Source organism: Muscardinus avellanarius, assembly GCF_963383645.1.
Source record: "Muscardinus avellanarius genome assembly, chromosome: 4".
In the NCBI taxonomy this organism is placed as follows: Eukaryota; Metazoa; Chordata; class Mammalia; order Rodentia; family Gliridae; genus Muscardinus; species Muscardinus avellanarius.
In genome coordinates this window covers 81,372,350-81,437,973 of record NC_137789.1, presented here as the reverse complement: position 1 = coordinate 81,437,973, position 65,624 = coordinate 81,372,350, and the positions used below count along the sequence as shown (strand labels likewise).

The 65,624-nt window shown below is 38.6% G+C and overlaps 1 protein-coding gene and 1 pseudogene across 3 annotated transcripts; both read left to right on the top strand.

Moving 5' to 3' along the window:
* Positions 1 to 6,823: 6,823 nt before the first annotated feature.
* On the top strand, positions 6,824 to 55,041 carry TGS1 (trimethylguanosine synthase 1; the record flags this gene model as incomplete). 2 transcript variants are annotated; one of them, XM_080695339.1, is made up of 13 exons in its annotated part: positions 6,824 to 6,924; positions 14,420 to 14,484; positions 17,592 to 17,764; positions 18,316 to 19,141; positions 23,604 to 23,718; positions 26,970 to 27,056; positions 30,009 to 30,183; positions 32,573 to 32,870; positions 35,702 to 35,854; positions 39,724 to 39,867; positions 46,435 to 46,651; positions 47,584 to 47,662; positions 54,919 to 55,041. In XM_080695339.1, 13 exons carry the CDS (start codon positions 6,824 to 6,826, stop codon positions 55,039 to 55,041), a joined length of 2,556 nt encoding a protein of 851 aa, XP_080551465.1. The 2 variants fall into 2 exon arrangements, with proteins under 2 accessions (XP_080551465.1, XP_080551466.1); XM_080695340.1 differs by lacking the exons at positions 6,824 to 6,924; positions 14,420 to 14,484; positions 46,435 to 46,651; positions 54,919 to 55,041 and having other exon boundaries at positions 17,705 to 17,764; positions 47,599 to 47,666.
* Positions 25,367 to 25,856, top strand: LOC308261926 (heterogeneous nuclear ribonucleoprotein A3-like; annotated as a pseudogene). The gene has a single exon. The product of its transcript is annotated as a heterogeneous nuclear ribonucleoprotein A3-like (transcript).
* Positions 55,042 to 65,624: the final 10,583 nt, after the last annotated feature.

Sequence of the window (65,624 nt, the reverse complement as noted above, 5' to 3'; positions counted from 1 at the left end):
GCTGATGAATGAAATTTCAGATGGACCTTAATAAACTGATTTACATCATAAATGGATCATGTTGAATGCATCTTAAACTAACTCATGTTAAATTAACTATGTTCTTCACAAAAGAAAACATCAATTTGTGATTCAACTGAAGTAATAGGCAGGCATGGTGGCACATGCTTGTAATCCCAGTACTTGAGAGGCTCACATGATCATGGGTCTTGGATAGCCTCAGCTACTTAGTGAGGCCCTCCGTAACTTAGTGAGACCTGGTTTCAAAATAAAGTATAAGAAACAGAGTTTGGAGTATAGCTTGGAGGTAGAATGCCCCTGGGTTCTATCCCCAGAACTGCAAAATAAATAAATAAATAAATAAATAAATAAATAAATAAATAAATAATAGAAGTAACCAAATTCTTTAGGAAATGAGGAAATGATGACATACATTTTGGGGTATTATATTAAGAAACAGTTTACAGAAAAGCTATGTTCTTTTGACATTATATAATACTAAAATATTGTCAATACTATTTTTAATCTTACAGTCATTAGAATTTGTTAAATCTTAGCTAAAAATACAGCTATTCAATTATTTTATGAACTCACTTTCTAAAAGATCACCTGACTTCCCAAATACTACATATATATCTTATCCTAAGATTCAATGTATGTATTCTGAAAAGCAATAAGCAAATAGGAGAAATATATTATTAAAGAAAAATGATAGGAGTGAGGATGTAGCTCAATGCCCTGGTTTTGATCCCCAGTAGCACCAAAAAAGAAAAGCAAAAGAAAAGAAAATCATGTCGGTTTTCTTGTCGGGTGTGGTGGCGCACGCTTGTAATCCCAGCATTCAGGAGGTAGAGATGGGAGGATCACAGTTTGTGGATAGCCTCAGCCTCTTATTACTTAGTGACGCCCTTCGCAACTTAGTGAGACCCGTTTCAAACATAAAAAGGACTAAAAAATAGGGCTGGGGGTGTAGCTTGGAGGTAGAATGCCCCTGAGTTCCATCCCCAGTACCACAAAAAAAAAAGAATAAAAAGAAAATCATTAATACTTAAAAGTCAGAATTTCCATAAAATAAATAGTAAGTGACATCCACAAATGTTTGATAAATATGATTAACACTATTATCAATCTAGTATGTTGCAACTAAAAAGTATACTTATGCTATCAGGGCTTTACTGAGGACAACTGTTTAGTGCCATTCTATAAAGACCCAACTTAGAATTTATTTAAACAGAGCTTTGCTTCTTTGGGGGAAAAAAGAAGTTATTATGTGTAACTAAATATATCTCATTTTTAATAACTTCACCAGACAAGCTGACAGTCAAATATTATGTCCAGAGATATAATTATATTATCCAGCTGGGCATGGTGACACATGCTTGTAATCCCAGCATTCGGGAGGCTGAGACAGGAGGATCATGGTTCGCAGACAGCCTCAGCTACATAGTGAGACCTTCTGCAACTTAGTCAGATCCTGTTTCAAAATAAAGAATAAAAAATAGGGCTGGGGGTGTAGCTCAGAAGTTGAATGCCCCTGGGTTCCATCCCAGACCCGCTAAAGAAAAAAAAAAAAGAAAGAAAGAAACCAATATTATCCATATGATCATAATTCCCTACACAAGATTTACATTATTTCTTTCTTCAATTCATATCTTCTCTAACTGTGATTCTATTCAGAGACATTTTATCATTATTCCACACTATGTACTTTTAATAAAAATCATAGCAAGCCAGGTGTGGTGTTCCATGCTTGTAATCCCCATGCTTAGGAGGCTGAGACAGGAGGATCACACAGGTTCAAAGCCAGCCCCAGCTGCTTAGTGAGGTTCTCAGGTACTTAGTGAGACCCTGTTTCCAAATAAAGTATAAAACAGGTCTGGGAGTATAGCCCGGAGGTAGAAGAGTCTCTGGGTTCCACCCCCAGTACCACCAAAAAGAAGAAAGAAAGATAGAAAGATAGAGAGAGAGAGAGAGAGAGAGAGAGAGAGAGAGAGAGAGAGAGAGAGAGAGAGGAAAAGTATCTCAAATACTTTGTGGCTGAGGCAGGAAATGAAAGGGACATGAAGAGAGAGACATACATACAAGAGGAGTTATATGTTGTCTTTATGCCAAGATTATGTTACTAACTGGATTATTAATAAGGCATGTATTTGTCTTCCAGGTATAGAGAGTTTAGCCTAATTTTCTTTAAACCAATAGCATCTACTTATGAGAAAACTGGATCTATTATGGTAACAGAAGGTAAATACAGCATACATCAAGCCTCTAACTTGGGCTTTATTTATATTATATTTTAGCCAATCCACCTAAGAGTTGAATCACTATAATTCATCAGTGTTTGAACATTTAGAACAAACTTTAATATTCAGCAGAGCAAACTTTAATATTTTCAAAAATGAGAGGGACTGGGGCTATAACAGAGTGATGGCTTAGCTTGTATTGTACAAGGCCCTGGGTTCAATATCACTGCCCCAAAAGACAAAAGAACAAGTATTGATGATAATGTAGAGAAAAAGTATTGCCACTGTGAAAATCAGTTTGGCAGTTCCTCAGAAAGCCAAATATATAGTTACCATATGAATGGCATGCAATTTAAAATTCCTTCCTTCCTCCCTCTTTTTCTTTCTTCCTGTGTGTCAGTCACTGAGGATTGACCCCAGGGACATTCCACCTCTGAGCTACACCTCTAGCCCTATTGTATTTTATATTTTGAAATACAGTCTCCCTAGGTTGATGAGACGCACTACTTGCTGAAATAGTCCTCCAACCTACGATCCTCCTATCTCAGCCTACCAAGTACTAGGATTACAACCATGCGCCACCATGTCTCACTGCAATTGAAAATCTATAAATTGCTTTTTTCTGGAATTTCCCATGTTATATTTTTTGGAATGGGGTTGACCATGGAGAGCTCAAACTAGAAGGTGAAACCAAGGATAAGGGGAAACCATTGTACATCTCTTATCCTCTTACTCACATCCTGATTTAACATGCACAATAAACAGAGAAGGGAAGAGGAACAGAATATAGGCAGAGCTCCAGGGAGAGTCCTTTAACAATGTCACATAGAAGAATCTCAACACAAATGAGCATCCAACCTTAATCTTGGTTTTAACCTATCCAAAATAAAAAAAAAAACTAGAGTGTGTCCCATTCCATCTTCGAAACCATTCATAAGCTACTTTATTATATGTATTTATCTGTTTATTTATTATCTATTTTGGTGGTACTGGGATTCCTGGAAACCCTTCTGCCTCTGTGCTATACTCCCAGACCTATTTTATATTATTTGGAAACAGGGTCTCTTAAGCCAGCGAGGCTGGCTTCGAACCTCCCTCCTGTCTCCACCTCCCAAGCCCAGGGATTACAAGCGTGTGCCACCACGCCTGGCGTGGTGGTGGCGCACACTAGTAATCCCAGTGCTTGAGAGGCTGAGACATGAGGATTGCACAGGGTCAAAGCCAGCCTCAGCTACTTAATGAGGCTCTCAGCAACTTAGTAAGACCCTGTTTCCAAACAAAGTATAAAAAAATAGGTGTGGGAGGATAGCCTGGAGGTAGAAAAGCCCCTGGGTTCTTTCCCCAGTACCACAAAAAAATAAATAAATAAAAAGGTGTTCCTCATACTTACCACCCCAGCTAGTAGACATTCTTTAGGACCTGGCCTAAGAAAAGATTTATTGGCTATGACCCCAAATACACAGACCAAAAAAGCAAGATATGACAAAAAAGGTTAGCAAAAAAAAAAAAAAAAAAAAAAAAAAAGCAATGCAGAGACACTTGCAGAATTGAAGAAAATACTTGCAAACTATCAAACAAGGGATTTATTTCCAGAATATATCAGGAATTTAAAGAACTTAAGAACAAAAATAAAAAATAAAATATGATTTAAAATGGGCAAGTGGCATTTCTCAAGATCTATAAATGCCCAAAAAGTATATGGAAAATGTTCAATGTCACTAATCATCTGAAAAATAGATCTGAAACACCACAATGAGATCTTACTTCACCCCAATAAGAACAACTGTTATCAAAAAGACAAAAAAAAAAAATAAAGCAAATGCAGAGTTGGAAAATATAGCTTTGCATGCTAGAGGCCTTGGGTTTCAATACCCAAGAATCATAAGAAACAAATATGATGAATGTTAGCAAGGACACAGAGAAAGTAAATTCTCATACATTGTTAATGGGAATGAAAACTAGTATAGTCATTATGAAAAACAGTATTTCACACTAAATTAGAAGTAAAACTACCATGCGATCCAGCAATTCCACTGCTGTATATATACACAAAGGAAATAAAATTAGCCTATAAGAGATATCTACACTCCCAATTTATTGTAGAATTGTTCACAACAGCTAAGATATGGAATCAACCTAGGTATCCATCATCCGATAAATGAACACAAAAGAATATTATTTGAACATAAAAAATAAAATTCTGTCATTTGCAGCAACATAGATGGAACTTGAGGACATTAAGTGAAATGTTAGGCACAGAAAGACAAATACTGCATGGTCTCAAAAGTGGAAGCTATAGTTGATCTCACAAAAGTAGAGACTAGTATAGTGTCTACCACAGCCTGGAAAGGACGTGGGGGAAAGAGGATAGCTAATGGGTACAGGGGTACAGTTGAATAGGAGAAATCAATAAATAAATTCTAATGTCTTAAAGCACGATGGCTAACTATATCTTTTCTTTTCTTTTTCTTTTTCTTTTTTTTTTTTTTTTTTTTTTCAGTACTGGAAGTGGAGCCCAAGTACATTCTACCTCCCAGCTATACCACCAGTTCTATTTTTTTTATTCTTTATTTTGAAAAAGGGCCTCACTAAGTAGCTGGCTGCTTGTGAACCACTATCCTCCTGTATCAGCTTTCTAAATGCTGGGATTACAAGCGTGGGCCACCTTACCCGGCTACAATAATTAAAGCGGCTGATGCCGGGCGTGGTGGCCCACGCTTGTAATCCCTGCGCTTGGGCGGCGGAAACAGGAGGATCATGCAGGTTCGAAGCCAGCCCCGTGCACTGTCTTAAGAGACCCTGTTTCCAAACCAAAAAAAAAAAAAAAAAAAAAGTATAAAAATAGGTCTGGGAGTGTAGCCCAGAGGTAGAAGGGTTTCCAAGAAACCCAGTACCACCAAAAAAAAAAAAAAAAAAAAAAACCCAAAGCAGCTGATATACAAAGAAATGATGTCTGAGTTGTCACATATGCCAGTTACCCTAATCTCTATACTATCTATCTCTCTCTCTCTCTCTCTCTCTCTCTCTATATATATATATATATATATATATATATATTGAAATGCCACGTTGTACTCCATAATATGTGTAATAATTATGCATCGATAAAATTTAACCAAAAAAAAACCCTTTAAATTTTAAGCTTCAAACTTTAGGCTTTAGTATGAGTTGCTTTTCAGGATTTTTTTTAAAATAAGAAATTATGGAATGCTCAACTTTTAGCTAAAATCTTCCACTCTGATGAGTTGTTCTATCTTTATATTGTTAACCTGGCCATTTATCCATTAACGTTACACATCTAAAATGGTATATCTGTAATAACCTTCCTAATCACGATTTTCAGCGCATCTCTGAAATGTAGGGCGGCAGTAAGAATATGAGAATAAGCCTGGCGTGGTGGCGGTGCACACTTGTAATCCCAGTACTTGGGAGGCTGACACAGGTGGAAACGCAAGTTTGAAGCCAGCTTCAGCAACTTAGCGATCCCCTGTTTCCAAACAAAAAATAAAATAGGACTGGGGGTGTAACCCGGAGGTAGAATGTCCCTGGGTTTAATCCCTAGTACCACTCCCAACACAAACATAAAAATGGAAATACCCATTTTCTCTGAAAATCAAGCTTCTATTTCTATCCACCCATAAATACAGCCAAAATACGAATTACCATTTTAAATGACTGGATTTTAACTCAGTTTTTACACAGTCCTAAAGAAGTAACAATGCCACTCCAGCTTTAATAGCACAAACCGAGTCCTCAGCCTTCCAAGGACTTTCAAGTTCGAGCTTGCCTTTCCCTATCCCACCCCAAATTCAGCACTGCTGCTCCAGTCTTCTCCAACCTACTTACATGCACATGTATTTTTCTTATCAAATATTTAGCAGCTTGAAGGCTGAGTGCTTGGGGCCCACCGTCTGTAGGGACTCAGGCCATTAATAACACAAATGAAAGGTTTGATACAAATTGTATCATTTGGTCCTTCCCCGAGGAGCCTGAAGTAGTAGTTGCTGTCGCTCATCCCTTTGTTACAAATGATCAAAATGAATTCAGCAAGACCGCCCCGGCCCGGGTCGCGGTCCTGGCGGGGCACTAAGCCGGATCCCCAGCCCCGGGGTCGCCGAGGCCGCCACGGCCCGACCCTCGCCCTGGGCTGAGCCCGCCGCCGCGCTGAACCGCAGGTCTCGGAGCGCGGGAGCGGAGCCGGCCCGACGCCGCGCCTGCAGACGAGCCGCGCGCCCGCCCAGGCCGCCGGGCGGGGCAGAGCCGGCGCTCCGAGGGACCGACGCACCTCGCAGCCGCAGCTCGCCTTCTCCCCGGCGCGCCAGCGGGGCGGGCCCCAGGTTCCGGCAGTGGGTTTCTCCGAAGCAAACGGTGAAGAAGGAGCGCGGAGCGCTTTAAGAGTGACACCGCCGTCGCCCCGCCCCTTCCGGTGCATCCTGACGCCACTTCCGGCTCCCGGGCTCGCGGTCGGCTTGAGCGGGCCGGGGCTTGTCTCCTGCTCTGCTCCTCATCCCGGGCGCGCTGGCGGCGGGCTCGCCGAGGCCCAGCCCGGAGGCGTCGCTGAGGACGGCCCCCGAGCCGCCACCATGTGCTGCGAGAAGTGGAGCCGCGTGGCCGAAATGCTTCTCTTCGTGGAGGACCGGGAGGATTGTCAGATCCTTTGCCTGTGCTCCCGGGCGTTCGTGGAGTAAGTAGGAGCGCGGCCCCCGCTGCCTGGCACCGGCGAGCCCGGCTGTGCAGTTGTGACCCACGTGGTTGTGATTGTTCGCTGTAAACAGCCAGATAATTTGATCCTGAGTCAAGGTGATGTTTAAGAAACGCGGAGCCCGCGGGCCGAGGTGGCGCACGCCTGTAATCTCAGTACTTGGGAGGTTGAGCTAGCATTGCAGATTCAAGGCCAGCCTCAGCCTTTAGAAAGACCCCGGGCAACTTAGCTAGAACCTGTAAAAATAAGTAAAATAGAGCTGGGGATGTGCTCGGAGGTAGAACGCCCCTGGGTTCAGTCCTCGGTACCACAAAATGAGTACACAACCCCTCGGATGTCACGGAATCATCGCCTACCGCTATTTTTGTTTTCTATTAATTCTAATTTTGTAGACTGTGGAAAATATGATAGTAGATATGTCATTTCATGTTTCTAGATTGATGAGGCATTTAAAAATTGGAGAAAATGTAAAATGAGTCCGATGCAGCGTCACATGCCTGTAATTCCAGTACTTGGGAGGCTGAGATAGGAGGATCGCGGGTTCCAGGCCAGTGGTGGCAACATAGTAAGGCCTTGTTTCCAAACAAAAAATAAAAAGGGCAGGGGACGCAGTTCAGTAGTAGAACGCCCCTGTGTTCAATCCCTAGTGCCAGCCACAGAAAAACAAAAAATGTAAAATGAAATTTACAACATAAAGTGATTTGTTTTGGTTAACATTTTTTCAAACATTAAAATCGATTCAAGTTCATATGCATTTAAAGTAAAACATCTATTTGAGATAAAATGCATCCGTTTTTGAGACACCCTTATTTGGGGGAAATATTTTAGGAAAATTTACTCCGCATGGAAAATAGCTAATATGTAGAAGGATAAAAACTTAGACGGAATTAGAATCTAGAGATTGTGTTATGTGCACTGAGTTAAGCCATTTGAATGTATTTTTTAATCTCTAAAACAAGTGTATTTACATTGCCCAGATTTCCCATGTTTCTTGTTAGATCAAAATCCTTGTAGAAGTGAAATTTACTTGATAGACATTCAATGTAGTTTAATGTAGTAGGATGTAATTTTGAAGCCTTTTTTATTATGTGTCTTTATGAAGTAATTTGAAAATTAACTCAAAAAGAAAGTAAGCACTATGTTAAATTTAATGTGAAAAAATGCTGTCCCCATTGTAGTCAGGCATGCATAGAAGTATGTATGTCTCAAAGAATACTTTTTGAGCTCCTAACTATCAATAAACTGGTAGGCACTAGGATAACTAGATAGAGCCTGCCCAGTCATACACTGAATTGAATTTACTCTCTAGCAAATGAGATCATTATTCACTGTTGATGTGATTGTAAATTAATGCAACCACTTTGCATATTAGTATGGAGGTTCCTCAAAAGACTAGGAATGGACCCACCATATGACCCAGCTGTACTACTCAGAAAACTAGTGATATATGCACACCCATGTTTATAGCAGCACAGTTCACAATAGTCCAATTATGGAGCCAACTTAGGTGTCCATTAACAGACAAATGGATAACAAAACTGTGGTATATACACACGATGGAATCCTATTCCGCCACAAAGAACAAAATTATGTCATTTGCAAGAAAATGGGTGGAACTAGAGAATATTATGCAGAGATCAATCAGTCTTAGAATATTATGCAGAGATCAATCAGTCTTAGAAAGTCAAGGCTCATTTAGTTTTCTCTCATATGTGGCAACTAGAAAGAAAATAGTAAGCAAAAGCAACTTCAGTTGCCAGGCATGGTGGCGCATGCTTATAATCTCAGTACTTGGGAGGCTGACACAGGAGAATTGGGCAGGTTCAAAGCCACCCTCAGCTACTTAGTGAAGCTCTCAGCAATTTAGTGAGACCCTGTTTCCAAATAAAATATTAAAAATAGGTCTGGGAGTGTAGCCCAGAGGTAAAAGACCCCTGGGATACATCCCCAGTACCACAAAAAAAAAAAAGGAACTTCAGTCAAATAAGAGAAACCATTAGAATAGTAGAAGGAGATTGAGTGAGGTGGAAAGGGGAAAAAGAATGAGAATTAAGGAAGAGTACAGTTAAATAAGGTCATGTCCATACAAAGTTTCACTACCAATCTCACTAACATGTATAAACAGAGGGAAATAACACCATGTAATGTGTGTATGTATGTTTGTATCACTGTGAATCTTACTAAGATGTATACTTAACATGGAACTATTAAAGAAGAGAGATCAGTATTAAGACCTCTAGCTACGTAATTACTTGGTTAATTGTACTTATTAAGGACTATGAGAGAGAAGTACCTGATGCTTTGTGACAACCAAACCTTTCGGCTCACTTGGGTTGTTTGTTTTTTTTTTTTTTTTAAAGAAGTTGGGTTTAATAAACTGAGGATTAAGTTTGTGAGGAAGCATTCCCAGCAGGCTGAACTCTATATTTAGACCTACAGGAAGCAAAAGAAAGCCCATGAAACAGGACAGAATGACTCAGAAAGGGTTGGTGATGTCAACAGAGTCAAACTTTTAAGACTTTGTAGAAAATGTAAGAGGCAAATCATTAAAGACTTGTCTAGGCAAGATTGTATGGCTTGGATCAGTATAAATGAGAAAAGATAGAAGAATGGTTGGAGGTTGGATTGGCTCTAAGGGAATAAAGGGCAGCTAAAGGAAGATAAGGAAGAAATTAGGTAAAGGGTAAATCCCAGTTTCTGGTTTGTATTGCTGCTTTTCATTGATAAGGATCCCTAGAGAATCATGGGTTTGGGTGGGCTGTTTGTTTGTTTGCTTGCCTGCTGGGGATTGAGCCCAGGGGCATTCTACCTCTAATCTACACCCTCAGGCCCCTCCCTTTTTTCTCTTTATTTTGAAACAGGATCTCACTAAATAGCTGAGGCCTACCCAAACCAGGATCCTCCTTTCTCAGCTTCCCAAGCACTAGGATTACAAGGAGGTGCCACTATGCCTGGCTTGAATCACAGGTTTTATTTTGGAGGCAGCAGTAAGGGATATCATGAGTTTGATTTTGTGTATTTTAATTTTGGAGTGCCTATGAGATACGCAATGCTATATGATACAGATATGTTAGTTTGGAGCTGTGGAGAAGTCTGGGCTAGTCTTAAACTGGAGCCATTCACCTTTAGGTAGTAACTGAGGCCATTAATTTTGTGGGTGGGAGGAATTCATCCTTAAATTTCAACTTTTTTTTTTTAACTTAGAGGGAAAAAATGGACTTACTGAAGAGCATGTAGATAGCAAACCCAAATATACTGCCACTGAAGTGTTTTAGTGAAAGAATAGTCAACATTAGAAAGCTTTTAACAAAATGACTGAAAAGAAAGCATTAGAATTGGCGAGGCCCTTTGCAACTCAGTGAGACCCTGTTTCAAAATAAAGAATAAAAAATAGGGCTGGGCATATTTCTCGGAGGTAAAATGCCCCTGGGTTCCATCCCTAGTACCATAGGGGGGAAAAAAAAAAAAAGAATTGGTATAACCACTAGATCCAGTGATGCCTTATTATTTGCTTTACAGTTTCCTACTGCCAGAAACGCTCTTTGATCAAATGCTGTATAGGCACTTTTTAGGAGGACTCTTAGATTTAGAACCTGTCCTTTGGGTCAATGTCTTTAGCATTTCTGGCCCAGCTTTAGCAAGAACCCTGCCAAACCTTTAGTTGGTAACCCCATATCCTTGGTGTCTGACTACCATGGCCTTACCTTAACAAGAATCCTATCCTTAATTTCTCCTCTTAATAATTTTCCATCCACCAACATTACTCATAGCCTGTATATCCCCAGCTATCTTTGCTATATCTATCACAGTTCTGAATAAAGCCTTCCATACCATTTTAACAAATATCCAAATAATTAAAATAGTTTTCATTTAGGCCATCCAGCAACCCCCTGAGATATTCTACTTTATTCAAGTCTAGCCCTGTCGCCTAGTACCGTGACACACTGAAGGCCGCCACGATCTCACCCAGATAAGACCTGAACTCGGGGCTGATGGGTGTTGGCAATCACAAGATATCCAGAAACCCAAAGTGATTGGGTGAAGCCTTAATGCAACATCTTACTGTGGATCACCAAGCTTTTGTGTGTGTGTGGGGGGGGGGGGGTACTGGGGTTCCTGGAAGCCCTTCTACCTCCGGGCTACACTCTCAGACCTATTTTTATATTTTTTATTTGGAAACAGGGTCTCCTAGGCCAGCGCGCGCGGCTGGCTTCGAACCTGCGCGATCCTCCTGTCTCTGCCTCCCAAGCGTGGGGATTACAAGCGTGCGCCACCACGCCCGGCTATCACCAAGCTTTTAATCCTTTGTTGGGGAGTGGGTATTTTGGATAATGTTCTGGAAACTGTTGGCACTATTTTCAGCATAGGCCTAAATAAACTTACTAAAATTAGTATTTAAAGCCAGGTGTGGTAGCCCACACTTGTTATCCTAGTATTTGGGAGGCTGAGACAGGAGAATCTCAGGATAGAGGACAGTTTCAGCAGCTTACACCCTGTTTCAAAGTAAAAAGGGTTGGAGGGAATAATTTGGAGGTAGAAGGCTCTTGGATTCAATCCCCAGTACCAAAAATATGGTGTTTACTAATCAGAAATTGTGAGGAAGTAGCAGGAGTACAGTTCTCAGGTTCTAAAGCATTTGAGAGAAATTTGTACATAAAAATCATCAGATTATCCCCAACAAAGATCAGTCTTATGCAGAAGATTGTGGAAACTGTTCAAGATGAGATATTTTATGCTTTATTTACACAGATGTACATTGAACACTTGTATCTGAAAGAAGTCACACTTAGGACAAAATTAGGTATAAAGAAAAGTTCTGTAAATCTTGTATTGTGCAAACTTCTGCAACTTATTTTCTGCCCTTTAAATTTGCCATTTCCTGGAGGTATAAATGTTGCTTATACGATCACTAATTTAAGTCTTCTGTAAAAATTTCATATATATATATATATATTTCAAATTTTTTTTCCATGCCCTTGTACAAGTATGTGCCATGTGTGTCACCTCTAAATGTGAATGCTGCTTTAAAATTTTTTAAATCAAGTCCAATGTGGTTGCACATACCTGTGATCCTGGGATTTGGGACAGTGAGATGGGACAACACAGGTTCAAGTACAGCCTCAACAATTTAGCAAGACCCTATCTTAAAAAGGTGTGGCTTAGAGATAGAATGCCCCAGGGTTCAATCCTCAGTACCACAGAATAGATTTTGTGTGTGGTACTGGGTACTGAACCAGGGAGCATTCTGCCTCTGAGCTATACATCCAACCCTATTTTTAAATTTGGAAATGGGGTCTCACTGAGTTGCTGAGGCTGGTCAAACCTACGATCATCCTGCTTCTGCCTCCCAGTTACTGGGATTGCGAGTTTGTGCCACCCTTCCTGGCTAAATAAAAGAATTTTAAGGCAAAATTTGGGGCCTTGGGAAAGATTCTAGTTTTGTTCTTCCCAGCACATATTCCACGTACATGGTGCAGGTTTGTACCAAATCTTACATCCCTTTGAAAGCCATTTGAGAGGGTTTTTTCCATGATCATACTAATGTTCATGATGACTTTGTTCAGTTTTTAAACTGCTTGGGATTTAGGCAGTAATTCTTTTTTCTGTAAGTATTGGTATCTTTTATGGTTTAGGCAAAAAATTGACTGCCAAGAATATATTGTAAGAACATGTTACACACAGCTATTTTTTACCCATTTGAGGATGCCAGAGGGAAACTTAAAGTGAGATATCTATTGGCAGAGTCAAGTGTGTGGAATCAATAGCCTTTTGTAAGTTGCATAGTGACTGACATGTTAGGAATAATAGGCACTTTAGAGCTTTCCAATACATAAGGCAGGGAGGTATTTTTTACTGGTATAAAAATGTACAGGCTAGTCTTGGGAATCATATAGGTGTAAGTTAATTACTAGAAGAGATCTAGTAGTTGGGACTGTCCATCATGGTCCAGAAAATAGCATAATGCTAAGGAAGAGTTAGCATTTTTATTTACTAAGTTATAGATGTGAAGTGGTAAAGGTGGCTAGAATAGATGTGTTGATATGTGATGTATTAGGTTGCATAGGCATACTTTTCCTAGTGCTTGTTGATGGGGATTGAGCCTGTATTGATTGCTAATAAAGGCAGTATTAATCACTAATAAGAACAGACATCCATACTTAAGCAGAACAATAAAATATTTTTATTTTATTTACCTTGGTTAGCTAAAATTTGACTGTTAGTCCAAGTACAATGCTGAGTTTATAGACACTGGCACTATTCTTACAAAAGAATTATTCAGACTCATATAAGTTTAGACTAAATTAAAATATTAAAAAGGCAAGCTGTATTAACCCAATACTAATTACTATAAAATAGTTAAAGCCCTAAAAACTTCATACTTAAAAAGGGCTATATTCTGTGCCGGGCGTGGTGGCGCACGCTTGTAATCCCCGCGCTTGGGAGGCAGAAACAGGAGGATCGTGCACGTTCGAAGCCAGCCCCGCGCGCTGGCTTAGGAGACCCTGTTTCCAAATAAAAATGTAAAAATAGGTCTGGGAGTGTAGCCCGGAGGTACAAGGGCTTCCAGGAACCCCAGTACCACCAAAAAAAAAAAAAAAAAGGGCTATATTCCTGTATCCTTTTTTATAAAACAAGCTTTCAGCTAGGCGTGGTGATGCCTATAGGACAAGTACTTGGAAGGCTGAAACAGGCAGAATCAAGGACAGCCTCAGCAAGTAGTGAGACTCAGCAACCTAAAAAGACTTTGTTTCAAAATAGTGCTGGGGGCTATAGCTCAACTGGAAAATGCCCCTGGATTTAGTCCATGCCACCACACAAAAAGCAAGTTTCCAGATAGTGACTTCTGACAGATAAGAGATAAGGGTACTGTGAACTTTTTTAAGGACATAGGTAAACAATACAAGGTTTATACTTTTAGAGTTAAAAAAAAAAAGTGGACTTATGGCACATTTTGGTCAGTGATGTCAGACCTGTCCTGAGTATGAACAAAGAAGGCTAACAAGGCTTACACAGCAGAGAGAACAGGCCAGCCCCGTGCTTTGGTGGGAAAACACTGGCTAGCTGGATAGGAGGGACACGATAATAAATTCCTATAGAACTGTATTTTCAAAGGCTCATTTTCTGACTTTCATTGCTCTATCTCCCTTCCCACTTCTGCCTGTAATAATAAAACCTTGCTTAAGCCACACACAAAAAAAAAACTGATCGTTCCTCCTATGTTTTAACAATTAGTAATTATAATTATAAATGCTGCCGTGTATCAGGAACTATGCTAAATATTTTATATATGCTGTTAATCCTTACAACAGGATGGGAAATATACTATTTCTGTACTATACATGAGGAAAATGTACTAACAGATTACTTAGTTCTTTAACCTTTTTATTACTTAATCTATGCTGACTTTAGCTCTTTTTTTCCTTCTAAGTTTATATTTTGATTTATTTCAATATGGACTGCCTAATTTGTTCCACAGGGATCGAAAATTGTGCAATTTGGGATTAAAAGGCTTCTACGTCAAAGGCAGTGGCAACAATGCAGGTAGTAAATTATAAAACTATACAAACCTTTTCTAAAATGAGCCATAATACCATATTAATTTATGTATAATTTTTCACAATATTAATTTGCTAATATAAACTATAGCAAATAATTCTATATGTGTGAATGTATATTTGTATATATATTGTGTGTTTAAAACATGGTTCTATCAAAACAGATCTTTTCATTTTTCTGTAGCTCCTGTGTAGGCTTGATATTACTTCTTTTGTCCTGTATAGCATTTCTCCCTAAGTTGTTGCCATTAGATAAGAATAGACTAGAATTTGAAACATTGAAAAATAGAGAACATGTAGTTTCTTCATCAAAATTTTAGCCAGGCACATGGTGCATACCTGCAATCACAATACTTGGAAGGCTGAGATAGAAGGACCTCAAATTTGAGGCCAGCCTCAGCAACTTACAAGACTTCTCAGCAACTTAGACCCTGTTTTAAACTAAAAAGTAAAATAGCGCTGGCAGTGTAACTTAGAGGTAGAATGCCCCTGGGTTCAATCACCAGTACCAAAAATATAAATATACTTATGTAAAATGATTCAGGATAAATCCCTAGCCATTATTCTGAGAGGCTGCCACTGAATCAGGGTTACCTTTTCCAATAACAAACAGAATTCAGTTTATACATTGAGCCTCACTTTGGTTTCTCTCAGAAAACCCTACAACATTGGTCCATGTTGTTGCTGACGGGCTCAGTCCTGTTGGGGCGCGAGTTCACTCGCGGCCGGGAGCCTCAGAAAGATGGGGAAGGATTAGAGTGAAGTTCTGCAGCCTCTTGTCTGCAGCGATTCTTTCCCTTTAGGGACTGAATTTTCTTTAGGTCCCTAAATGACGACGCTTTGGAAAGAACCTGAGGTGGACAAAGGCTTTTTGAGCCAATGACACTTTATTACAAAAACCCCAAGAAATTTATACCCTTCACCAGTAAAGTTAATAATAAGAGAAAAAGGGGGTGGGTGTCTTTCAGCTGGCTGTTGGCCTTCGAAAGATTAACTCCTGATCCTCTCCAAGGTCTCTCAGATAAGCAGTTTCAGGTGGCAACCTCCCAGAATAAACTGGCATAGAAGGCTTGGGAGCTTCTCGGGGAATCTTCTTTAACTTTTCCTGGATCTTTTCATCTTTTGGGCTCAGTTTATATAGCAAGTGTGGGGAAATGTGGTGATTCAGGTGGATGTGATGGAGTTTCTTCAAGGTGTTGGCATCTTATCTTCTAAATCTGAAAGCTTAAGCATACTCACAACAGTTTGGCAGACAAAATACCACAAACAACACCACAAGGTTCTTAGTTTTAATTGTCAGATGTATTTTCTTAACTGCTGAGCACTCTTCTTTAGACAACAAGCCTATTAAAAGCCTACTCATTTTTAATAATCCACTTCCCTATCACAAACTCTCTGCAGCCTGCTTTTAACTTTCTAATTCCTTTTTTTCCCAGTTGGGACTTTTTTATGATAAGTTCTTTTTCATGCAAAAATGCTTTTCTTACTCTTACGGTATTTCCTTTTCTTCATACATATATATTTAGAACGTCTGTCCTTTATTTTGTCATATTTATTTCTAACCATGCGGCCAGTCTCCCTATCTCCAGGAATGCTCACACTGAGGTAAAAGTCAACAATCTTTTTCCTTGGGTCTATTGTATTTGGGCAGCTAAGTTGTTTATCAACTAAATTGCTTTAAGGTCACACACAAGGTTTTTATCTTTTCTGTCTCTAGGCAGGATTTCAAGGGTAAACATTTACTTTGAACTGAGCTACTTTACCGGAGTTAATGGCTTAACCTAAATTAGTGATAGAAATGAGGGTCGGAGGCCATTTGTGATATTATCACAGCGTCTGAGTTCTGGCCAGTTTTTTATTATTTTTGAGCAGAGCCAAGGACGTTTAGACAAATTATTAGAGAATTTATTTCCACGGACTCAATTTCATAGTCCTGATCTCACATCACTGGAGCAATTCGTGTAGAGAGTTAAAAGGAATCATTACCAAGAAAATAATAGTCATGAAGGGTATCTAAAAGTGGGGGGTACTTTGGCCAGAGACGACACCTCCTTCTCGGGGCTTGTTGCCGATTAACTATGTGGAGTGGGGTCTCAACACATAGATGCCGAGGCCATGTGAAGAGACCTTTTATGTTTCTAGATAGAGACAAAACTTCAGCATGGAGTTATAAGTACAGTCTATCACAGTTATCTTGGAAAATTCTTTAAATCTTTAAACACTGGGACAAATCACTATCTCCTCAGTCACACACTGGATGAATCTGTGTTTGGGGTTTTGGTGCTATGCTATACAAATAAGGTTCCCATGAACATGTGGCTCCTGCTAAACTTAAAGTAGACACAGTAAGAGAGAAACATAACAACTGAGTCATGTTCCCCATTTTGCTTTCTGCTGTGCTTTCAAAGATTCATTGAGTGAAATAACTCTATAGATAGGGTATCTTCACTCTATAGATAGGGTATCTTTTCCTTTCTTTTAGGAAGCTGTTTTATAGAATTTGCACATGCAAGATTTCTTTTTCATCAGTCTCTAGTTTTGCTCTGTGAGATTACTTGCTCTGTTACAAGTTGGAGTGCAGCATCACTAATTGAATATGCTAATATATAAAATGATTTTTGTTTTCTCACATTTTAAACAGCTAATAGAGCACTTGAATGGCATTTTCTAATTAGTGGTGTATACACAACTCTTAGCCTATTATGGTAAAATAAAACTTGTTATAATAGTTTTCTTATAAGATCTAGAATCTGGGAGCTTGAAAGAATTCCAGTTTTGTGGGTTCAAACTTTTAAGCAGAATGCTCTGATTAAATCAGTTTTCCACAGAACACCAGGACCTAAATCCCTGTTGAATTAAAGTGTCTGTGGCAGGTATAGCCAGACAATACATTGCCTCTTGACTTTTCACCAGCTGTTATTATATTAGTCCAAATTATTGTCAACTTTTTATTTTTTAAAAAATATCATACCATTTGCAGGACTTTAGGCAAATCATGTAATCACTCTGGACTTTAGGTTCTTTCTTAAAAGAAGGATGAGAAAACCTGCCTCTAAGTTTTCTCTAAAACTAACCAGCAAATGCTGTCTGTAGGGGACCACACAACAGAAGACGAGGAAAGTGGTCCTTGCCATAGCACTGCAGAATCGCCCAACAACAAAGGCGTAGGCCTTGATGAAAGTGAGCTGGATTCCGAAGCTGAACTCATGAGAAGTATGGGACTGCCACTTCAGTTTGGTGGGGTCTCTGCACACAAGAATTTTGAGGTAAGGATTAATGCACTTTTGTTTATTTTTTCTTTTGGTACTAGGGATTGAACCCAGGGGCATTCTACCTTCAAGCTAAACCTTCATCCCTATTTAATTTTTTATTTTGAAACAGGATCTTGGTAAGTTATTGACTCTGGCCTCAAACCTTCAATCCTCCTGTCTCAGCCTCCCAAGTAGTGGAATTATGGACATGCATTACCATGCCTAGCTTATTATGATTTGATTATGATTTGATTATTTAGTTTCTTCATAAAATATCCTAAGGAACTTTTTAATCATAAATCAAATGCATTCATAATTAAAGCACTTTCTCTTTTTGTAAATGTGCTCTTTTTGTAAGTTAACTAAAATGGCAAGTTTGATATGTTCCACGTGTGACTTTTCTTCTTTTGGGAACTTAACTACAAGTCAGTTGTTTTTGTAAATAAAAACCCAGGGTAGGGGTTTGAGAATATTTTGTGTAATTTAATGTCAAAATAGTCTTGGATTCTACTCTTTTATAGTTTATGAAGTACATTTTTTTTCAATTTACTATTTTTTTGATACAGGTGTCTATGAATACTAGAAATAAATTTAAAGTAAAAAAGAAAAAGAGAAAGAGAAAACTTCAAAAGACATACTTGAATGAAATTATGCGAGAATCTCAGAGAAAAGAATCTGAAGAAGATGACATTTCCCTCTCAGATGATCCATGTTCAGTTGATCAGTATGAGAATGGCAGAACGTGTGAACTTCAAAGCAAAACAAACATTGAAACAGAAGATCCTCCTGTTGAAAATACATCATTGCCAAAGCTAGAAATTACAGAGAATTGGGAAAGATACTGGAATGAACATGGAGGAGAACTATTATGGCAAAGCTGGCAAGAAAAACATCCAGATCAAACTTTGTCTTCTGAACCTTGGAACATTGCTGATACAAAAGAAGAATGGGAGCAACATTACAGTCAACTTTATTGGTATTATTTGGAACAATTTAAGTATTGGGAAGCTCAGGGTTGGACTTTTGATCCCTCACAGAGCTATGATACAGAAAACTGTGCATCTAAAACAGAAGTTGACAGTAAGAAAGATGAAAATAGCATGAAAGTGGATTTAGTATCTTTTCCATTCTTACCTCACACAGTTGATAAAGAAAGCTCTGGTTCAAGTGATAAGGACCATAATGAAATACTTGATGGAATCAGTAATATTACTCTGGGTTCAGAGGAAGCAGAACACAGACAACTAGATTCCTCTGTAAGTGGTGATGGAAAGCAAAGTGAAGTTAGCAGCAGGAAAGAGTGCCCTGCCTCTGGCCAAAGTGACCCAGGTAACAGAGAAACCAAGGAAAGCAGCTTACCTGGGAATGGAAGCTCAGGCCAACCAGCTCAAGGTAAGATTAGCCAAATTTATTCAGCTAAGTAATGGCTAGCAAAATGGATCGAGTTAGCAAGTAATTTCCACTAGTCTTTTACAGTAGAGTTAAAAAAAAATCAACTACCTTTCATAGTATATTAATGAAAAAAAATGTAATCCGTTTTATATTTATCCTAAGTAGTTTAATGCTTTTTGTATTAGTAAAAATGTTTGCAAAGGGTCATCAAAAATATTGCTCTCTCCTCTTTTATTTTGATGGCCAGTGAAGAAAAATTTGGAAATTTCTTAAAATTTAATTTAGGTAGAGCTTGAAACTTTCACAGTTTTAAATCAGAGCAAATGAGTTAGTGATTGAGAACATTCATTTGACATTAGGCAAATATTAGCACCATATGTAGAACTCATTCAAGACAAGGGAAGTATTCCACTATAGAGAATGTCAACATAAATGTTAATTTATGACTGGAAGAACTGATTTCAGGATTCTCATCAATAAAATACCCAAGCCGGGCATAGTGATACATACTTGTAACCCTTTCATCTGGGAGACTGAGACAGGAAGATTGCAGTTTGCAGACCTTCTCAGCTACTTAGTGAAGCTGTTTGCAACTTAGTTGACTCTTGAAAGATATTTTTTACAAATAAAATAAAATGTAATATGCAAACTGAGGCAATTGTCAGGACTGGAGAAAGCCAATAAAAGGGGCGTTAAAAGAATTTCAGGATAAGCTGGGTATCTTGGCCCATGTCCATAATCCCAGTACTTGGGAGGTAAAACAGGAGGAGAGCAAATTTGAGACCAGCCTTAACAATTTAGCAAGACCTTGTTTCAAAATAAAAAGGGCTAGGGTATAGCTTGGAGGTAGAATGAACCCAAGTTCAATTTCTAGTACCACACAGAAAAAAGAATCTCAGGGTAGGGTGAGATGAGAATGCTCTTGCTAAGAGGTTCTTATAACTGATAGCACCAAAAAAATGGGAGAGGGGGATTTTTTTAATATTCTTTTATTGGTGCATTATAATCTCACATCATAATACTTACTGCCCTCACCTGCCTCTTTGTCTCCCCCTATCCCCATACAGAGTACTGAGATTGACATTGATATTTTCACATATATACACATAGCCAATGGTAGTAATTCCTTCAATGACCCTCACTCTTGCCTTTCCGTTTCCCTTAGACCACCTTCCTGGCTCCACTGAGGTTTTTCCTCCATTATCTGAAATACAAGAGGGGGAAATTTATGACTTGAATTTCCTAGTCTCAAATCTTTGGTGTTTGATATTTTTCTGTATTCTTACAGTAGAGCTTAACCTTTGTAGAGTCCTCTCATTTCTTTCTGTTTTGGTGTTACTTTCATCCTCTTCTGTCTGATGATTTTGTGTTAGTCTTCTGGTACTCTCCTATACATACTGATATGTTTCTGTACTTATTTTGACTATAAAATGTGTAATGTATTGGCCTCCTTGTTACTGCCTAATGTTGAGTCTCCCTCATCTTCCTACTTTTTCCTTTTCTAAATAGAGTCAACCTCACAATCTCTGCCTTGTATAGCTTAGTTGTGTGTATAAGCAGCCATTTCAGTAATATACTCCAGCATGTCTGCCATCAGGGTAGATTTTAGGGATTTCAATTTTTATTTCGATTTTTATTTTATGCTTATAATCCCAGTATTTGGGAGGCAGAGACAGGATAGCAGTTCGCTGACCGCCTCAGCTACTAGTGAGGCCCTTTGCAACTCAGTGAGACCCCATTTCAATATAAAGAATAAAAAATAGGACTGGGGGTGTAGCTCGAAGATAGAATCCCCCTGGCCTTCATCTCCAGTATCGTAAAAAAAAAAAAGAAAAAGAAAAAGAAACAAACTGCAAATTATATATTTCTGTGTTGCTGTTCTCCTAAGTCTGTTCCTACACAGCCAGAGTTTTCTGCTGTCCACCCTGCAAATACCTTTCCCCTTTAGTCTCACCCAGTCTTCAGTCTATTGAAATATAGAACAAAGAGCTGAGCGTGGTGGCGCACACTTGTAATCCCAGCATTTGAAAGGCTGAGACCAGAGGATCACGTTTCGCAGACAGCCTCAGCTACTTAGTAAGGCCCTCTGCTACTTAGACCCTGTTTTGAAATAAAGAATAAAAAAAACAGGGCAGGGGATGTAGCTTGGAGGTCAAATGCCCCTTGGTTCCGAACATCCCCAAACCCACACACAAAAAAAGAAATATAGAACAAAGACAGGTATGCCTCAGTTGGAGCCACCCCAACTATAAAATATATATATATATATTTATATATATATATTTTATATATATATATTTATATATATATAAAAAATATATATTTTTTTTTAAACAAGTCTGGGAATGGAACCCAGAGGCATTCAACCTCCAAGCTACACCCCTTGCCCTATTTTATACTTAATTCTTTATTTTGAAACAGGGTCTCACTAAGTTGCAGAGGGCCTCACTAAATAGCTGAGGCTGTCCGCAAACCACAAACCTCCGGTCTCAGCCTCCCAAATGCTGGGATTACAAGCATGCACCACCATGCCCAGCTAAAAATATAATTTTTAAAGGTAATATTCATCTTGATTACTTCCATTATTAGTATAAGATCTTTTTTTGTGGGGGTGGGAGGGCTACTGGGGGTGGAACCCATAGGCTTTCTAACTCCGGACTGTACTCCCGGGCCTATTTATATTTTATTTGGAAACAGGGTTTCACTAAGTTGCTGAGAGCCTCACTAAGTAGCTGAGGCTGGCTTCAAACCTGTGTGATTCTCTTGTCTCAGCCAAGCGCAGGGATTATAAGCGTGCGCCACCACGCCCAGCTCTAAGATCTGTTTGTTTTTTGTTTGTTTGTTTTTGGTGGTACTCGGGTTCCTGGAAACCCTTCTACTTCAGAGCTACACTCCCAGGCCTATTTTTTTATATTTTTATTTGGAACAGGGTCTCTTAAGCCAGTGGAGCTGGCTTCAAACCTGTGCTATCCCCCTGTATCCGTCTCCCAAGCACTAGGATTACAAGTGTGCACCACCACGACCAGCATTTTTTTTTTTTTCCAATACTGGGGATGGAACCCCAGGGGCATTGAACCTCAGAGCTACACACCCAGCCCAATTTCTTTAGTCTTTTTATTCTTTTATTTATTTATTTATTTATTGGTGGTACTGGGATTCCTGGGAACCCGTCTACCTCCAGGCTACACTCCCAGACCTATTTTTATATTTTTATTTGGAAACAGGGTCTCTCAAGCCAGCAAGGCTGGCTTCAAACCTGTGTGATCCTCCCATCTCCGCCTCCCAAGCGCAGGGATTATAAGCGTGCGCCAACACGCCCGGCTCAAGATCTCTTTTAAAGACAAATACATTTACTTTGTAATGAAGGGAAGTTTTTGTTGTTGTGGTAGTGGTGGTGGGTTTTTTTGTTTTGCTTTGTTTTTGTGGTACTAGAGATGGAACCCAAGGGCTTTCTACCTCTAGGCTTACTACTCCCAGATCTATTTTATACTTTTTTTGGAAACATTCTCACTAAGTTGCTGAGAGCCTCACTCAGTAGCTGAGGCAGGCTTTGAACTTATGTGATCCTCCTGTCTGAACCTCCCAAGTACTGGGATTACAAGCATGCCACCATGCCCGGTGGAAGTTTTTTTGTTTCGTTTTGTTTTGTTTTAATCAATGTGATCAGGCTCTCTTTAGAATAATTTTGATTAAAATTTCTTTAAGAATGTGATTCCCACAGCTACCTTAAAGGTAACTTTACAGGTTAATTTGTATAGGTCTACACAGCTAAGAAGTAGTTTTAGTTTGTGCTTTTTTTTTTTTCTTTTTGGTACTGGGGGTGTAACCCAGAGGCTGTCTACTTCCGAGCTATGCTCCCAGACCTATTTTATATTTTATTTGGAAACGGGGTCTCACTAAGTTGCTGAGAGCCTCACTAAGTAGCTGAGGCTGGCTTCAAACCTATGCGATCCTCCTGTCTCAGCCTCCCAAGCGCTGGGATTACAAGCATGGGCCACCACGCCAGGCTTAGTTTGCTTTTTAAAGTACAATCATTCATCACTTAATGAGAGGGATAAATTCAGAGAAATATCCATCATTAGGCAATTTCATTGGCGTGCAAATATTAGAGTGTACCTTATCTAAAATAGTTAAAACATCACTAGATAATATAATCTTATGAGACCCCCATCAGGCACACAAATATGTAGTCTTAATACTGACCAAAAGGTCATTGCCCAACACACAACTATATAATTATTAATCATGGAAACTTTGACACCTTTTAGATATAACTATAATTTTTATTTATTTTTTGCTCAGATTCTGCATGTAAACACACAGATAGATGTAGACTGGTACTCTCCTGGATCACACATAAAGGGCATTGTAGAAAAGTCACAAAAAGGTTTTAATTGCCTTTGTAAATAGAAAAGTTACCAAACCAAGGTGAAAATCTACTGCAACATATCTGCCCCTCTAGAGTCACAGGAGTCTTCAGGAGCAAACATAAGCAAAGATAAACCGTACACCAATGGGACTGATGGAGATGAGGATGAAGATCCCCCCGAGCACAGGCCCACCAAACTCAAGAGAAGGTAAGTTGCACGTTACCTTTTTCTGAAATGTGTCAGCATTTGTGGACATCCATGAGTGACTGGTTATTAAATGCTCATTACATGGACAACACTAATCCTCTAAGAAGAGGTGGGATATTCTGGTAAGACCCTGCACTTTTGGACTCATGATCAAAGCCTCCTCTGCCATGCACAAAATCTAAATATATTTCTTAATTTCTCATTTGTAAAAAAAGACCAGTTTCCTGTTTGTGAGATCATTAGATGGGCTGAAGCCAGAGCTGATATTTAGTAGCTATCAATGGATTATAACTGTTAGATAATAAGTATATAACCCCCTCAACAGTTCTAGTGTTTTCTCAAATGTCTGGATAGATATTATCCCAGATTTTTATTGTTGAAATAAACCTTAATCTAATGCTATCACTGAAAGATGGAGAAAACTATTGAGACAAAGAAACGTACCTTCCTTAGAGTTGCTATGTGATAACAACCACTCTAAAGAAATGACTCAGACCAACTCTATCCAAGGCAGCACTCTCTGTATGCTACCTATACATGTAATTAAGCAATAGCAAATAATGTAAGGTACAGTGTAAATTAGAATGTAATCAAATGCCAATGCTGTAGATAAGAAGGGAAGGATGGGTCATTACAGAATTAGGACCTTGGCCAGAAGCCTTTGATTTCTCTAATAGGATATGAAGTACTTCACATAAGATTTTTGTGCTCCATATACCTTCTAATGAAATAGCAACTTCTGGAGGCTTAGTAGCTTAGTGTAGAAAAGCAGTCTCTACCATAGTCCCTTTCCATGGTATACATTTTTATTAATTTCCTGTTAGCCAGGCATGATGGCACACACTTGTAATCCCAGCATTCAGGAGCCTGAGACCAGAGGATCCCTGGTCACAGATAGCCTCACCTACTTAGCGAGGCCATTCACAACTCAATGAGACCTTGTTTCAAAATAAATAAACAATAAAAAATAGGGCAATAAAACAATAAAAAATAAATAAACAATAAAAAATAGGAGGTAGAGTGACCCTGGGTTCCATCCCCAGTACCGCAAAAAAAAAAAAAAAAACCATTTGTTCTTCCAAGATCTTAGAAACTGTGAATGTTACATTTCTCGGTCCAAATAAGTACTCAAGAAAATATTCAATGAGCTTAATTAGAAGGAAACTTTGTAAGGATTATTTCTCACCATTTTTGTTTACTTAGTATTTTGGCCCAGGTAGTCACAGTTTCTAAAAGACATCTAACAGGTAGATTCTCCTGAGGTATAAATGTCACTTTTATCACAATATTATTCTTCCTAATGGCATTTTTTCTTTTAAAATCTTTTGGGTCTCTTTTAAAATGTTTTGGATACTTCTCAAGTGTTTCTGTGTTTGTTATTAAGGTAAACCTTTAGGGAAATCACTCTAGGAAATTAATTTCAGGCTGTAGCATTTACTGGTATTTTTTCAAAGTGGAAAGATACATAATCATACCATGTCCATGAATAATCACTTGACATGGTTTAAAATTTGAGTGCTTATTACTATGTCCACACACCTCAGAGTACTTGAAGTCATTTAGAAAATTCAGATTAAAGTACTCTTTTGGCCTCTTTCTCTTGGTTCCATATTGAACTCAAGTTGGAAGAGGGGAATCCAATCTCAAAATGGAGGGAAAACTGCCCGGTCACCTCCAGCCCCACTCCTGCCATCGCCACGAGGGGAAGGAAGACCATGATCCAAAGGAACCAGCGTAGTTGAGGGAGCTGTTTATTAATGCGCTCAGCTTTGAAACAACAGATGATAGTTTAAGGAACATTTGAGAAATGGGGCACACTCACAGATTATATGGTAATGATAGAACCCCAAACAAAACGTTCCAGGGGCTTTGATTTTGTGACTTACTGTTGTATTGAAGAGGTGGAAGCAGCAATGTGTGCTCGACCCCACAAGGTTGATGGGCGTGTAGTAGAACCAAAGAGAGCGGGTCCTAGAGAGGATTCTGTAAAGCCTGGTGCCCGTCTAACATTGTTAGTGGTATTAAGGAAGATACAGAAGAATATAATTTGAGAGATTACTTTGAAAAGTATGGCAAAATTGAAACCATGGAAATTAAAGAAGACAGAGTGGGAAAAGAAAGGATTTGCATTTGTAACTTTTTTTTTTTTTTTTTTTTTTTTTTTTTGGGCGGTACTGGGGATGGAACCCAGGGCCTCAGGGCCTTTCTACTGCTGGGCTACACCCCCAGCCCTATTCTATAATTTATTTGGAAACAGGGTCTTACTAAATTGCTGAGAGTCTCACTAAGTAAGGCCCTTTCTAAACAAGAGATGTAGCCTGCTGGATCACAATGAGGTCATGGAGGCAAATCTAGAAACTAGGTCATGGAGGAAACTTTAGTGGAAGAGGAGGTGATGATGGTGGAGGTGGTGGCAGCAAAGGTAGCTATGGAGGGGGTGATGGTGCATATGATGGATTCAGAGGTTATGGCGGTGGTCCTGGTTAGAGTAGTCAAGGAGGTTATGGTGGTGGAGGGCCAGGATATGGAAACTAGGGTGGTGGTAGAGGAGAATATAATGGTTACAACGAGGGAGGAAAATTTGATGGTGGGAACTATGATGATTTTGGAAATTACAATAAACAACAGCAGTCAAATTGTGGACCCATGAAGGTGGGGGGATTTTGGTAGATGAAGCTCTAGCAGTCCTTATGGTGCTGGTTATAGATCTGGTGGTGGATATGGTAACATGGTTTTAAAAATAGCAAAAGAGAATGAATGGGGTGGTGTCAGGAAAGCTGCAGGCTACTTTGAAACAGTCGTTTTAGTTCCAAGTGCATTAGAGGAACTATAAAAGTCTGCCACAGAAGGAAAGATCATCCATGATCAGAAAAATTACTGCAGCTTAAACAGGAAATCTTTCTTGCTTAGGACTGTCATAGCCACAGTTTACAAAGAGTATAGCCACTGATTAATGCAATGTAGTATCAATTATATGTACATTCCTGAGGTTGTTTATCTATTGTAGCTTTTTCTTTTTCTTTTCATTACATCAAGTATATTGTCCTGTATATTGTGGTAGTGGTACCAGGAATAAAAAGTTAAGGAACTTTTAACTTTTCAAAAATAAATAAATAAATAAAATACTTTTACTGTCTTCCTGGATTTGTGATTCTGAACTATGGTTGATTATAGATATTTGCCTGAAGTGGTGGGCTTTGGAGGTGTTAATGGCTTATCACTATTTACTTTTTTTTTTAATTATTGTTTAGCCATGAACTGGACATCGATGAAAATCCAGATTTAGACCTTGACGACAATGGTTCCCTTCTGGGATTCAAGCATGGCTCAGGACAAAAGTAATTATTCGTAAAAATTATCTTCTGGAAATCACTACTCCTGCTATCTTAAAACCTTTTACTATTCATATAGAATACATACATTATAAATAATACTATATTTAATAGCATTTGAGGTGGTATAATTAAAACACTAAGTTTTTAGTAAGAAATGTGAGATATTGCTGTACGTTTGATGTAGTCACTATTCATTCACTTTTCACTTCATAGCAATCCAGTGCCATTCCATTTCATAGATGAAGCAGCTGTAGACCACAGGTTTGGGCTTGGTGAGGATCACATCATTATATAAAATAGGTCTGGGAGTATAGCCTAGCTCTTAAAACTTCTGAGCATGGTTTTCACTTAATGCCTCACATATCTATCCCATGTACATCTAAAAGCCACACCAAACATGCCATATAAAGTTCAAATCTGCAGTAACCTTTTTTTTTTATTATGAAAGTAATAAAACAAAAAACAGAAATGACAAATAGAAAATAAATTTTGTTTCCAAATCATTCCTGGAGTTTAATGTCATGTATTCTTCCAGATATACTCACATGCAGCTCTATGTTTGTGGACAAGTACCGTGTGTGTTAGAAGTGAGATCGTGCCATACACTCTTTTTTTTTTTTTTTTTTTTTGACCTTGGTGCATTTGACCTCCAAGCTACACCCCCTGCCCTGTTTTTTATTCTTTATTTTGAAACTGGGTCTCACTGAGTTGCAGAGGGCTTCACTAAGTAGCTGAGGCTGTCCACAAACCGTGATGCTCCGGTCTCAGCCTCCCAAATGCTGGGATTACAAGCGTGCACCACCACGCCCAGCTCCATACACTCTCTTCTGTTCTCTTTTCTCCTTCAGCAATTGTGGACAATCTTCTGTGCCAGTACACACAGCGTTTGCCTAATCTTCCAGTGAGGGCATCCTAATTAACAGCATGGAAGTTGTTTCCTAAGATCGCCTTTGTGGTCATTCCAGGTTACCGGACACATTAGTCCTTTTGTCTCATGTTACTGAAGAGTATTCCATTGTGTGGATGTACCAAAATATGTTCAGCCATTCGCTTATTTGAAGGGCATTTGAATTGTATGCTATTACAAATAAAGTTGCTATGAACATTTTTATATATAAACGTAAGCTTCTCTGGTATCAAACACCCAAGCCTTAAATATATAGGAAGTTTAAATAAGTAGGTAGTTATATTAGAACAACTGGCAATTTCATCTCAGTTAAAAGAAAAGCTGAACTGATTAGACATGCAGACTAAAGACATACTATGTGTGTCAGCTTATACCAGTGATCTAAATCAAGACTAGAATCTTGTTTCTAAGAGTTTTGACCTCATGTTCTATTACCTATAAGTTCAGTAGGAAAAGGACTTGGGGAAAGTCTCACATTATAATGACATATAAATTCACTTCAAATTAAAAATTCAAAAGTACATGTTAGCCCAGCACTCCTATAATCTCAGCTACTCAGGAGTCTGAGGCAGGAGAATTGCAAATATGAGAACACCTGGGCAACTTAGTGAAACACTTATCTCAAAATAAAATAATAAAGGCTTATGATGTAGCTCAGTGATAGAATGCTTGCTAGCAAGTGCAAGGCCCTGGAGTCAATCTCCAGTACCAGGGAGGGAAAGAGTTCATGCTAATAATTATAATATTATAAATAGTTTCTAAAGTTATCTCCTTTAGATAATTGATAGTTCCAGTTTATATAATCATTTAAAGCTGAAGATAATAAAGGTAAGCAAGAGTTTATTGCTATGCATATGTAATTTTATTTGAGAAACTTGTGTAATTCTTGGGTAGTAAATACTCATAGAGATCTATTTTGTTATCTAAGACTTAACATTATCCTTCTATTTAGAGTGCCCATTTTTACTTAAAAGAGAAAGGTAAGATTACTTTTGTTACAAAGAAGTTTATAAGAAGGCTAGAAGAGAGAATTTAATGAGGCTTGATATAGTCAAAGAAGGTTTCAGCCGGGCATGGTGGTGCACGCTTGTAATCCCCGCGCTTGGGAGGCAGAGACAGGAGGATCGTGCAGGTTCGAAGCCAGCCGTGCACGCTGGCTTAGGAGACCCTGTTTCCAAATAAAAATGTAAAAATAGGTCTGGGAGTGTAGCCCAGAGGTAGAAGGGCTTCCAGGAACCCCAGTACCACCAAAAAAAAAAAAAAAAAAAAAGAAGAAGAAGATGAAGAAGAAGGTTAAGGTTTCATAGCAGATACATGTTTCTTTTAAGATTGGGAAAACTCAGATGCTTAGACCAGATTTTCTCCAAAATCATTTGGATAATAGGGATTTGTTTCATTTGTAAGCTTAATAATCAAAGTTACAAATTTATTGGTCACTCTACCCTAATAATACAGTAATATAGACTGAACATTTTCAGATATGTGTTATGAGCCTTGGCATAGCTTCATCTGAGAAAATTTCCCTAACAATGGGATACATGTCTTTGTCCTTTATTGCAGTCTACTTTCTGCTTTATAATTTCTACTTTCTGCTCTATGTTAGAAATGTTACTCTTACCTTTTTTGTTTCACAATTGCTTTATAATTAACATAAAAGCTAAGCCATAAACTCTTTGATAGCTTGTACTTGATTTTATCATTATGACTTAAAAAGAAAAAAACCAGTGCTGGGTGTGGTGGCGCATCCTTGTAATCCCTTCGCTTGGGAGGTGGAGACAGGAGGATCGCGCAGGTTCGAAGCCAGCCGCACTGGCTTAAGAGACCCTGTTTCCAAAAATAAAATAGTATAAAATAGGTCTGGGAGTGTAGCCCGGAGGTAGAAGGGCTTCCAGGAACCCCAGTACCACCAAAAAAAAAAAAGTAAAAACCAAAATAGTGCTACTAGTAGCAAAAAAAAAAAAAAAAAAGATGTAACTTGATAGTTTTCTTCTCTTTTCCTATAAAAATATTCTTCTAGAATGAGTCTTTTCTTTTTTGTCTGGTCACAGATACGGTGGAATTCCAAATTTCAGTCATCGGCAGGTCAGGTATCTAGATAAGAATGTGAAACGTAAGTCAAAGTACCTGGACATGCGCAGACAAATAACGATGAAAAACAAACACATCTTCTTTACTGAAGAATCAGAAAAACCATTTTTGAAGAAAAGCAAAGCTCTGAGTAAGGTATGTATACAATTTTTAGACTTTAGACAGAATCATATTTTGTGAGCTCAACTCCTTAAAAATCATTGATTCAAATGAGAAGCTTGTTTCTATAAGATATAGAGTGTCTATAATTCTTTTCTCCTTGCTTTTTGGAAGCAAATATTGTGTAAACTAGATACGAAAAAAGGAAGTTGAGGTAATATGAAAAGGTATTTGAAAACTATATATATAAAAGTGTCTAAGAAGATAAAGAAGTCAAATTGCCTTGCTAGTAACAGACAAGGACAAGAGGAAGATCTTATTGGTTCTAAACTAAGTAGGATTCTGTAGTCTAAATTCTGACACAGCTTTTATTTAAGCCTTAGTACTGTAAACCTTAATTCTGAATTCATCCAGAGATAATTAGTCACACTTTGAAATAACAAGCTCATACCAATAACATGAAATACAAGGCCAACTTCCTGATTCACATTGTAACTTAAGATAGTCATATCCCCTCTCTCTGACTTACCTGCCATCCAAGAACCTGAGAAATAAAAGTAATTAGAAGATTGCTTGATGTGATGAGTTATCCTTTTACCTTCCAGGAAAAGAAAAAGCACCTTCCACTCAATAGAACCTGGGTATCAGTCATGTCACCAGCAACTCTTTAGGGCAGGAGAACATAATCTCAGATACCCAGATGACTTCATTTTACCCTCAGGTTACATCCTTTCTAACTTCAGCCTACATGCAAATCATTCTACAAATTTCTACCTGATTTTATTTTTAGTTATTTTATTTTTAGTTAGCTTAGTTAGTTGCTGGTAATTGTTTTTTGTTGTTGTTGTTTTGTTTTGTTGTTTTTGCGATATTAGGGATGGAACCCAGGGGCATTCTACCTCTGAGCCCTATTTGTTTATTGTTTTTAATTGTGAAATATTAAATGTTTAATTTGAACAAAACTTCAAATTAACATCTTTTGATTTTTTTTAAGGAATATTGGACAATTTTTATTTTTTTGCACAATGTTTTATTTAACCTACAAGGGAGTTTCTTTTTTTATTTTTATGTGGACTATATTGATAATGGCATACATTCACACAGTGCTTGGTGCCCTCTTCCTCTCCTACCCTTTCTTTCTAACTTTGTTGAGGTTTTCCCTCTTATTCTTTATTTTGAAACAGGGTCTCACTGAGTTGCAAAGGGCCTCACTAAGTATCTGGGGCTGTCTGCGAACCATAATCCTTCTGTCTCAGGCTCCCCAGTGCTGGGATTACAAGCATGCGCCACCATGGCAAGCAGTTGCTGGTAATATTTATTTAACATTTAGTAGCTCTGGTCATATCTGAAACAGACTGCCTAGTAGCAGTCCAGTTAGTCCTGTAAGACTTTGTAATGTGCTGAATAATATAGTGGCTATACATTCGTCTTTACAGATGATAGCAGAAGCATAGCTGCTAAGCTTTACTAAGAAAAAAGAAGTGTGACTACTATGTCCTTGGACATAGGCATATTTTTCTCAGAAGAAGATTCTGGGTTATTGCCCATTGTGTATCTACCACTCTCATTCTAACTTATTCACTCTCAAAAGGTCATGAAGACCAGATATAAAGAATGTTCTTATTACAGAAGATGCACAAAACTGTATCATCTGGCCTTGTTAGCATGCAGTGAATAAAGCAATTTTATTGGGACTCAACTGGTGCTATTTCAGTAAAAGGCAGTGTTTGTTCATTGCAGTATAGCACTGCTTTTTTTATTTTTTTATTTTTTTCTTGTGGCACTGGGGATTGAACCCACCCAGAGGCACTCTACCTCCCAGCTCTGCCCCCAACCCTTTTTTTTTTTTAATTAAATTTGGAAATGGTCTCAGTAGGTTGATGAGAATCTCACTACTTACTGAGACTGTCCTTGAACCTGCAATCCATCTGTCTCAGCCTCCCAAGTACTAGGATTACAGGTTATTTTTATGTCCAGCTTATTATTTTTAAAGACATATTGGTATGAAATCTTATAGAGCTCATCTTTGATGTCACATAATAACATTTAACATAAATTGTAACTTGGCCATTGCAGAAGATCTAATACAAGTTGAAAGGCGAAACTTAATGATTATTTATTAGGTGACATACACTATAATGATCATATCACAACACAGCTATATTCTTAGCCTTAATGGAAAGTTACTGGGGTAGTGGCTTTATCCTCTTAATTTATATCAAGATTTCTTTTTAAAGAAGTCTTTAATAAGATCATGGGATACCCAGATAAATTCTAATTAGTCCAGAATTATTCATATTAGCTTGTATATTACAGTATACTTCTCAGAGCTAATAATTTCTTGTCAGTCAAGTTACAGATGATAGAAGGTAAGAAGATTCTGCTTAGAATTAATTCATGCTTATGATGGCATCTTAAATTTTAGGTAGAAAAATTCCTGAAATGGGTTAATGAACCAGCAGGTGAGGAAGCATCACAGGAACCATTTTCTCACCATGATGCACAAGATACTTGTACAAGCAGTGATTCAGAGGAACAAGACATTTCTGCTAAAAAAGCTGATGACCCTGTGAATCCAGAGCCTGACAAGTGTCAGACTGTGTCTTTAGCCAGTGAACTTGAAACAGAAAAGAATGAAGGAGACAGCTTAGTAGCAACTATTCCAGAGAAGCAGGATTGCCTGACTCAAGAAGTAACAGGCTCTCCCCAGGTAGAAACTGAAGGTAAGAATAACTATGCTTTGGCTTGCTAGTGGATTTCAGTAAGTACATTTTTTCCCTTTAATTTGTATTTGCCGTAGTTTTTACTTTTGTGTAATCAATACCTCTGGTTGTTTAATTTTAAGTAGAGAGCAGGCATATTAAGTGTAAATGTATTGATTGGCTATGAGTTGGCATCCAGAAAACTCTTCTCTCTTGCCTTAAGAGAGCACACTAAAGTCAAACGGAAATCATGTGGGAAAGTTGCATTCGAGGACCACATCTGCCATTGACCTTGGTCTCTGCCACCACTGTGTGCCATGGGGTTGAGGATGGCATGTCCATCTTGAAATACAGGATAGCCTAGGTTTCTTCTCTAATAATTTTTGTTTGGTCTTTTGTGATTGATGGTGGTAGAGTTTTGAGGTGGTGTTATTGTTTGTTTATTTGTTTGGGTTTGGCACATTTTGATAGTGCATTAACAAAGTATTCAGTGTAGTTGCCTCTAATGATAAACAGCATAACTTTCACTTTATGTCCTTCTGTGCTTTTAGAATTTTGTATAGCAACAGTTTTTTTATAGCTAAAAACAGTAATTGTACTCAGTGGAATAGTGAGGCTTTTTTTTATAAAGTAGACATTTTAATTTGAAATAATATTCACCTGATTTTATTAAGCCATATTTATTGTCTTTTTTTTTTTTTGTGGTACTGGGGGTAGAAACGAGGGGCTTTCTAATCCGGGTTATACCCAGACCTATTTTATACTTTATTTGGAAACAGGGTCTCACTTAGTTGCTGAGAGCCTCACTAAGTAGCTGAGGCTGACTTCAAACCTGTGCGATCCTCCTATCTCAGCCTCCCAAGTTCTGGGATTACAAGCGTGCGCCACCACGCCCAGGTAAGCCATATTTATTGTATCCTTTATCATTTCTCTCTTAATTTAGTATTGAACAAATTACTTTGAGTCTTGATTGTTTTTCCTTGTATGAGTCACTATGTACATACCTCTCGTCTTCATATTACACATTTCTCTGCCCTTCTAAACAGCATGCCTCAAGTAGTTTAAATTTCTTTATTAATATTATAACAGCTTATGTTCATGTGATACTGCAGGTTTTTGAAATGCTTTCAAAAAATGCTTTTTTATTTAATTTATAAAGTATCTCAATGAGAGTGGTGATTTGTTCTTTATTCTTATAAATATGGAAAGTATAGCTCAGAAAAATTAAGAAATTCACCCAAATAAACTGCACATCTAGAACCTAGTACCCATATCTCTGACTCCTGAGTCCCATTTTCCTACACTACCCTACTTTAGTGAATACCAGTTACTATAATGGTGATAGATTTTATGTGGAATGATACCACCTTCACAGAAGCATTTGGAAAAATACTGACTGTTAGAATAATTTGGGGAATGTTGACGTTTAGTATTCCAGTTATGTTACAAGATAAATAAGAATTATTCCAATTGTCATTATTCCCTGTTAATGAATACTTATATACTTTGATACTGACATAGTTTGCTATTTGCAACAATCCAGTGATATATTAAGACATAGTTCCATGCTTGAGAACCATTTAAATGTCATAGAGTTTTATTCCTTGTCAGTCACAATCTCTTGGTTTTTTAAGCTTAACTGTGATAGCATTCTCATCTACATTGCAGCATTGCTGCTGCTTATCTGCACAGAACTGGAACCAAATAATCTAATAATCATTTGTCTTAAGAAAATCTCTCAGGCTGTGAATATCTTTTTTCTGTGGAATAGAACTAGTTAACCTAGTGATACCGTGTTTTGATTTCTTATTCACCGTATGTCTTCTAAGATGAATATGGTCAGGGCTAGCTCTTAATCAGTTCTTGGAAGATTTTTATTATAAATAAGAGAAATGTTTACATTTCTATAATTCTCTAAAACAGTGTTGTGGCTAACAAATAGTAACTTTTGTGCCCTATAGTAGTACTTCGGCATATGGGTTCAATATCCCTTATCGAAATGCTTGGGGACAGAAGTCTTTCTGATTTCTGATTTGGGAATATTTGCATATACATAGTGAGATTTCTTGCAGGTAGGAATCAAGTCCTAGCACAGAATTCATTTCTTTTTCATGTGTACCTTACACACATCACCTGAAGGTAATTTTATACAATATTTTTATAATGTGCCTGAGCTTTTATTGTAACTGATCACAGGAGGATAGGTGTGGATTTTTCCACTTACAACATTATGCCACACACAAAATGTTTCATACATTGGAGCATTTCAGAATTTCAATTAGAGATGCTCAACCGGTATTTCCTGTTGGTGCAATAAGTAAACTTAGTGAAATACTACACTCTCGTTTATTATTTTGTAGGAATAAAAAAGAAGCTTAGAGAGCCTGGGGTATGTTTTAAGCTCTTGAAGCCAATGAGTAACAGAAGGCAGGCTGTGATCTGAAGCCAATATTTTCATCATGCTGTACTGTCTCTTTGGGTGTGTCATTTCATTCACGTTCTAGACAGCAGGCCAAAGTTGTTATTTTATGTGGCTACTCTTGTAGATAAATTAGGTTTGTAGTTTTGTTTTGTTTTGTTTTTGGTGGTACTCGGGGTGGAACCCAGGGGCTTTTCTACCTCCGGGCTATACTCCCAGACCTATTTTATATTTTATTTGGAAACAGGCTCTCACTAAGTTGCTGAGAGCCTCATTAGTAGCTGAGGCTGGCTTTGAACCTGTGCAATCCTCCTGTCTCAGCCTCCCAAGTAAGGGTATTACAAGCATGCGCAACCACGCCCGGCCTTTGGCTTTGTTTTTTTTATAGTGACCATCTGTTTTGTTGTATGGTCTTTTTTGCATTTTATTTTAGCTGAAATAAAGAAGAAAAAGAAGAAGAAGAAGAAGAACAGGAAGATAAATTGTCTGCCTCCTGAGATTGCTGCTGTTCCTGAGATGGCAAAATACTGGGCCCAGAGATACAGGCTTTTCTCCCGGTTTGATGATGGAATTAAGTTGGACAGAGGTAAAGTGTGTATTCTTTTTACTTTAATATGAAAGTACTTTAGATATACAGAAAAGTTTCAAGAATAAACAGAATTTTTATATTCTTTTAACTAGTAATCTGCTTTCAACATTTTGCAATATTTACTTTAACATTTCTGGAATATACATGTGTATATCTTTTTCTGACTCAGTTGTCCAAGAAAAAAGATATTTTATGTAACAATAAATTATTTCTACAGTCTATATCCTTGTTTTATCAGTTGTCATAATCATGTTCTTTATGGAATTTTTTCTTTTCAATATGATATGTACTACTGCATTTAACTTTCATATTCCTTTAGTTTCCTTTCATCTGAAATAGTTCCTCAGCCTTTTTTTTTTTTTCCTTTTCCCGGTACCAAGATTCTCACAAATTAGAAAAGTGCTCTACTACTAAGTATAATTTCCGTTCTACTTTAATGTTTTTCAAAGGGATGATGGCAGGTTGTTTTTTAGGATTGTAAAAGTAACTGATAACATATTAAAAGAAGATCTGTGACAACAGACCTGATACAGAAAGTTATACTTGCTCAACATTGGAAACGTTGACTTTTTTCTTGAGCTTTCCTGCTGTGATCTTGAACTACTTACTTAGCTCAGGCATGCAAACTAATACTCATCGTGGCTACCTAAATGGTGGACTATATTAACTACCAAAATCAGAGAGTCTTGATCAATAGTGAGATTTCAAGGGTTCTGTGAACTTAAATAATTTGCAAAATATTTATTTAGGACAGTACATAGGAGTTTATTAGGAATAAGACTTGGAAAAAAAATCTTGAAATGCTATCATAGGAGTATATATGCTATTTTTCCATATAAATGGCTTCCAGTAATAAGGAGCCATTGAAAGTTTTGATAAAGGGAAAGAACAGGAAAATCTATGCAGTATTTTGTTTAGAAATATATTGTTCTGTAAAATACAATTTAATTTTGCAGGAAAGGAAAGAAAGCATTATTTTCTCCAGAGTGGGCACAGGGCCTTTTTTTTTTTTTTTTTTTTTGGTGTTACTGGGGTTCCTGGAAGCCCTTCAACTTCCGGACTACATTCCCAGACCTATTTTATATTTTTATTTGGAAATAGGGTCTCCTAAGCCAGCACGCGCAGCTGGCTTCGAACCTGCGCGATCCTCCTGTCTCTGCCTCCCAAGTGTGGGGATTACAAGCGTGCGCCACCACGCCCGGCTTCTCAGGGCCTTATTTCTGAAATTGATAAGGATTCTATTATTTCTTCAGTCCTTCTGTAGTTTTCTGTGATCCGCTCATTGCCTTTTCTAACTCTTAAAAACATAGTTTTTTTCTAAGGTACCCGGTATAAACCTGGGTCATTGCTTCTCCATTAGAAAAATAATTGGGAACCTGGTGGAGTGTTGGGAGCTACCCAGTTGAAACAGTTGACCTTTCATTATTCATACAGGGTCTCTTAAGCCAGCATGGCTGGCTTCGAACCTGTGCGATCCTCCTGTCTCGGCCTCCCAAGCACGGGATTACAAGCGTACGCCACCACGCCCGGCCTTTGTAGAATTTTAACTAGATAATTTATTGGCTTTTAAAAGGAGAAACCAAGTCAGGCATGGTGGCGCACACCTGTAATCCCAGCATTCAGGAGGCTGAGATCAGAGGATCGATCGCGGTTCGCGGACAGCCTCAGCTACTTAGTGAGGCCCTCTGCAACTCAGTGAGGCCCTGTTTCAAAATAAAGAATAAAAAATAGGGCAGGGGCTATAGCTCGGAGGTCACATGCCCCTGGGTTCCATCCCCAGGCCCGCAAAAAAATAAAAATAAAAGGAGAAACCAAGCTTTTGAGTGCGTGTGTGTTTGCGTGTGCGTGTGTGCGTGTGCGTGTGTGTGTGTGTGTTACTGGGGATGGAACCTAGGGGCATTCTACCTTCAGGCTACACCCCCAACCTATTTTTTATTCTTTATTTTGTTTTTTGTTCGTTTGTTTTTTGCGGTACTGGGGATGGACCCAGGGGCAATCTACCTCCAAGCTACAGCCCCTGCCCTATTTTTTATTCTTTATTTTTTTATTTTTTTTTTTTAATTTTATTTTATTGGTGCACTGTATTCATACATCATAGTGGGATACAAACTTTTGTAGACATACATGCACACATCGCCCAGTCAGCCCCCACCCGATCCCCACCCCATTCTCTCCCCATCCCTCCCTCCCATGCTTGGCTTAGTGGTTGACATCTAGTATTACAGCAATTTATCCAAAATTAAAAATGATAATCTCACATAACAGTTTCATTTGTCTGATACCAAGCTTTTGATGTCTTAAAGATAACATTTCAATATTTCTTTTTGCTTTCTTTCTTACCAGAGAATATTTTTTTCTTTTTTTTAGGTGAAACTATCATATATTTATTTTTCAGAAAAAAATCTATCCTGATATGGAATATGGACTCTAGATACCCAAAACAATCTCGAAGCAAAAACAAAGCTAGAAGATGTATATTTTCTGATTTCAAACCATATAAAGCTACAATAATTGAAACAGTGTAGTTGGTTATCTGTGGAGATTCATTATTTATGTTAGTCTTTTACCTATCTCTAAATTGTATTGTTTGCCTTTATTGTTGTTAATTTTTAGGATTTCTAGTTGGAATATTAATATACCTTCAGATATAGCATTTGGAAATATTTTATCCAATTCTATTAGTAACTTTTAACTCTGTTTACATTGTCTTTGGATATACAATATTTTCTTTTATTTTTTTAGGGAGTTTGTATATTCTTCTGTTGCCTGTGCCATTGAAATCATATCCAAGAAATCACTGCCAATTTCAATGGTGTGAGGTTTTATGACCCAGATTTTCTCCTAAAAGTTTATAGTCTTAAGATTTATATTTAGGTCTTTTATCTAGTTTGAGTTAATACTTGTATGTGGGATTAGGTAAGGGTCCAATTTTATTCTTTTCCATGTAATTATTATTTTTCAACAATATTTAGTTAAAAGATTATTATTTCCACCACCAAATCTTCGTGGAAACCTTGTCAAAAATAACTTGACAATATAGGGAAGAAGTTAGCTCTAGGCTTGTATTTAACTCCAATGGTCTATATATCTGCCTTTAGAACAGTATTCTTTATTTTGAAACAGGGTCTCACTGAGTTTCAAAGGGCCTCACTAAGTATCTGAGGCTATCTATGAACCATGTTCCTCCTGTTTTAGCCTCCGGAATGCTAGGATTGCAAGTATGTGCCACCACGCCCAGCTTTATTCTTTATTTTGAAACAGGATCTCACTGAGTTGAAGAGAGCCTCACTAAGTAGCTGAGGCTGGCTGCGAATCCAGATCCTCCTGTCTCAGCCTCCCAAATGCTGGGATTACAAGTGTGTACCACTATGCCTGGCTCAAAACCAAGCTTTCTAAAAATATGTAAAGTTTTCTGTGCTTATACTCAGCTTGGTTCCTTGAAATTTAGCTTTTTTTTTTTTTTTTTTTTTTTTTAGTTTAAACCTGGCTCCTGATTGAGCAATTCAGAATTTTTCTAACTGCTTAAAAAATGGTGACAAGTTATCATTCTTACATCTTAATTTTTTTTATTGGTGCATTGTAGTCTCACATCATCATGAAGATCATGTTGACAGTGGAAATACATTCACACAGTATTTAATGCTCCCTCCCTCGCCACAGCCTCCCCATTTCCCTCCCAATACCAACTGCCCAGGTTAACAATGTTATGCTATATCCACATGTATAACACATAGTCACACGTAGCATTTCCATTAATGAACTTCGTCCTTCCTCCCCTGCCCTTCCTCCCTGGCTCCACTGAGGAGCTCCTCCATTATCTGGAGTCCCTCTGTTATCATCTTAACAGAAATTCTCTTCCTTTGCAGAAGGCTGGTTTTCAGTTACACCTGAGAAGATTGCTGAACACATTGCTGGCCGCGTCAGCCAGTCCTTCAAGTGTGACATTGTGGTAGATGCCTTCTGTGGTGTTGGAGGAAATACCATTCAGTTTGCCTTAATGGGAAAAAGAGGTAACAAGCTATCAATGGAACTTTTATTATTTCCAGTTAATTCATTTTACTTTAATCTGTGTTGTGCTTTAATATATAATTGGTAATTTAATACCAATATTTAAAATATTAGCATATATATATATATATATATATATATTTTTTTTTTTTTTTTTTTTTTTTTTTTTGCGAGTCTAAGAATGGAACCCAGGGGCATTCGACCTCTGAGCTACACCCCCTGGCCTATTTTTTATTTGTAATTTGAAACAGGATCTCGTTGAGTTGCAAAGGGCCTCACTAAGTAGCTGAGGCTGTCTGCAAACTGCAATCTTCTGTTTCAGACTCCCGAATGCTGGGATTATAAGTGTGGGCCAGTGGGCCACCACCCCGGCTAGCAAACATATATTAAGTATTCACTTTGTATCACATCAATATAAGTGCTTAATATATAATAATTTATTTAACCAACCAACCATCTTGAGAAGTATGTCTTACTATCTGCATTTCTTGGATATATTGAGACACAAGAGATGAAGTGAACCTACTTACTGCTGGACTCAACATTATAATATTCTCTAATACTAAAATTCTTCTTTAGAAGAAAAGAACAGTGGACAGCATTGCCAGCCACTCACTGTGTTTATGACTTTGGACATAATCTCACCATAATTGTTTTGTTTACATTTTGCTTTGAAACAGGGTCTCACTAGGTTGCTGACCATCTGGCCAAGTTGCTGAGGCTGATTTTTTTTTTTTTTTTTTTTTCCCCCAGTACTGGGGATGAAACCCAGGGACATTCTTCATCCTACATCCGAGCTATACCCCAGTCATTTATTTTGGAACAGGGTCTCACTAAGTAGCTGAGGCTAATCTTAAACCTGTAATCCTTCTATGTTAGCTTCTTAAGCATCTCACCTTAATTTAAAAAGAAATAACAAGCTGGGCGTGGTGGCGCACACTTGTAATCCCAGCACTTGGGAGGCCGAGACAGGAGGATTGCACAGGTTCGAAGCCAGCCTCAGCTACTTAGTGAGGCTCTCAGCAACTTAGTGAGACCCTGTTTCCAAATAAAGTATAAATTAGGTCTGGGAGTATAACCCAGAGGTAGAAAAGCCCCTGGGTTCTACCCCCCCCCAATACCGAAAGAGAGAAAGAAAGAAAGAAAGAAAGAAAGAAAGAAAGAAAGAAAGAAAAGAAAGGAAAAGAAAGAAGGAAGGAAGGAATTGAGATAGCCTTATAATACCTTTTAGCTTAAAAATTATTATGAGTCTTATTGACACAGTGGCGAGAATGACAAGAATGACAAGTCACACTTAATGTCTTTTATGAATACTCGGTTTATTTTACAATGCTCATAACACTCCCATCTTCTCTAACTAAGCCACTGGCCAGATAGCATTTGGTTACCTGAAGCAAACGGGTCTCTACAGGTAACCTAGGTTCAGGATCACTGTCACAGCTGTCATCAATGGTCGAGGTGCAAATGCTCGAGATCCGGGGAGTCAGATGAGAATGAACCCAACTCACCTAGAGGAATCGTCCAGCAGCTACCAGGGGAGTGTCCCCCGGCTGGGCTAACTTCCAGCCTCTTAGACAGTTGGGTCAGAGCCGCCAGTCTGGCCATTTGCCAGGTCATATATACCCAAAATTGATGTCACTGATTACGTAGGTTCATTGCTTCCACCATCATCTTGCTTTCTCAGCTGTTTCATCCTACAGACATATGTCCGGGATGTGTGTCTGTTACTTTGTCCTTATCTTGTCTTCCAGTTGTCCCATCCTGCCTATGTGTGCCCGGGGTGTGTGTTTGTTAATTTGTCTTGGGTATGTCAGTTACATCCTTCTTCTGCCCCGTTTTCTTTACATATCTGGCCAATCCATCTGTCTCTACACTGTACCTATATCCTGACATATATTTCATATATTCACAACATTTTTTATATATATTTTGTATGCTCACAACAAATATCATGAAACTCTAGAAGTCTTTTATATAATACATCATCCTTTGGTTGACTTTGGAATTAGAAAGGAAATCACCATTACTATATATCTATCAGTAACTATTTCAAGTAGATAGTATGCCTCTTTCGATGGGAAAAGAAGGCTTTAAGAAATGGAACAAATGGCTGATTAGCTCAGTTAGTTAGAGCATGGTGCTAAGAAAGCCAGGGTTATGGATTCCATCCCCATAATGGCTAATAATCTGTAGTCAAGCAAAATGGCACAGGCCTGTAATCCCAGCAGCTGAAGAGATTGAGCCAGAGGGATCAAAAGTTCAAGGCCAAGTTAGTTAGCCTTGAACTAAGTTCAAGTTAGTGAGGCCTTGTCTCAAGATTAAAAAAAGGGCCAGGATCCTGGTGGTGCATGCTTGTAATGCCAGCATTTGGGAGGCTGAGACCAGAGGATTGTGGTTCTTGGACAGCCTTAGCTAGTTAGGCCTTTTGCAACTCAGACCCTGTTTCAAAATAAAGAATAAAAAATAGGGCTGGGCATGTAGCTCAGAGGTAGAATGTCCTGGGTTCCATCCCCAGGTCCACAAAAAAATAAAAGATAAAAAAGGCTAAGGATGCAGTTCAGTGGTAGAACACTTGCCTAGCAGGCATGAGGCCTTGGGTTCAATTTCCAGTACTAAAAAAAAAAGAAATGAGAGAGAGAGAGAGAGAGAGAAGAGCCAGGCATAGGGGAGCATGCTTGTAATCCCAGCATTTGGGAGACTGAGACAGAAGAATTGTGCAGGTTCCAAGATAGCCTCAATTACTTAGTGAGGCCCTTTGCAACTCAGTAAGACCTTGTTTCAAAATAAAGAATAAAAAATAGTGCTGGGGGTGTCACTCGGAGGTAGAATGCCCCCTGAGTTCCGAACATCCCCAGTACCACCAAAAAAAAAAAAAAAAAGGAGAGAAACAAAGTGGAATGGTAAGCCAAATTTATATAGCTGAGTCACGAAACCAGGTTTTTTTCTGATTGGGGCATCCTTCCTCTCTTTTCTAAAAAAATTTTCTTTCCTTCTGGTGTTAGGGATTGAATCCAGAAGCATTCTACCTCTGAGCCACACCCCAGCCTCCCAAGTACTGGTATTATAGACATGCACCCCCAACACCTGGCTAAATTCTTCTTAATATGTCATATAATGTGACATTTTAAAGATATCTCTTGTTGACGGGCTTGGTGGTGCACACTTGTAATCCCAGTTCTTGGAAGGCTGAGACAGGAGGATTGCGTAAGTTTGAAGCAAGCCTCAGCTACTTAGGTTCTAAGCAACTTAGACCCTGTTTCCAAATAAAATATAAAATAGGTCTGGGGCCGGGCATGGTGGCGCACGCTTGTAATCCCCGTGCTTGGGAGGAGGAGACAGGAGGATTGCGCTGGTTTGAAGCCAGCCTTGCTGGCTTAAGAGACCCTGTTTCCAAATAAAAAAAATATAAAATTAGGTCTGGTAGTGTAGCCCGGAGGTGAAGGGCTTCCAGGAACCCCAGTACCACCAAAAAAAATAAATTTAATAAGAATAAAATAGGTCTGGGAGTGTAGCCCGGAAATAGAAATCCCCTAGGTTCCATCCCTAGGACCACAAAAAATAGATAGATAGATAGATAGATAGATAGATAGATAGATAGATAGATATTGTCATGTCCTACTTTAAAGATGCTAATTTTTTTCAGTTAACTCCAAATTATACATGTCAATGATAGTTTCCATTTCAAAAATAGATTTTAGCAGTATCTCATTTATATGAAGTTCATAAGGTAAACTAGGGAAGCATAATATGATTCTGAAAAGCGTAGTATGAAAATTAGAAAATGAAGTGGCTGGGCATGGTGGCGCACGCTAGTAATCCCAGCGCTTGGGAGGCAGAGACAGGAGGATCACGCAGGTTCAAAGCCAGCCTCGCTGGCTTAAGAGACCCTGTTTCCAAAAAAAAAAAAAAGAAAAGAAAAGAAAAAGAAAATGATGAAGTGAATCTTACCATTGATTTTAAGACTAATGCTGATAAACTTTGTCCTCTTATTTCTGTGCTCCAAACATGACATTTGCTAGCTTTCTATGGTTTCCTAATAGCCTAGACAAAAGCTATTTTCAAATTTACCAGAATAGTATTAATTTTTTTATTTTCTCTGAATTCACAGACTTTGCAAGATAAGCCATTCCTATGAGCTCAAATTAGTATACATTGCCTAAAAGTGATTTATCCTCAAAATTTGTGAAAATAATCTTTATTGTAGCTCTGTATCATAGTACAATAATTAAAATATATGCCCCCTGATGAAGTAGCAAATAGATATGGTTATTTTCTTAAAATATTATGGAAACTGCATAGTCTAGATTTGTACTTCATCAAGTAGTGATCTGTTGTCAGAGCTTTCTGTAGCTTGGTGCACATTTGATAAGGAAGATGTCCAGTGTGGGTCCTCGACTAAAAGGAGATTATTCCTTACATGTTGTCATAGGCCAACTCCCTTCTTAGCCCCCTGGTGTTACTTAATCATACACCCTTACAAATTGCCATCCTCTGAGGAAAAAGGAAACAGATAACCAACACCAGCCTTCCAGTGCTGTCACAACCTGACCTTGGCCCTGGCAGCATGTGGGACTGGAAACTTAGGATCCTTCCAGCATGTTCAGTGTGGTAGTGATGTCCCATGACCTGCTTCCCAAACTAGAAGTGTCTATTCACAGATGCTCTGTGAATGTTGGTTACAGATGTTCCCCCTAAAATCTTCTAGGATGCTTGAGCCGACTATATTGTGGCAGTAAAATCAAATCAGTTATAATTTGTGTATGTGTACATACACACACACACCTATAATCAGTTGCATTTAACTGTTTTAAACTTACTAGTATCATGTATGCAAGTGTTTTTGCATATGCACACGTGAAAAAATGGCTTTGTGTATAATTGGCATTCGTTTGCATCAGATTTATTTCTTTTTTTTTCTTTTTTTTCTTTTTTTTTTTTTTTTGTGGTACTGGGGTTCCTGGAAGCCCTTCTTCCTCCGGGCTACACTCCCAGACCTATTTTATATTTTATTTGGAAACAGGGTCTCACTATGTTGCTGAGAGCCTAAGTACCTGAGGTTGGCTTCAAGCCTGTGTTGATCTTCCTGTCTCAGCCTCCCAAGTACTGGGATTACAAGCATGCACCACCACGCCCAATTTAGATTATTTAATTTTAATCAATTTAAAATGATAGCCAGGTGTGGTGGCCAATACTTGTAATTCCAGCATTTGGGAGACTGTGACAGGAGGATCACGGTTTGCAGACAGCCTCAGCTACTTAGTGAAGCCCTTTGCAACTCAGTGAGACCCTGTTTCAAAATAAAGAAGAAAAAAATAGGGCTGGGGGTGTAGCTCGGAGGTTTAATGCCCCTGGGTTCATCTGTAGCACCACAAAAAAAAAGTGATAGTCATGTATGGCTATTAGCCACCATTACTGGACAGCTCTGTTCTATATAATATCAGCAAATATTTGTCAATATTTTATTCTGTGGTAGTGTGTTTATATTCTCTTGGGCCCAAAATTAAACTTTCCCTCCAAAAGAAGTAGAGGTGAAAATAAGGTTAACTGAGTAGGTGTGACATTGAAAGTCATTTTTTTTCTTTTGAGTTTTGAGTTTTTACTATTGTTAGCATATTTTTCCATGTCTCTCTAAATTTATAAAAGTAAAGTAGCAGATTGAGCAGCTAAAATGAATTTTTTCTCAATGTAAATATTAGTTTATGTAGAACAAGAAAAATTGCCTGGTTTCACAATATATATTATACTTGGTGCTTGTATTCATTGTTCAAATGATTTAGTTCATTATTTCTGAAAAGTGTTAATACATTTTGAAAGTAGCATTTTCTGGAAAACAGCTACATTTCCCTGATATCCATGCTCCTTGCATCAAGCCTCCACTTAGCCCTTTCACATGTAGACTACTGCAGGCAGGAGCTGGTGTGTTTACAGGCACACTGGAGTAATTTACCATAAGACATGAGTAAGCTAAAGTTAATTATGTTTGCATTGCTTTGCAACAAGTTAAATGAGAGCCTGCCAGTGAACACATATTTTCTATTCCCTTTACCTAAAATATCTTAGTATATCATCACAGATACTTTTATATTTTTATTCATAACTTGGCTATATAGCTTTGTAAAAATATATCTTCTTTTGGTTTTCTGTAGAAGTCATAGAATTAGTCTTTATTTTGGCACTTGCCTCATTTTGCAGAAGCTTGTCTTTCCTGAAAGCTACCTAACATAAGACTTTACATGCAGGCAGTGCCCTTTGCAAGTGCTTCCTCTGTGGCCCAAACACAGCAAAAACTAAGTCGATATTTTGTGGCAGTTCTTGTGGATTGCTTAGGTAAAGATGGCTGAGTGAGACAACCTTGAGACCTGCTCCTTCAGTTACATTTTCTTGGTATAACAACAAGTGAATCTTTTCTAATTTAAATTTAAAGTTATAAATAAAATGGCTATTTCTGCCATATATAGTCAAATGTCTATCTTTAAATAAGGTTCTTATACATAAGACACATTGAAAAGATGAAGTCTTCTATATAACTAATAGTGTTAACTGATTCCTCTTTTTTTCCCCATTTTTAGTGATTGCCATTGATATTGACCCTGTTAAAATTGATCTTGCTCGTAATAATGCAGAAGTTTATGGGATAGCCGATAAGATAGAGTTCATCTGCGGAGATTTCCTGCTCCTGGCTCCCTGTTTAAAGGCTGATGTTGTGTTCCTCAGCCCACCTTGGGGAGGGCCAGACTACGCTACCGCGGAGACCTTTGACATTAGGACCATGATGTCTCCTGATGGATATCCTTTGGAATGCCTAAGAGTTTGCTCAACAGTACTTGTGGAGAGGAAGGAGTGTGTGTGTGAGTGCGTGTGTGTGTGTGTGCGTATGTGTAAATGGTAAAGAGGAGCGCTATTAGATCATAGTATTTTACACAAAAAATATAAAATTATAATATTTATATTATTTATATAAAATATAAAATTTATTTTACACAAAAAATATAAAAATTATGTAGTGATCAATCTGCAAATAATGGGAAAATACTGTTTCTCTTGATAACTATCCAGTTTTACCAATATAAAACAAGAACCAGGATACATTAATTGTTTGAAATTATTGTATGGAAATTCAGAGTTCCTCAAAACCTATTCCTAGTGTTTGTGGGTAACCATTTCCATAACTGTTTTTCAATTCATGCTGATCTTAGCTAATTTACTGCATGTCTTAACTTTTTTTTTAACGGGAAAGAGGCAGTATTATGCTTATTTCTTATTCTATTTTCTCAATTAGGAAATGACAGAGTATGTATTTCTGACTTGGCAGCCTACCACTAGGCTAATTGAATAAGTTTAACTTCTAATCTCTGACCTTTCAAGGATAGTATGCTGCTGACTGATAACATCTTTTGCTTAGTTCTCTTTCAGGTTCTGTTAGATTATAGATTCCCAAACTTACTTGGCTTACCTCCCACTTTTCAGGGAAAAAAAAAACTTATTCAGCACCCCCTTGGAAATTTACCTTCTTTAAGTGAATAAACAGAAAAGTAGAGTGACAAATTTATATTCCTCTATATATGGATATTTTGCTCTGATCTCCCCCCCCCCCCAAAGCAGGGAAATCTACTAAAGGATTTAAATTTGTGCTTTTTGTTACCAAAACATATTTGGGTTATAAGTAAGGAACATCGATTGCTGATCAGTAAATTTTTTTTTCCTTAACTGCTTTCCACTTTTGAAATTTTCAGACTTTCCCAGAAGATCACTAATAATATTGTTTATTTTCTTCCAAGAAATGCTGATTTTGACCAGGTAAGCTAATTGAAGAACTTCTGTGAGCCTCTGGCTTAACAGTTACAAGGAATGGGCAGAAAAGACACAGGACATTTTATTACAAGAGAACCCATGCCTGAGAAGTGTCTGGTAGCTGGATCTACACCTGTTACATCTCCACAGCTCCTCATGGACACACACAGAGAGCACACTAGGCTTTGACCAAAACATATAGAAAGGACAGCAGAATATGTGTTTCAAATGCAAACTCTCCAAAATCTGCCTTAACTGAAACCTGCTTTGAAAATAGAGGCTTCAAATGTTCCTAAAAATGGTAACCTAACCTAAATAGACAGATAAGGTTTTTAATTTGTCCAGGACCAGTTGTAACAGCATCTCCATGATTTTCTCAGTTGTGGTCTCACCATCTCATTTCTTTTTTCTGAGACATTCATTATGAATTGATCGTCCATATCTATATTTCTGGTACTGTAGGCCTTTATACCCTCTGGATCCCCTTAGTTTGATCTTCCAGATCAGGTGTAAGTCATTCAGTTACAAAGTCAAGTTTGTTTCTTTGTTATGTATATTACCTATGCTTTCAGTCTCATTTCTAAGAGTTGTATATCTGAGTGACTTTTTTAAACCACTGATACACTAGGAAAGGTCCTCTTTGATGTAGTTTCTGAGTGTAAAGCCCAAATGTAAATTTTTAAAGCTACCCAAGTGAATGTAATTCTCTAGGTTAAAAGAAGAATAAATGATCACTTCTTGACCTTACAGCTAAGATCAAGTATAGTAAGAAAAATATGTGAAATTAATGAATAAGCTGAACTCTGAGAAGGAAATCAAATTTGATCTTGTTGACTATTATCTATTTATGATCTATTTTATCTAAACATTAGACCTTCCAAAAAAAATATTGCATTATAACAATTATGAGAAGAAGGCACTATCCTTTGGGATCATGAGTGTTTAATATCAGACTTGATATTAAGCCTACCATCTAGCACTCCTGGAACTCAGAGCTGCTTTGTAGACTTTCAGCTAAGGCTAAGTTAGCCTATTTCACAATTCTTATTTTTCTGGTATGTAAGCATTTTGCCCCATAACTATTTCATAAAAGTCCATATGATCTTTGCCAAGCCCCAATACTATAATCCTTATATTACATATAGATTTATTTTGAGTATTTAATAACAATAGGGAAGTCACTTTAACTTTTTTGTTTTACTTCAGAAACCTGCCAGAATTAGGGTTGGTAGTTCATTCTTGTTTTCTGCCCCTAGAGGGAGCAGTGCCACTAGAATAATAAAAGAAAAGAAACTGGGGAGCTATTGAATACCTTACTTTGTTTGCTATTGAACTTAGATCAAATTACAGTGGTAAATAAACTTTTTTTCTTTATTGTTTTTGTGGTACTGGGGGTAGAACCCAGGGCATTCTGCCTCCAAGCTACACCCCCAGCCCTATTTTTTATTCTTTATTATTTTGAAACTGGGTCTCACTGAGTTGCAGAGGGAGGGCCTCACAAGTAGCTGAGGCTGGCCACGAACCATGATCCTCCTGTCTCAGCCTCCCAAATGCTGGGATTACAAGCATGCGCCACCATGCCCGGCTGAACTTTTTCTTCTTAAAACAGAAAATTTGTCTATATGTGTGATTCTAAAATGAAAGAAGTTAGTGGTACATGTATGATAGAAAACACAATTATAGTCTTGTCTTGAAATTTTTCTAAATAGGGGATGATGCTAATTATTTCCTGTATCCAGTGAAATGTTTTTCTAGGTCCTCTAATACTTTGTCTGAATTTCTTTTTCTTTGGAGACATTATTTCAGGACACACATGCACCTTGCTATTCAAACTCTATTAAACCTAGACCTGGATAATTTACAATATTTTTTGGTAAAAGGCTCTTTGGAGGTAAGATATATCTCACTCTGAAATACTTTTTGAAACATGGAGACTCAAATTGGATTCAGAGAGCCCGGAGTAAATGTATTTATCTTCTGGGTGCCAGTATCTTGCTGTTTTTCTTCATTTCTTTACTTTTATAGCTGTAGAATTTTAGTGAGCACTAGCTTTGGCTCTACAGTGCTTTGCAGACATGAAAAGCTTCTTTTAATTAGTAAACCTGTGCTCTTCAGAGGTACCACTATGCAAACTAGAATGGCTACTCTCCAAGTGGAAGCTGTACACAGCAGTTACCAGGCTACCTGTGTGTGCAAACTTCAACGTACATATTCATGTCTCTTAGCCAAGCAAGAGGAAGATGAGGAAGGGGAGGGCCCCTGGTGTATTTGATATCGCAGCTCCTTGTCCTTGTTTGATTTCATAGCTTGACATGAAATATCTATCTTAATAGCTGAGTGTGGTGGCGCACACTTGTAATCCCAGCATTCGGGAGGCTGAGACCTGAGGATCGCGGTTTGCAGACAGCCTCAGCTACTATTTAGTGAGGCCCTCTGCAACTCAGTGAGACCCAGTTTCAAAATAAAGAATAAAAAATAGGGCAGGGGCCGTAGCTCAGAGATTGAATGCCCCTGGGTTCCATCCCCAGACCCGCCCCCCAAAAAAAAAAAAAATCTAGCTTCATAAAAGTGACAGAGTCTGTACTTAAGTCACTTGGATTTACTTGTTCATAACAGTATAGAGAACAGACAGTTATCTAGCAGCATCCCTAAGAATTATTTACAAATAAAGTAGAGCCCCCCCCCCATTGTGTATTTTCTGGCCTTTGTCAAGCATACTCCACCCTTCCATGGCTTTTTTAGACATAGATTTAACCTGAAAATAGTTGGGCCAAACCCCACCTGTTCTAATTCCTCACAAAGGGGAAATACAAATTAATGTACTTAGGTGAAATATCCTGGTTGCATCTTTAATTTCAGAGATTAGTTAGGTTAACCAAGGGATCTATTTCATCTTTGTGTTTGGAAGAATTTCCTAGGCTTCTGTCAGATTTTAAATTATATTTTATGGGGGCTAAGAGCATAACTGAGTGGTAGATCACATGCTTAGCATGCACAAGGTGCTGAGCTCAATTCCCTCCATTAAAATTAAATAAATGTCATTCTGTCGTGTCTAGAAAGGAGAAAAGTTCTAATTGTAGCCATACATTATACTTCTAATTTTTGTCATTTTGGGTCTTTTGTTGGTGGGAGAATCTGGTTGTTTTTTGGTTTTCCTTTTTTGTTGTTGTTTATGTTTTCATTTTTTGCAGTGCTAGGGATCAAACCCAGGGCCTCATGAAACATAGGCAAGATCTTGGCCTCTGAGCTATATCTCAAGCCCTCAATAGTTTATTTTCATTGGTTAGTAGTTAGATAAGTCAGAATTAGGGACTTGGGGGTAACATTTCCAAAACTTGCTATATGGAAGAATAGAGCTGTATGATTGGAATAACTAGAATTATTTATAAACAAGAAAACCTATTAGGTAATATTATTTTTTTTGAGTCAGGGTCTTGCTTAGTTGCCAGACCCAGCCTCAAACTTGCCATCCTCTTGTCTCAGCCTCCCAAGTCACTGGGATACAAACATGTGTCACCTTGCCCAGCTCTCAAGACTCTTGGTGAAATCCCTGTGTTCTGTACACTGTAATTTGGGATAAATGTGAGCAGTTCCTAACAGTTTTCACCTGGCCTTTCTTTGGAGAGTTGCTGCAGGATGAGTAGAACAATGCTGGATGTTCTTGTATCGCATGTATGATCAGTCTCTGGAGAGGCTCTGAAGCTGTCAAACCTCAAGAGTCAAGTTGGGAAGGCACAAATGCAGTTTTAAGGAAATGCTTCTGAACATAAACTATGTTTCCTTGCCTTCTGTAACAACTTTTCTCAGTAATTGATGTCAATAGAAAGTAGAAGGATGCTCAGTTCCTTTGTGCCACACATAGTGCTGCCTACAAGTCCTTTACTAGACTTCGTATAACACGTTGAGCTGAAGAACAGCCCTCGCGTATCCCACATCTGATTCTTAGAACAGATAAAGGACAAAGCTCAGTAAACTGGTTATGTCCTCTCCCTGAAGTCAGTATAGGTGAGCTTTTGATGCCTGGGAGAAGTTTTCTGGCCTGTCACAGTGTGGTCCTATTGAAGACTTGAGCTTTTTACAATTGTGTTTGTCTTAATCAGGTAAATATTTGAACAAGAAATAATATCTGTAAGAGCCTGAGATTTCATTACGAATTATCTGAAACACTGTTGGCAAACAAATTAAGAAATCTCATTTGTGCCTATCGTGTGCAGAAATAGATCTAATTTAATGAATATCTATAAGTTCAAATGTTGCCTGGCTATCCACCGATAAAATATATTTTCTTCTTTTACCTCCTAGAGAACTATTTATAATAAATATTCTTACCTGACTTATTTTTAACTTTGTATAGTTATTAGTTGACTTTAACAAAGGAAAATTAGGGCAAAAGGGACTCTTGGGTAAGGCCTTTCCTGGGTTTATTTTTCCTAAGATTCCAATCACAGCCAGTATTTCAGATACTAGCTGCTCTTGTCATTGTATTTGACAGAGGTTTACAGGCCTCATAAAACACTTTTCATTTTACCTGTTTGTTTTGCAGTACTGAGGGTTAAACCCATGGCCTGGCTATTTTAGTCAGCTTTTTCATCACTATGACCAAAATTTCTGACAAGAACAACTTGGAGGAAAAGTGTATTTGGCTTACCGTTTCCTGGGTTCAGTCCATGGTCACCTGGCTCCAAGACAGAAACATTGTGGTGGCAGGACATGATGAAGGAAAGCAGCTGAACTCATGGCAGCTGGGAAGCAGAGAGAGAGAGAGAAAGAGACAACTGCCAAGGACGGACACAGTTCTCGAGGCCACACCCCAGGGACCCACCTCAAAAGCTTGATGCATTGCCTAGCGCTTGAGATTTGGGGACATCTAGATCAGAATCATAATGCTGGTGCAGGCTGTGCACCCACTGTCCTGCTCAGCTACACCCCAGTTTATCTGTTTTAAGTGGCTTCTAACCAAGTTTTGCATATACAAATATCATTTCTCCAGTGTAGTAATAGGACATTCACTCCTCTAAAATATTTATCATTAGTATTTATTATGTATTCTAATAGGATCCAGTTTGAAGCTAATTTTCTCATTCGATTACCACACATTTTTATTCTAAACTCAGTTTTCTTGAAAAGATGTAGTTTTGAAAGTTTGTGTCTTAAATTTTCTGCTTAATTTTACCAAAGTTTACCATCTTCACTGTGACTGTTTCCTGTCTTTCCTTTCCCAGCATTACCTCATATAAAATCTAGTTGATGGGAGTTCATCCTTCTATTTTCAGTCCAAACCAGTTTGTATTTTTTTAGACAAATCAAACATATGTAGGTAATGTGCCAAAAAACACAGTACAATACAGAGCTGCTCATTTTATTTATCTACCTACTTCTCTTTGGTCCCTCCCTCCTTCCCTTATTTATTCAATAAAAGGGAAGAAACCAAGTAACATTTTGTCAGTTAAGCCTGCTAGTGAAGTCTAAGGACAGCTAAGACATTGGTGGTATTTAGTATGCTTACAGTGAAGTACTATTTAGTCAGTTGAATATGAGTTTATAGTCTCTGCAACTTAGGAATCCTGACCTTTAAATGCAATGGGGAAAGTATAGAAAGTCAAATGTTTAGATTTTTTTAATCATTTTGCCATTTTTTAAAATCAGACTGCTGTAGAGATACCAAAACAACATAAACTTATTCCTAATAATTTTCTCTTTAAGACTATTTGGCTGTTTTTAAATTCTAGTTTTACTTCAAGTATTTCTTACAAAGAAACAGTGGGGTATGTGTGTATATTTTTAGGGGATTCTGTTTGATGTACTTTCATCTGTTTTGATTCATAAAACACAGCCAATGACTTGTTATTGGTGTGTGTGTGTGTGTGTGTGTGTGTGTGTGTGTGTGTAATGTACCATAGAATGACCTGTTGGTTCTTTCCTATTTCAGTGTCTGTGGCATTGTTTCTAACAGGAAATTGATTCTAAATTTATACTCATTGGTAATGCACAGTAAATCTTACCTTCTACCAGATGTTGGCATAATAGTTAAAATGCCACTGATATTAGGTTCTCTCAGCCCCCAAAACCAAACTAGACTGACTGACAACCTCTCTTCACAACATACACACGTACAGTGTTGCCTATTACAGTTTCAGAAAATTTGTCTCCTGTGTTTATGCCTCACCCTTTCTCTCAGTGACTTCCGTGTTCTAACTGCCTGGGGCTTTCTACTGCATTCCCCTTGTCCCCTATCTTCCTTGTTGCTAAAACATTGCTGGTATGAAGTGTTAAGAAGCCCAATGCAAGCACTTTGTAAAGAACCTAAGAATCTTTAGCAGCTAATTGCCACTACTGTCCAGTGTAGCAGCAATTAGATCCTTTTGATGTCAACTCTGGAAGCAGGGAGTGGCTATGGACCCCTAATATAGGGGTTGGTTACTGTGTTCTACTAGACCTCAAGAAGAGCAAAATATTTCACCACAGTTTTAAAAAAAAGATTTTTAAATAGCACAAAAGAGCAACAGGTAGATAAGGGGGTCTAGATTAGGAGAACAGCAAAAGAAACCACGAGAAAAGAAAAATGTTATTATTAGAGATAGAACTTCTCATGAGAATAAGGATCATCTCCTGGATCATTACTATCTTGCTCTTTGTTCTTAGTACAGTGTAGCAAGAACTTAGTTTGTTGAGCAATTAAGAGCAAGGTGAAGATGATAGAGCTGGGCGTGGCGGCACACACATGTGATCCCAGTATTGGGAGGCGGAGACAGGAGGATCGCAGGTTCTAGCCTCAGCAAGTAGTGATAGTGAGACTCTCAGCAACCTTTTGAGACCCTATTTCAAAATAAAAATAAAATAGGGCTGGGGGTACAGCTCAGAGGTAGAATGCCCCTAGGTTCATTCCCCAGTAGTATACACACACAAAAAAAAGATGAAAATTACAAGATGAACAAAAGTTAAAGGCATGTGTTGAAAAATAAATCTGATATTTAGGAAAGATTTTCTCTTCCTTGTGTTCTTTAGATTATGTCATTGGACCAAATAAGTCCTTTACAACAGTATAGCACCATGATCTTACCCACAATAATAAAGGGATCTGAAACAAGTATTTCTGTCCCCAGATACTGCCTTTACTAGCTACCTGAGAAGTAACAGTAAGCACTTGAAAGGCCTCATTATTTGAAGAACTTAAATAAAAACCCAGTGTAAGGCAATATGGATAAAATATTGAAATCATCTTTATGTCTCTTTGCATGACTTTTTTCTGTTCGTCTTTTTAGGTGGCCTCCTTAGCAGGGCCTGGAGGGCAAGTGGAAATAGAACAAAATTTTCTCAACAATAAATTGAAGACAATCACTGCTTATTTTGGTGACCTGATCCGAAGACCAGACTCTGAAACCTAACTGTGAGGCAGTAAAGGACATTTAAAAAGTTGTGTTGTAATTAGAAGATTATTCAAGAAGATACAAAGAGTGTCTTACTATATTCACTAATATTTTAGAACAGTCTTAAATCACCACATGATATGGGAATTTACATGACTTTAAAGAATACTGATGAAGTGCTTTGAGATCTTTGGGTAATATTCATTCTGTACTATCTGTTGTACATTAAGATAATAAGCATCTGACATGTAAAGAAGTTAGGCTTACCCAGTCCTTAATTTTATTATGTGTATATGTGTATTTTTTATTTTTAATATTTTCCCATAACGACTTTGTATGTTTTTACATGTGTATAAAAAGTAATTATTATGTTTTTAATAGAAATGCAAAGAAAACAGTGAGTTATACTCTACCCATCTAACCCTGCTGAAATAACGTTACACATTTAATGCTAGAAATATAAACAGTGCAAAATAGTACAAAAAGAAAAGTTAGAATCTTCTACCCCCTTTCCCATCCTTTAGCCATCTCTCTTTATAATTTCTTTGGAGGACAGAAAGGAATTGCAGTATATTCAGTATTTTTTTCACATTGATGCACTGATCAGTACCCCCTTTTTTGTTTTCACTTAACTTTTTTCTCAAAGTAGATACTTTTTTAATCAGTACGTCATGAATCCCTTCCCATACCAGTACAGACAAATAGATCTACCTCACTTTTTTTTTAATGGCCATCTTGTATTGCTTTTTCTGAGTATGCCATAATTAAGTAAACCAGTTTCTATTGAAGGGTACTTAGACTGTTGTCAGGTTTTTTATTTTTAATTTATTTTTATTTTTTTTATTGGTGCATTATATTCATGCATCATATTGGGGTAAAGAACTTGTGTGTACATACATGTACACATCACTGATTTAACCCCTACCCAATTCCCAACCCATTCCCTCCCGTCCCTCCTTCCCTTGCTTGGCTTGGTGGTTGACTTGGATATGTTTAAGTACTTTGTGTGTTTTAGAGATTTTCCTCTTCCCCCCTCCCATCCCCTCATTTAGGTTGTCTTGTTTGCTCCTCTATAGGATTTCCTTTTTCATCTAGAGTTCCTCCTATGACCCATTTCTCCCTAACTCTCACATATTAGGGAAAGCATCTGATTTCTTATTTTTTGTGACTGTGTTGTCAGGTTTTTTAAGTAGCACAAACAAGCAACAGGTAGATGAGGTGGTACAAATTAGGGCCACTATTCTACACGATCCACAAAAGAAAGGGAGGAAGAGTGAGATTGTGTGTGTGTGTACATAGACACACTTATGTACACTCTCATATATGTGTCCTTATATAGTGTTGAGCAAGTATACCCACTGGGTAAACTTCTAAGTTAGATTGCAGGGATTCTATACATTTTAGTTTTGATAGATATTGTCAGGTTGCCTCAAAGTCGGACCCAGTTTTGGCTTTTTTCAAGAATTTGTTTTCGAGCCCAGTGTGTTGGCACACGCTTGTAATCCCAGCATTTGGGAGGCCGAGACAGGAGGGTCACAGTTTGAGGACTGCCTCAGCTACATGAGGTCCTCCGCAACTCAGTGAGACCCTGTTTCAATATAAAGAATACAAAATGGGGCTGGGATTGTATCTCGGAGATAGAATGCCCCTGGGTTTCCTCCCCAGTACTGCCAAAAAAAAAAAAAATTGTTTTCATGTCTGTGCTTGATCTGGAATTCACTTTTTAACATCCCTTTATTGTATAAGGTTGGGTTTTTTAAGATTTCCATTGCAAAAATCACTGAAATATATTTTGTACCATAGAAGTTTGTATTTTTTTTCTATTAAAATGACAATGAAAGGAGGAGGAATATGTGTTGTTTAATTATTTATTTAATAGGATATTCAATAATGTTTTAAATATTAAGCTCCTCAGCCATTGTAGGTTGACTCTGGGGCTTTTATCTTTTAATACTGTGAGCATGTGCACATAAGAAAAACAACGTTTAACTGGTGAGGGCTAAGTTGGAAGAATTTTCAATAATTACTAGAAAACTAATGGAGAGGGTTTTTTGTTTTTGTGTTTAGTTTTAGCGTGGACCCATCCTTGGGTTCAATCCCCAGGTCCAAAAAATAATAATAATACATAGAAAACAACTCTTGAATATGTAATATCAGTCTCTTAAAACTACAGTTTGGCCAGGCGTCGTGGTGCATGCTTGTAATTTCAGCATTTGGGAAACTGAGACAGGAGGATTGTGCAGGTTCAAAGCCAGCCTCAGCTACTTAGTGAGGCCCTTTACAATTCAGTGAGACACTGTTTCAAAATAAAGAATTAAAAAAAAAAAATAGGGCTGGGGGAGTTGCTCAGAGGTCAAACGCCCCTGGGTTCTATCTCCAGTACCTTAATAAATAAATAAACAAACTACAGTTTGTGAGCCAGATGTTATATCACAGGCCTGTAATCCAAGTCTTGGCAAAGGTGAGACAGGAGGATCACAGGTTCTAGTCCAGCCTCAACAACTTAGCAAGACCCTCCTTCTAAATAGAAATTAAAAAGGACTCCGGGTATTGCACAGAGGTAGGTGCCTCTGGGTTCAGTTCCAGTACAAAACAACTTTATAATTTATGTCCAATTGCTGTGCAATGCAAGCAGTTGAGCTGGTCATTAAGGATGAAATTTATTTGTGTGTGTGTGTGTCTGTGTCTTTGTGTGTGTTGCTGTGGACTGAACCCCAGGGACATTCTACTGCTGTACCCTTAGCCCTTTATAATTTTTAAAACAGGGTTTCACTAAGTTGCAGTTGGTCTCACAGAGCTTTTGAGCCTGGCTACGATCCTGCGATCCTCCTGTCTCAGCCTCCCAAGTACTGGGATTACAATCTTGTGCCACCATGCCTGGCCAAAATTACTTCTTTATTAATTTGCAACATGAAATCTACCCAAGTGTTCATGGCTTTTATACCTTTCTATGTAACATTAGTGTTTCTGTCAGAAACACCAATGTTTTTTAATAATATACATCCGGAGAGCAGAAGGGTAATAAGTCAGTAGAAGCACACAGAATCATTATTCAGGTTTTCGTCACAACCTTTCCTCTATGCTTTTTTCCACAGTATACATTTTAGTTTTACGTTATTCTTATTAAACAGACTTGTCTTCCTGATGAAGGACAGTTTGGGGTAAAACAGGAAACCCAACCAGACCGGTATCCCTATCCACCATCAGACAGGGTCATGACTAATTTTTAGACTCTTACAAACCGTTAGTCCTCAGAAGGACTTTTTTTCCTTTTTAGTCTATTTTGTGACTCTTATTCAAATAAAATCTTACCAAGAATCTAAATATGTAAGATGGATTAAAAAATGAAGCTCATGGAGCTGCTTAGAATAAAGTCACAGGGCACAGTGGCACACACTTGGAACCCCAGTACAGGAGGCTACAGGTTTAAGGGTACATGTGGTTACTTAGCAAGACCCTGTTTCAAAATTAAAATAAACTAGAACTTAGGGCGTAGCTCAAAGTTAGAAGGTCCCTGGGTTCCATCCCCGGTACCTCAAAAAAAAAAAAAAAAAAGGGAAGGGAAAACAAATCAAAAGGTTGGCAGTTCCTATTTTGGCCCAACTCAATCTTTTTTTTTTTTTTCTACTAACTACAAAACTTTTAAAATAATTTTTAATAAAAATGCATATGTAGAGCCGGGCGTGGTGGCACACGCTTATAATCCCAGCATTCGGGAGACTGAGACCTGGAGGATTGCGGTTCGCAGACAGCCTCAGCTACTTAGTGAAGCTCTCTGCAACTCAGTGAGACCCGGTTTCAAAGAATAAAAAATAGGGCAGGGGGTGTAGCTCAGAGGTGGAATGCCCCTGGGTTCCATCCCCACACCCGCAATAAATAAATAATAATGTAGTCAGAGGTGGTGGTATAAGCCTTTAATCTCAGTACATAGGAGACTAAGACAGGAAAATTGCAGATCTAGACCAGCCTCAGCAATTTAGTGAGACTCTCAGCAACCTAGCAAGTGCCTGTTTCAAAATTAAATTTTTTTTTTTTTTTGGGTGGTACTAGGGGTGGAACCCAGAGGCTTTCTACCTCCAGGCTATACCCCCTGACCTTTTTAATATTTTATTTGGAAACAGGGTCTCGCTAAGTTGCTGAAAGCCTCACTAAGTCGCTGAGGCTGGCTTCGAACCAGTGCAATCCTCCTGTCTCAGCCTCCCAAGCGCGGGGATTACAAGCGTGCGCCACCACACCCGGCTCTTCAAAATTAAAATTTAAAAAAAAAATGGGGCAGGAATGCATTCAAAGATAGAATGCCCATGGATTCCATTCCCATTATCAAAAATAAGTAAGCTGGAGGTGTTGGAACAAGCCTGTAATCCCAGTACTTGGGAGGCTGAAACAAGAGGATTGCAGATTTTTTGTGGCGGAGAAGGGTCTGGGGATGAAACCCAGAGGCATTCGCCCTCCAGGCTATACCTCGTGCCCTGTTTTTATTCTTTATTTTGAAACAGGGTCTCACTAAGTAGCTGAGGCTGTCTGCGAACCACGATACTCCGGTCTCAGCCTCTCAAATGCTGGGATTACAAGCGTGCGCCACCACGCCCGGCTGCAGATTTTTTTAAAATGTGCCTTTACTGGTGCATTATAGTATCACATCGTGATGTAAATTATGTTGACAGTGACATACTTGCACAGAGAACTTGGTGACCTTACCCACTGCCCACTGCCTCCCCATCTCCCCCTTCCCAGTAACAGAGCACTGAGATCGACCTTGGCATCTTCACATATGTACACATAGTCGATGGTAGTATTTCCATCAATGAACCTCAGTCTTCCCCTCTCCTTCCCTTAGATCACCTCCCTAGCTCCACTGAGGTTTCTCCCCCATTGTCTGGAGTCCCTCTGGCGTCCTAGTTATGCCCTAGTTCGCACATATTAGAGAAAACATGACCCTTCACTTTCTGTGATTGGCTAATCTCAATGTTCTCCAGGTCTTTCCATTTTCTTGCAAATGACATAATTTTGTTCTTTATTGCTGAGTAGAATTCCATTGTGTGTATTTCCCATAATTTTGTAATCTAGTCATCTGTTGATGGACACCTAGTTTGGTTCCACAGTTTGCCTATTGTGAATTGTGCAGATATGAACATGGGTATGCATACATTACTGTAGTTCTGATTTCAGCCCCTTTGGAAAGATAGCCAGGAGTGGTATAGCCAGATCACATGGTGGGTCCATTCCCAATTTTCTGAGGAATATCCACACTGATCTCCATAGCGCCTGAACCCATTTTGGTGATTCTGACATGATTTACAGTTCTTTGGATTAACAAAAATGAACCCAAACATAGACTTTCAAGATTTAACTTTTGTTAGAAAATCACCTCAACAGCAAAATACTCAAGAACAGAATGAATAGTCAGAGCCCTAAAAATGCCTGTATTGGTGCTAGAAAAAAAAAAAAATAGGAGTAAAGATTCTGCAGTGAGCTGGTTATGGTGGTGCATGGCTGTAAAACCAGTTCTTGGAAGGCTAAGCCAGGAGGATTACAGGTTTGAGGCCAGCCTCAACAACTTAGTGAGACTCTGAGCAACTTAGCAAGACCTCATTTCAAAATAATAAAATAAGGGCTGGAGTAGTTCAGAGAATGCCCCTCAGTTCAATTCCCAGTATGAAAAATATGTAATAACTTTATCTGTAGTGATTGTACAAATTTTTCATGAAAGGATTAATAACTTTTCTTTACAAAGTGTTTTGCTGGGTTTGGGTATTTAGATGGTGATTTGCTTCAGTTTAGATACCTACTCCCATGATTTTAGGCAAGTCACTCGATGTCCCTGATGCAGCTTATTACATTGAAAACATCCAGGCACAGGGGCACATGCCTGTAATCCCAGCAACTCAGGAGGTTGAGGCAGGATCACAATTTTGAGGCCATCCTGGACAACTGAGTGAGATCCTGTGTACAAATAAAAAAAAAAAAGGCTGGGAAGTTAGCTCAGTAGTAGAATTTCCCTGGGTTCCATCCCCTACATTAAAAAAAAAAAAAGCAGTATAGTGTAAAAAATTCCAGTCATTCATACCTATATGTAAAAACCAATGTTGAGCTAAGCATGGTGGCACATACTTGTAATTCCAGAACTTGGAAAACTGAGACAGGAGGATCACAGGTTTGAGGCCAGCCTCAGCAATTAGCAAGACTCTCAACAACCTAGCAGTATACTGGTTCTACCTCAGAGGTAGAACATTCCTGGGTTCAATCTCCAGTACCAGAAGGGAAAAAAAAAACAAAAAACAAAAAAAAAAAAACAGTGTCGGCCAGGCTGGTGGAACACATATACCTATACCTTGGGAGGCTGAGATGGGAGGATCACAAGTTCAAGGTTCTCCACAACTTACAGAGACCCTGTCTCAAAACATAAAATTAAATAGGGCTGAGGGTGTGGCTCAGAGGCAGATGTCCCTATTTTCAATCCCCAGTACTACAAAAATAAATAAATAAATGAACCCAGCCTCACCCTGAACCTCTTGTGTAAACTGAGATAAATGAAGGTTGAGTGTATAAGGCAGGGCTTCTATGGACCAAGTGTTCTGAAGCTATTTCAGATCCACAGGAACTATTACAAGGATATTGGTGGTAGTGATGTCATAGAGCTGAGAACATGCAGGTTATTTCTGTTACTTCCTAAACAAGTCCTTTAAGCAACGGGACTCAACGCAGAGGCCACCTTCTAGGCAGTGCCTGGGTCATGAGGCAGCTTCAGCCTGGAAGCCTCCTGGGCGCTACTGTACCACACCGCAGGGAGGAAGCATCCCCTGGGGTGCTGGCCGTGTCTCCCCCTCAAGTAGAAAGGTACAAACAGACTCATTAGCCCTACTGCTGCTTTTTTAGTTTCACTACCGGAAAAGGCTGCTTGCATGGAAAGATTTCATCTGCTACACTTGCTGCCTTTTGGTCTGGCTGGCATTGTAAGCAGGTGTTTTTTGTTTTTTGTTTTCTCTTCATTCAAAACACATTGTGGTCCTAGTTAAAAGCCATCGTGTAACTAGCAGCAGTCTAAGCAGGAGACCCAACCATTCCAGATGACTGTGGCTATAGCCCAGAACCTTCCACCTGGCTGCCATGCCTCGTCTTACTTCCCTTGTAGTGAGCAGCCCTTCCTGTAACTAACACAGCGATAGTGTGAGTATTTGAAATTTCTCAGTTCCAGCTCAGGGGTTAGCCAAGTAAAGTCTTATCCTACCAACTTCTTCGGGTGGCCTGCAAGTTAAGAATGACTTATAAGAGGTTAAGAAACCAGGTGCAGTGACACATACCTGTAATTCTAGTACTTGGGTTGCTGAAATAGGAGGATCACAGGTTCGAGGTCAGCTTTAGCAAGGTTATGAGACCCAGTTTCAAAATAAACAATATAATGGGCTGGGGTTGTAGCTCAGAGCTAGAATGCCCCTAGGTTCAATCTACAGTACCACAAAAAAGAAAAAAAAAAAATACCACTGGGTTCAATCCCAGTGGTAAACAAATGTGGAATTTAAAAAATTTATTTAGCTATTAGGTAATAAATTATTTAAATAGTGCCAATTAGCAGGCAGCAAATCCTGAAAGGACCAAGGAAAGACTTCCATGTTTTAGAAATACTTTTTATGCCAGGTTTGGTGGCACACACCTATAATCCCACCTACGCAGGATGCTGAGGCAGGAAGATCTCAAGTCCAGGTTCAGCCTGAGCAAAGTAGCAAGATTTTGTCTCAAAATAAAAAGAATCCAGGGATGGTGGCACACATCTATAGAAACAAGAGGATCGTAGTTTCAAGACCAGACTCAGCAATTTAGCAAGACCTTATTTCAAAATAAAAGTAAATAAAAATAAAAAGGGCTGTGGGTACAGTTCTCTTGTGTTCAATTCCCAATACAAAATAAAAAATAAATAGGGCTGGGGCTATAGCTCAGTAGCAGAGCACTTCCCTAGTATGTACAAAGCCCTGGGCTCAATCCCTAGTTCCACAAAAACAAAGCGTCCTTGCTGAAGGTATTATCACAGCTCATTAAGGACTCCCCCAACAACATCGAAACCCCTGGGCTACATTATTCAGTAACCATCATGGGCTGAAGTGTCTCCCTCAGAGATCCCTGGTACCCCAAAATGTGATTGGATTCATTTCCCCTCTTTTTCTATCCCTTCCCCGTGAAGAAAGGGCAGCATTTATTTATTTTTTTGAAACAGGGTCTAAGTTGCTGAGGGCCTTGCTGAGTTGCAGAGGCTATCCTCAAACCTCAGATCCTCCTGTCTCCATCTCCCAAGTACTGGGACTCTAGGTGCGTGCCACATCACCTGGCTAATGATGAGGTTCTTGAGGGAATTTTATCCAAAACCTATTTAGCTGAGTGTCCCAAGTGAAACTCGCTAGATGTTTGTCAATTACACTTAATGACAGAATGGCAACCTGATTCTATGAAAAAGAAGAAGCGAGAAAAGAGGGGAAAGTTAGTTTGGGGTAGACACTGACATTTCATTTTCTGTGAGTCTTTTAAATAATAGTTTATGGAAGACTGAAATGGTGCTTTAAAGGTCTTTTTTTTGTGTACTGGGTATTTAACCCAGGGGCATATCTATCTCCTAACTACACTCCTAGTCCTTTTTATTTTTTTTTTATTTTGAAACAGGGTATCATTAAGTTGCTGAGGGACTCACAATGTTTCTGAGGCTGGCCTCCAACCTGTGGTTCTCAAGTCTCAGCTTCCCAAGTACTGGAATTAAAGGAGTGTGCCACCATGACCAGCTCTTTAAAGATTTAAGAAGTGGTTTTCAAAGACCCAAGGTCATTTACTCTTCAAAACAGCCTGGAGTACCATGTTGTCTACAGTTTACAAGCTCGGAGATGTCACAGGAGTGGAGGGGTTACCCAAGTCAAGGGAACCCCAGACCAGGCTGACTCCACTGTGGGAACCAAGGTCTCTCCTGCTAGACAAGTCCACTGAGCTCACATACAGCCTCCTTAAAAGCCCAGGATGAAGGCCAGGTGAGGTGGCACACCTGTACCCCAGCTCAGGCAGGAGCATCAGTATCGTCCTGGGAAACTTAGTAAGACCCTATATCAAAATAAAAAATAAAAAAGGGTGAGAAGCAAGGTGTGGTGGTGCACACTATAATCCCAGTACTGGAAAGGCTGAGACATTAAGATCACAGGTTCAAGGACAGCCTCAGCAAATAGTGGGATTCTCATCAACCTAGAGAGACCCTGTTTCAAAATCAAAATAAAATAGGGCTGGGGGTGTGGCTCCAAGGTAGAATGCTCCTGGATTCAATCCCCAGGACCATAAAAAAGGGGAGACTGGGAATGTAGCTCAGTGGTGGGTACCCCAGGTACAAGCCCCAGTAACACACACACACACACACACACACACACACACACAAATAGAAAAAGAGCCAACCAACCAACTACAGAGCTGAGGAGCACTTATAGATCCTTGCCTTCAACTAATTATTTTGGTAACACTCAGAACCTTGAGGCCAGCACAGGGAGAGATCTCTGCAAGTAGAAACAAAGATAAGAAGTGTGCCTGTGTCTTAATTCAGGCAAGACATTCAGCTCTGGCCCCGGGAGTTCTCAAATTGTCCCTGCAAGTTCTCAAAGAGTTTCTCAGAGCAGTTTTTCTTTTTCCATTCGTGGTTTTCCGGCCACCGTCCGGGTGGCTGTGTACTTAGTTACATTCTCACTTCTCCTTTCTCAGGGCTTCCTCCTGAGTGGCCAGCTGGCTAGCAGCTGGTGGCTCCCTGTAGCTCTGGTAAGTGGGCGGAGGAAGGATTGCTATTCAACTGCCCCCTGGCCTTTCTTAGATGCTGCCAGCTCACTTTTCCAAGGTCACAAATTTAGTGAACAGATATAGCTAGTAGCTGCTAAACAGAGGGACTAAGAAAGGACTTATATGCTAATATAAGGATATGAAGGATATTTTTCCTTCAATAGTTAATCAGTTGGAAAAATAAATTAAAATTAGATCTCTGCCTAGGGTCGAGGAAAGAGACCAAGAAAGCCCTACCCAACCCTGAGCTTCTGAGTGGACTTGGTGCCTCTCCCCTGCCAGGGGAATACGAAATGAAGCAATGCCAGAGGGCTGTGGTGGTGCACACCCATAATCTCAGCACTTGAGAGGCTGAGACAGGAGGCTCAGAAGTTCAAGGCCAGCCTCAGCAACTTAGAACATGTTTCAAAATAAAAAAGGTCTGGGAGTGTAGTTCAGAGGTAGAACGCCCTGGGCTCAACCCACAATACAAAAATGATAATACTAATAAGGCAATGCTGAGAGTAAGGTGGGCACCTAGTGGGCTGAGAAGGTTCTAAACTTGATGATGATAAACAGATGAGGCTTTTCAAAGCTCTCAAGTTCATTGTGTCCCTGGTTTTGTTTATTCGGAATTTGGATGGTGTTCTTTGGTTGTCATTAAATTAACTTTTCGATTGCAAGCTTCAGCTTATAGGATCTGATATTGAGCACTTCTTGAGTTTCTTAAAAAATGCAAAAGTGTCCTTTTGCTTTTCAAAGCATCCAGTCTGCTGGGCATGGCGGTACATGCCTGTGAAGCCAGTACTTGAGAGGCTGAGGCAGGAGGACAT